The sequence below is a fragment of the Helianthus annuus genome, chromosome 10 (assembly GCF_002127325.2).
Source record: "Helianthus annuus cultivar XRQ/B chromosome 10, HanXRQr2.0-SUNRISE, whole genome shotgun sequence".
Lineage (NCBI taxonomy): Eukaryota > Viridiplantae > Streptophyta > Magnoliopsida > Asterales > Asteraceae > Helianthus > Helianthus annuus.
In genome coordinates this window covers 25,483,148-25,545,173 of record NC_035442.2, presented here as the reverse complement: position 1 = coordinate 25,545,173, position 62,026 = coordinate 25,483,148, and the positions used below count along the sequence as shown (strand labels likewise).

At 38.2% G+C, this 62,026-nt stretch overlaps 2 protein-coding genes across 4 annotated transcripts; both read left to right on the top strand.

The window, feature by feature from the left end:
• The first annotated feature begins 12,489 nt into the window (after positions 1–12,489).
• LOC110884292 (gamma-tubulin complex component 4) lies at positions 12,490–24,618 on the top strand. 2 transcript variants are annotated; one of them, XM_022131996.2, is made up of 16 exons: positions 12,490–12,810; positions 17,716–18,007; positions 18,075–18,211; positions 18,443–18,541; positions 18,618–18,738; positions 18,810–19,061; positions 19,946–20,026; positions 20,107–20,190; positions 20,336–20,422; positions 20,518–20,570; positions 20,667–20,807; positions 22,113–22,427; positions 22,511–22,664; positions 23,659–23,781; positions 23,858–23,936; positions 24,006–24,618. In XM_022131996.2, exons 1-15 carry the CDS (start codon positions 12,647–12,649, stop codon positions 23,921–23,923), a joined length of 2,169 nt encoding a protein of 722 aa, XP_021987688.1. In that variant the 5' UTR covers positions 12,490–12,646; the 3' UTR covers positions 23,924–23,936; positions 24,006–24,618. The 2 variants fall into 2 exon arrangements, with proteins under 2 accessions (XP_021987688.1, XP_021987687.1); XM_022131995.2 differs by lacking the exon at positions 24,006–24,618 and having other exon boundaries at positions 12,491–12,810; positions 23,858–23,975.
• A 667-nt stretch (positions 24,619–25,285) lies between these two features.
• On the top strand, positions 25,286–28,883 carry LOC110884293 (blue-light photoreceptor PHR2). 2 transcript variants are annotated; one of them, XM_022131999.2, is made up of 4 exons: positions 25,286–26,389; positions 27,113–27,339; positions 28,328–28,393; positions 28,573–28,883. In XM_022131999.2, the coding sequence occupies exons 1-4, from the start codon at positions 25,430–25,432 to the stop codon at positions 28,631–28,633; spliced, it is 1,314 nt and encodes a 437-aa protein (XP_021987691.1). In that variant the 5' UTR covers positions 25,286–25,429; the 3' UTR covers positions 28,634–28,883. The 2 variants fall into 2 exon arrangements, with proteins under 2 accessions (XP_021987691.1, XP_021987689.1); XM_022131997.2 differs by having other exon boundaries at positions 25,288–26,389; positions 28,304–28,393.
• The last annotated feature ends 33,143 nt before the right edge of the window (positions 28,884–62,026 follow it).

Sequence of the window (62,026 nt, the reverse complement as noted above, 5' to 3'; positions counted from 1 at the left end):
ACATGGATTTTATTTTATTTTATTTTTTGGATTTAAGTATCACATTCTCATTTATTTCAAGGATCATACCACTTTAAAGTTTAAAATTTACCAACACCCAAACCCTCCCTTTCTCACTCTCTCGTCTGAACTCATACACCCCCACAATTCCATTTTTTTTGTTGTTAATTAAATCTCTAGAATCTAGCTAAACTCAAGTGTTCTCATAGTATTTCAAGCTTCAAATTTATTCTTTTCCTTCTTCTGGCTTGCTCTAGGTGAGTGTCTAACTTTCTAAACTCTATTTTATATTACATGTTACAAGTTGGATTATATATAAAGATTCACCCAAGTAGTTGTTTATGGTCTAAAGCTTGTTAAAAAAAACGAGAACCACCACTTAAATAACTTGTTCTCATGAAAGGATACATGATAATATTCTATAGTTTTCTTAGTGATTTACAAAGATCTGGTGTTGGTGTTTCATACATATTTCATGTAGTTTTGCTAAAAATGGAAAAATATATCATTTCTGTTGTGTATTTGTTTTTTTTTACTAGTATATACATATATTAATTGGACGCTATTTAATCATTTTAGATATCATGTTCCTACATAAAAGTGTACTTCATAAATTACACTTGAAATAAAAGTGATAATTTTTGGAACATTAAAAGTGCTAATCTTGTGATAATTAAGAGTAAAGATGGTTTGGAAAACATTATTTTATGTCACTGAAGTACTAGAACATGGATCTAAAACTTTAGACGGATTTATGGTGTAAAATATGTTTCCATCAATTATGTAACATTTTTAGACGAGATTAGCGATTATGATATATTTTGGATGAATATATATATTTTTAACCCAAGTTTGATTTTCTTAAAAATAGTATTTAATGGACTAAAGCCTATTTTTGGGAGACTCGTTAAAAAAAACAATAGATATAAATATTACCTTTGGTCATAAATATAGATATTTGGTTAAATTATATATTTGATGTAGTCAAAGGTTGTGGGTTCAAGAAATCGTTTTAATACTTTAAGTATTTATTTTATATATTTATGAAGTTATTACGATTAGAAAACCCTAAAATATATAGTTGCATTTTTATGAGCATCTATACCATGTACAAATGTATTTATGACACATATATTTATATGAGTTCAAGAAGCGAGATATCCATTTTCTAGAAGTATGGTATTTTATGGAAATATGGGTGTGGAAATGTAATATATATTATTTTCACACAAATACTAACTTATTTCATAGTATATCTCTAAAAAAAATAGTCTATATTTATTTTCCGATCGAGACGAGTTACAACTCAGCTTAAGATAATTATTTGTTTTATAGACCAGAACACGAATTTCATACGAGAATCCAAGGATGAGTTATGATAATTTTATTATCCATATTATATATATTTTCCATGAATATATATATTCTAGAAAACGAAGTTATAACACCAACGGTTCATCGAGTTAAAGCGTTGAGACACGACATGTAATCTTATTGAGTCTAACTAGTTGGGTGAATGTTATACATGACCAACTTGTATGTTAGGGTATTTCCATTAGATTTTAAGGTGGTCTTTACTTGTAGTAGGTTACAACAAGGTTATTTCAAGCTTTGGGATTTGTTTGTGTTTGGTTGAAATATAGACTATTATGCTTTGCGGGCAAGGTGAGTTCATAACCCCCACTTTTTATTGTTTTACATTTTTATATATGTTTTCGGGGGTGGAAAGACATGCAAGTTCTTGCAAAAGCAAACAATATTTTGATGAACGAAAACACATATTTTATAAACCATGTTGCAAATGATTTTCAACGTACTTGAATGGTTTACGAACGATTTATACTAAACATACCGGTTCTACAAAACATGCATGATTTTCATGACTAGTGACGAGAATGTCCTAGTTGCAACAACGGGACTGGGTTGGCCTGCGTACGAAAAACGAGACAACTCAGTGAGACCATGTCCCCCTTTTTCTTTCAACGTTTCGGTTTACAACTTTCGGGGGGAAATACATGTCAAACTAGTGTATGATTAAGTTATGGAATGAACTCTTAGATCATGTGAGCATAAGCTGTAACTGAGGTGCCATTAATCCTTTTGAGGACCAAGGAACAAAGGTTAGATCTAATGGGTACGGGCGAGCCCCACTCACGGTCCATGGGTGACCACTTAGAGTGCTATTGTGTCCAGCGTCGAGAGTTCGACACTTAAATTGCCTAAGCGGGTTGAGTACCTCCTATGTCGTCGCATATATTAACGTCCTCGCGAAACATTAATGATCAACATGTTCATAGACGCTTTTCATACCAACTTACAACACTAAAACTTTCAAATGTTTTTAATATACATTTGACGCAAACTCATAATACATGTATTTACAAACTTTGACAACGCTTTCAACTTATGTACAAATAAGAGGACGCGTTAGTCCTACTTACAAAGACTCTCGTGGGCTAGACTCACAACTTTCATATATCATGCCGAGAAAATGTTTTTTTTTTTCTATATTTTCTCAACAAATTTTAAACCGGTAAACAAAAAGATTTATTTTAAATCTTTTCAAAACAAACTATGAACTCGCTCAACTTTATGTTGACTTTTTCGCATGTTCTTTCTCAGGTTGCATTTTCAAAACTATGGAACGGTTGGAATAGGAGAACCCATGGGAATTCGAGTACTTAGCGGCGTTCACTGTTTAGAAGTCTTATCCTTTTGCTTCCGCTGTGCAATGAAGATACCAGTCCAGTCACGCCATGCTCTGATATTTCGGGGTGTGACATATTAAAGGGTGGGGGGTATTATGGACTTTTCACAACTGGCAAACGGTCAAACTGACGGAAGACTGACGGCAGGGACTCAAAGTGTTATGAATTTATAAGGTCAGGGGCTCAAACATCCAAAAATTTAATTTAGGGGCTCAAGTTGATGTTTGGGACATACCACAGGGACGCAAATTGCATTTTTCTCTTATCATTTATATAATATAGATCAAAATATATAAAACCTATAATATAATTAGTTGGTAATTGTTGATGGGCCATATTACCGTAATTAACTAATTGGGTTTCCCCTTGGGTGTATATAAGGAGATTACTAGAGAGGGATTATGGTTAGACATTCATAACATCACACTCAATATCGCGCCTCTTCTCTCTCCATTACTACGAGTTCTTCAACCCTAAAGAACTCGGTACTACCATCAAGAAGATACATCCTAAAGGGGAACCAGACCAATCTGACGAACATGACGTCTACTTCCCTCTCTGGTGTGGTGACTGCTAATCAGGTACACACCTCTTATTTTATTGTTCATGATTGAATTTACATCATTAGGGTTTATGTTTTACCCATGTTTTTTATGATATAATCAACATGTGGTATCAGAGCGTATGTTGATTATATCAGTTCAATCAAGGAATTCAATGAATCGATTTTGAAATTAAAATCAATCAAAATTATTTTTTTTATTTGATGATTACTAAATCGTTCTTCTTAAAATAATTGAAATCGCTTAAATCCTTTACGGTTTCAGTTTCCACCGCTAATTAATTATGATACTACATATTGGTTTTGAAGTTTGTGAACATAATTAATTCAATGAATTCTTGTCAGTATTGCACTTCATTAATATTAAATTGAAGTCAATTATTTTATGTGTTCATGTAATTCGTTCACATATTCATTTTTTAATGTGTGCATTTAAATTAGAATGGTGGAATCAATTGCACTAAGTTGTTATCGAATGATTCTTTCAAATCATAATCGGTTATTATGTTGAATATTAACTTGCCTTATTCACGCTATTGCCATGCTTGTTTCTTTTAAAATTACATAATTTTTGTGATAAAATTAAGTTTGATTATAATTCCTAAAGTTGTGTAACTTTATCTCCAAGTTTCGAATAAAATATAATTTTAATTATAATCGAATAATTAACTTGGATAGATACACATGAGATTTTTAGAATTATGATCAAAATCCCTTAAAATTAGCTGATTCAAACTTATCACAATAACAGCTGTTAACAGTGGACTCGAGACCATCAGATTGCGACTCGAGACCATCATGTCTCGACTCGAAATCATAAGGGTTCTCAAAACTTTATGACTCGAGACAACAGTCTCGACTCGAGACCACTGAGGTTTCGACTAAGGGTCTTAAAATCTTCATAACTCGAGACCATAAGGTTGCGACTCGAGACCATAAGGCTACAACTCGAGACCAAGGTTGCGACTCGAGACCTCATAACTGACTCGAGATCTCATAACTCAGTCGAGACCTGACTCGAGACTTGACTCGAGACCTCACTCGAGATCTCATAACTGAGTCGAGATCTCACTCGAAACCTCATTATTTTAGGCTTTTTTTAATGTGAACTAAGACTTAGCTAATTAATAATTGGTTTTGTAAATACTTAGTTAATTAATAAGGATCAAATAATCTTTTACAAAACCAAAATGGCTTAACTTGAATGAGCTTCTGATGTATCACTTCTGGCCAAAGCTGATTTGATGCATCTATTTATTGTTCAAGTATTATAAAAGCCATGTTAAGTATGCATTACAAACGTGAAATGTCTTAATTCTGGCCAAAGCTGATTTAATTCATTTATGTTTAGCATGCTTGACAAGTGCATAACTAAAGTGATTGTCTCATTTCTGGCCAAAGCTGATTTGTCACGATTACTTTGCACACATACTTAAATGATTATACTTCTGGCCAAAGCTGATTTGTCTTTGTTTAAGTAGGACTTTACTAAGTCTATTATTTTGATGTTAGTAATAGACATATCACAATCTCTTCACATAATGATCCTTATATTAATGATCCTTACTTAATTTTATGATCATTTCGTCTGCCTTATTTTAAGTACCCATAATTTTACTCACTATAATTTACTTCTACATATATCTCATCCACTCTAATTCCTAAACCCAAAATGTTTGCTTTATTTAAAGTTTCTATTGGAATTAGCTCTTAAATTAAATCCTTGATTATTTCTTAAGACACGATAATCTTATTGCTCTCTTCTGATAAAGATTATAAAGAAGAAAATTAGAGCATGATGATCAGGACAAATCGAACATGATGTCTCTTATGATAATCAAGAACTCTCTAACATAATGCTATCACTAAAGTTATTCCAGATTAAGTCTTTCCTAAGACTAATCTATTATTTGTGGAATAATTATAAGAACTCCTAAGATGCATGCCTTCATTTAAAATTCTAAATTATAAGGTTAAGTGGTATATGTGAATACATTGTAATGTATAATACCATGACCCATAAAGTTAAGGGCTTACACATGGGAATAAGTACAATTTTCAGTACATTACATACTAAGATTTTCACTTGTACAATTTGATGCCTTATAAATCAACTATAACACTCAAAAATACCAAAGTATAATGAGTGTGTTGATAAGCAACATATGTACAAAGAAATAAATGTTTGAAACTGGAAAATAAGATGTTATTCACCTTACAACCACTAAAACCTTAAAAGAGGATTGTTCTAAGGTTCATAGTCAAAATACAAGTACAAAATCCCAATTCTAAGGTTCTTCAAGGGAAAATCTCACTACATGATTATGTCATTAGACTAGGCATAAGCAACGGGACTATCCATTATTCTAAAGAACAGTTGGATAAATTAATTAGATAGTCACTTACTAAATATTTAAGTCTGCTAATTTTAATATTCCTATTAACACATGATTAGTTGACTCTAGTTCTAAACGTTTCCTTACCAGAAGTCAACAAATAACTAACATGAGAGTTAGTGACAAAATTAAATGTTAAGACTGTAAGAACCATAATAAGCCATCTTCTAACAACGCCTTTGGATACCTTTTATATTCTGAAAATTAATCAGAATATAGTATCATAATTAAGCAATGTTATGAAGGTTGTGAGGTTTGCATAGTCAACATAAAGTCACACTTACCTTAAACTCTCATCTTATTTGTTCTAAATATTTGGATTAAAACATTACTAAGATAAAACTAGATGATATCTTACACTTTCACAACTTTTGTCATCATGTAAATGAGAATTTGACAAAAGGAAAATGAGACTTACAAATTTCATCCATTATAACCAAAATTCATTAGAAATCATAACATGGTTAATGAGGATGATTATTCAACTAATCTCATTCTAAGTGATTTTAAATCATGACGTTAAAGCCCTAAATATTACTTAGCTTAAGGAATAAGTATGGGTCCATCATAAGTCATTGACATTCGTGGAACTTATTCCAAATGGAACATTCAGACATAATTCATTTATCATTTAAAAGACTATCAAATTGTAACTAAATTTTGTCGCGTATGGCCCACGGTCTTAAAAGAAATCTATTCATATATGTACTTAATAAGATTTCTATTAGATATGTCCCTGAGTTTTCTTATGACATCTGGACATTAAAGGAATCAAGTAAAGTCTAACGTATATGTGATAGGTTCCCACGTCACGTAGCTCATTGAAACTTCTCTTGTAGCATTCTAGAGATATTAAAGATCAGTGGGAGCATTAAGTGTCTTAATAATAACTTGCAATAGTTGAAAGAGGTGGGGAGTGAAAACTTTATATTACTTCAATTTACACACCTCTTGTACAAGACACTGCTCCATCAAAACTTGTCTCCTTAAAATCTAAAGCTACCTTTACAAAAGTTTAATTGTTGCTTAATTGTGGGCACACTTAGATATCTTATCTAACCTAACATAATCCTCAACAAGAGAAACTACAATGACTAACGTCATTAATATGTTCATTAATATGTTTTCTCTATTAGAATTTGTTTGGCCGTTAAATATTGACCCTAAGCATGCTGAGTTCCTAAAGTTTTCTAAGGTCAGTGGGAGCAGTCAAAGTCCTTATAATGACTTGCAAGGAATACAAGAGGCGGGGGGAAGAGTGTCATTAAATTTCACTCAAAATTTAACTCCGATTACACCTCTTGTACACCATACTACACCAACTCTTACAAACTTAGAATCCTAAAAATGATAGAAACCTAATCAAGAGCTAATCCATAAAACTGAAACTTCTAACAAACCCAATAATCAACTCAGGAGGTCATCTAGGTTTAAAAACCTACTAACTTTGATGATTACATAACCTCCCTAATTTGGAGTTGAAATGGATTTTGGAAAAGTTTACTGATCCTATCTCTTCTAATTAAGCCATTAGTGTCAATCAATCTTCTGAATGGAATAAACAGTTTTCTAGTAAAACTGATTTTATGTGTTCGCATAACGTTTGGGATTTGATTGAATTACCTAAGAGTGTTCATAACTAAACCAAATCCTGATATAAACGTTAAGACACAAAGAAGCATGATTGATTATCAAAGGTTGTACTCAGGAAGAGATAAATTATTAAAGAATCTTTCTTACATATCTAACAAAAGATTTTTTTTAGGATCATCACTGTTCTAGTAGCTTATAATAATTTTTCAGCTACATTAAATGAACATTAAAACAACTTTCCATAACAACTGGCTGACATATTTACATGTTCATAACAACCTGAAAGTTCTAAACTTAAGATTAAAGAATAGTTTGTCTATAAGCCAATAAAATCCATGTATGGGTTAATGCAAACATCATAATGTGATGAAATCTTAACGCAATTATTTTCATCAAGAACCTAGTGGATTAATGTACCTACCTCAAGATGAGTGGGAGCAACTAAGATAAACTTGTCTATATAGATGATATTCTTTTGACAAGTATATGTTACATAAGTCAAAGCATTGTTAACACAAACTTTGATATAATAGATCTCAGAAATATCTCTTACATAATAGATATCATAACATGTTGAGATAGACCAAATGGGACATTACTTCCGTTCCATAAGTTTAACATTAAATTGGTCCTTGCATATGTAACAAACAATACTGCTCTCCTTTAGAGGATAATAAGATAAATGAGATTATTTCCTTACGCTTCATTAATTAGAAGCCTTATGTAAGCTTAAGTCTATACTCGTTTAGATATTACTCATTTTGCAACACACTAGATATGTCTAGATTAATGTGAAGCATCTAATAGAGTAATACAATATCTTTAAAAGAAACGAGAGACTATATTTTTAAAGAAGAAGTGAGAACTAAAACCGGTTGATTACTTTAACTTTGTAATGTTCAAAGCTGACAAAATGTAATTTCGGGTATATCCTAATGTCAGCAGACAAAACCTATCTCATGGAGGAGTCATAATGGACTGATATCAACAACCTATGTTATAACGACATAATATAGTCACTGAATGTTGTTGGAAATTTATCAGTGGACTCATGACTTTATTAACTCCATATAATTAATATATTGAAGACTTGTTGTGATAAAGTCAGCTACCATGTCTCCTTGAACAGTAACAGTTCGAGAGGTGCTGCATTAAATTTCGATACGCAATTAATTATTCGTTTATGAACGAATTGAGGAAACTAAATCTTTGTATCGAATGCATTCATGATATGCTTAAGGATCCTATAACTAAAAGTCTATCACCCATAACTATTATGTAAGCGCTTATAATAATCACGGGTATATTGATGACTATGTACAACTGCATATCATACTATGAATGACTAACTATTAATTAATTTTCCTCATCAGTTTGATTTTGTATGTCTCTTACATATGTTCTGCCGGTGTAATGACATATAGACAACTATAAATACAAATCAAACGTTAAAGGGCTTACTTATTTTGATCATAACTGTTAGGTTTTAAATTGAGGCTGTAGTATGATTAATGGGGGTCCTGAGTCGAATAATGATTCAACGGCTGTATTTCTCTGCTACGGTTCTTGGTTTAAAGCTAAAATGAGTATTAACTTCTGATCAGACTTATCTAATACTCATGATAAATGATTATTCGGCTAAGTGGGAGAATGTAAGATTAAATATTTATTTAATTATATTTAATCTAGTAACCATCATTATCATTTATATAATATAGATCAAAATATATAAAACCTATAATATAATTAGTTGGTAATTGTTGATGGGCCATATTACCGTAATTAACTAATTGGGTTTCCCCTTGGGTGTATATAAGGAGATTACTAGAGAGGGATTAGGGTTAGACATTCATAACATCACACTCAATATCGCCCCTCCTCTCTCTCTATTACTACGATCGTTCTTCAACCCTAAAGAACTCGGTACTACCATCAAGAAGATACATCCTAAAGGGGAACCAGACCAATCTGACGAACATGACGTCTACTTCCCTCTCTGGTGTGGTGACTGCTAATCAGGTACACACCTCTTATTTTATTGTTCATGATTGAATTTACATCATTAGGGTTTATGTTTTACCCATGTTTTTTATGATATAATCAACAATAACATGTTAATTTAAAAAACACTATAACAATATCATACTCAAATTAAAGAGATCAATGTATGATAAAGTTATTTCTGTTTAAAAATCGTGGATGAAGTTGATTTAAAAGTTAACAATATGTTTTAAAAGATTGCAGAGGTTCCAGTTCGGTTATAAGTTGTGTGTTATCAGGGCACTTTCATGAGTGGGGTATTAGGCACGAGAGTGAACGGGAGTGTGTAGACCCATGTGTCAGCCTATAGACTAATGAGAGCCCTTCAAATGGAAAGGGGTGCCAAACCTTTGTCGTGTAAAAAGATTGTATATCAAATGGCATGGACCAAATGGCCAGTATCACAAATAGAATGTCTTCTGTCATAATTTATATAAAAAAAATATTATATAGATAACGTTGAATATTCGTATTCAGGGGCGTAGGTTAGAAGGGGCTGGTGGGAGGGGACCCCCGAACTTTTTGCTCAATAGTGTTATATATGTAGCTTTCGCATATAAATTTTTGGGTATATACGTTTTTGACCTCCCCCCCCCCCTCTCGGTTCTATAGAAATTTTTAGGTATGTACGTTTTCGACCCTATCGGAAATCTCAAGCTTCGCGACTGTTCGTATTTAAAGTAATTTTTAATTTTAATTGAGTCGTAGTCATGTTTGTTCCTTGAAAAGTAAAATCATATTAAATGAAAAGTCAATTTGGGATATAAAACAAGTTGCCAAATTGGAAGACACCCCTTCAAAGTTGGAACATACGTCATTTATAGGCTACCAAGAGCCACTTGAATCCATTATTCATTCATATTCTTGTACTTCAAAGCTTTTCATACAATATCTCATTTTATTGAGAAAGTGAAAGGCAATGTCAATATAAACAATTAAAAGCAAAAATCGAAAAATAGGGGCCATAGAGACATTGATTGAGGTTTGGGATGACAACTATATCCGTACGGCGTTGACCTAACCGCTATTCTTGATATAACTCTCGAATATTAGTTAATACTGACTTGATTGCCAAAACATATATTTCATGATCAAGTTGTTAATAGTTTGAAACAATTTTTAATGGGTTCGTATCTGGGTTAAGCTCAATAGTTAAAAAGTAACCTTTATATAAAAGTTTGAGCACGAGTTATTGATAAATTGCAATATGGTCCCTTCATGATAATATTCTGATGGACAATATTGCGTTTATGTAAATGTATAAGACCACCCGTAGTGGGGCGGTTTTTGGGCATTATTTTCAAAAAAATGCCCCCCCCCCCCAAATTACATAGAGCGTTTCGGGGGTTATTTTTGAAAAAAAAATTGTATTGGCGTGATTAAGAAAACGCCTAAAATGGATTGTAGAAGGGTTGACTGGGTTTGACTGGCCAATGAGAAACTAGTTTGTTTTTTTTTTTTGTTTAATGATTGGAAGGGGCATTATTTGGGCATTATTCCCACTACGCCACTTTTGCAATAACGACCCATGCTGACTGGACTGCCACGTGTCGAGTAATACCCCATGGTGGGGGCATTATTTGGCTAAACCACTACATGGTGTAAGTATGGAGACTTATGTACCACTGTTCTTAATGTGAGGTTAAAAGAACACCACTTTCATGCTTAATCCATCATAACTTGTGCATTGCAGATAATTAGAGAATATTTTTATAGCTTTTCCATCAAGTCCAAAATCAAGTCTTCAAATTAGTAAGTTGTCTTATGTTCTCAATCTTCCCCATATGTAAATTCAATCAAAATGGTTTGGCTGAAAGCTGTTAGCTAATTGCCGTAGCTTATTTGGTGTTTGGCAGAGTAGCTGAGTTTCTAATAAAATGTATAAAATGATCAAAATGAACATAACTAAAAATTTAGAAAGTCTTTTCATTAAAAAGTTTATTATCTTTAGAGGTTAAAAAAGTCATTTTTCTCTAAAAGCTTGTAGCTCCTTCTAAACGCTACTAGTAGGAGCGTTCAACCAAAAGCTTCAAGTCCCTTCAACCAAACAAAACTTTTTATTTAATATGAGTTTTTTCTTAATAGCTTAAATCTAGAAGCTCTTAAAAGCTCCATGCCAAACATACCCTAAAACTTCTTATATCATGTTTTTAGTTATAAGTTTTTTCTTTAAATAAATTCACTGACACAGGGCCGGCTCAGCCATTTTGGTGGCCCAAAGCTTGTTACAAAATCGGGGCCTTTCTTTGGATTAAAAAAAAACCACACAAACCTGTTGTAGACTTTCAGTCTCACAACATGAAGAATTGGGTGCAGTGTAGAAGTTCAGTTAGGGCTTAAAAATGTTTCAATCAACATACTAAATTTAATCAGCAAAGTAATGAGTTACAATGATTAATGGTCGATGACTATTTCTCGTACAACAGCCCAATGTTACACTTATAACTTTTTTTTTTTTTTGGAAAATTGAGGCCCTATAGATTTTGGGGCCTAAAGCCCTAACCTCATTTGGCTTGGGCTTGAGCCGGCCCTTCACTGACAGTGACATCTTTCTCAATCTTTCTCGCACACAGTTTATGATATTGTATGCATAAATTTCTAAACACAGTTTAGAGGCCTTTGTATTTTAAGGCAGTCAGAACTTAACTTAGTTAAGACTTAATATATTTATTTTAAGGGAGATTGGATTTTAATAATTCAAACTTTGACTTATTGGTCAGGATTAACCCTAACTCAGGAAATGTTTACAGGCAATCCAAACTTTAAACGTATTCTCCTTCTACGCTTCCATACTAACTAAAAGTTAACCCAATTAGTTTTTGCTGACGTAGACTTCTTATGTGGCAAAAAGTAAAAGTTTTGATGATGTGAACTGTTTATGTGACAAATAAGTCAAAGTTTTGATGATATGGATCACTTATGTGGCAAAGTTTTGAGCTTATGTGGCAGTCAACGCTGGCAAAACTAAATGGGATAACTTTCAGTTAGTATGAGATCACTAAAGAAAAATATATTCAAAGTTATGACTGTCGGTAAACATTTCCTACATTGAAATTAATTCCGGCTAATAGGTGAAAGTTAAGATTATTAATTCCGGCTAATAGTTCAAATTTCATTGTAATTTTTATTGCATCAAACGTAAGTACGTAACCATCTTTGGTAACGATAGATTGATATCTCTTAAGGCCCAAATAAGAAGACACATCACTAATTGGGCCGGACCCAAACTTATTAAAACGGGCCGAAAATCCGAACAAAACCTCCATTTGTAAATCCAGTTAATCGGAGACGATCATCTTCATTTTTCCAATAATCACACTCGCAATCTGCAAAACCGTTAATTCACAATGCTACACGAACTCCTACTGGCACTGTTAGGCTACACCGGAGACCTAATCATCGACGAACGAGAACGTCAGCATTCCGTTGGCTTTTCACCGGACGACTCCATCTCCGATCACTGCACCTTCAAGCTTGCTCCAGACATCTCGTTTATCTCACCGGAGGAAAGGTATTTCTCGTTTTCTGACGGTTTCTCAATGTTATTCGGTTAGTTTTTCGATCGCTAGGGTTTTTAACATCACAATTTACGTTGATTATGTTTTTATAACTAGAATTTGAGCTGAATTCCACTGGTATGAATGTATGTGTCGAATCCCGGCAAAACGGAATGACAAGTGCGTTGATAGAGATTCACCAGAATAGTTCCTACAAAAAGAACACCGTTAGCCTGGTCACATAGGGCCCGAGGATCCATGTGTTGGGTTTCCATGGTGATCGGTCAAAATTTTATTTATCAAAACCCGGTTCAATAAATAATAATCAATTAATTAATCGAGTTAATTAATAAAACGCAACGGAAAAATAAACAAGTGATCAACAATAATGAAAACCCGACAGGATCCGGTTACATGCAAATACGAGCACAGTGACAAGTATATTTAACAGGGCCGTCTCCGAGAATGAAAAAAAAAATTTGGGCCTCGGGCGAAACAAAAAAATGGTATAATATAAACTCATCAAATATATATCAAGAAACCACAATACGACATGCTAATCATGGGGTTTGAACTCATGACCTCAAGATTATAACCAAAAACATTAACTAATTAATCATATAATCATCTTGTTAACAAGATCGAAGAGTCAATTAATTAAGTGAATTGATAGTTCAAAACAGTTTAGGAAATAAAAAAATGCATGCGATTAGCTGAAAGTTGTTTAGGAAATAAAAATGTAAAGGAGGGGTTTAGAACTCATGACCTTGGTTTTCAAATTTGAGTATCTTAACCATTGAACTAGCTTCATTTTTGTTACTAAAGTCATTTATTAAACATGTAAGATAACAGTGCATCATTTAAAAATCTTGACCCTAAATTTTTGTTGGGCCCTATAAACCTTTTGGGCCTTGGCGTCTGCCCGGGCTGCCCAGCCCACAAAGCCGGGCCTGATATTTAACTACCGATGAGAAAAGATATATCTCGGTTAATGACTAACCGGTTGAGACACCGAGGTTCAACGAACACATGCTAGTGTTACGAACCAACGAAACACGGCGAAGGGGCGGCGGCAGCCGGCGGGCGGCGTTCAGCGGCAACCGGCGCGTGGCGGCGGACGGGTGGCGGTGACCGGCGGCGAGCGACGGCGTGGCGGTGGTTGGCGGCTGGTTATGGGTGTTTCTTTTTTATAGTAGTTTTTTTTTGTTCTTGCAACCACACCATGCAAGACCCCAAAACTCATTTAAATAGTGGATGGAGGCTCATGCATGTTTGCCAAGTGGCGGACATGCATAATGCATATGTTACAATTGGCCAAGTTCTTGCATGCGCGACAAGTGGCGATGCAAGAGTGCATGCGCGACAAGTGGCGTAGCACGGATGCATGCATGAGAAGTGGCGAGAGGAGTATTCTTGTGTTACAAACCTGCTAATTCAAATCTGGAGTGGCTGAATTTTAGGAGAGTCAAAGTCAAAAGGCTGAATTTAGGGGCTGAAGTTTAGGAAGTAACTCTTTTATTTTTCGTTTAAGTATTTCATTTCATGTTCTAGTTGGGAATGTCTTGTTTATTTGGATTATCTACTGTTTTTGTATTGGAGATTAGCCCCTCTCGAATCGGGCCAACTATCTTAATATTTCAATAAACCAGCCTCTTGTTTTCGAGTATCTATCATCTTGTCTCACCCGGTACATGTACCCGTCTCTCAGTTAATACCCGCACATGATCATAAATATAATTTTTATCCGTTTCGGATGACGTTTGTAATTACCAGATAAACAGGTTAAGTGGATTTTAGTTCGTTGCCCGAGGTGTAACTCTTACGGGTCAAGACCCGGTCGGTAGCATTGACTTATCGAACCGGACGTAATATCCAACACCATGACCAAGGTCCGCGTGAGAATAAGATTCGTGCCGGAGTAATAAATAAGGAACCAGTGTAATTAAGTGGTTGGAATGTTGGTGTGGATCCTGAATCGAATGTTCGAATTCAATGCAGTTGAGAGCTCTCTAGCGTTTGTATATCAAGGGTTTTGATAACTTACCTCATTCTGATCTCCTGCCTTGGCTTATAACATGAAGGCTGCCTTATCAAGATGGCCCACCGTCTGCCATGGACCGTTGGGTTACTCTCCAGACAACAAGAATGTCCGGGTAACTGTCAGGGACTTGCTCCCTTTACAGGATACGACCGGATCTTTCCATTTAATGCAAGTCTTCTTGCCAAGCAATCTCGCCGCCCATCGCATCCTCTCTCTCTCTCTCTCTCTCTCTCTCTTTTATTCGCCACCCAGGCATTAAATGTCGTTGAGAAGTTATGTCATCTATTCCCCGGCTGTAGCAGTGCCCGTGCACGTCGGGCATGTGTGTGACCCTTAGTTGTTTTGCTTAGGTCGTCGCCGCATGTGGGAGAGAGTCTCCTTGGGCTTGGGCCCAACTTTCCAATAAAAGTAATGGGCCGCTTTTCAGTAAAAGTTAAGGAGCCCAGACGAGGGGCCCAATGATTGACCCTCATCGTCAGTATGATTGATTGAATCGTACGGATGAGTGGAGTAGGAGAATATCTAGTTATTGTTTGACCTAACAATCAGATTTAACGGAGTTTTATTACCAAAGTAATGCTTCTTTGAAAAACATAATCACACGTAATGCTATATGCAAAAATAATTCACAAATGATGCAAAAGCCATTGTGAATGGCGATTTTTTTTGTTTGTTGTAGCCTTCTCAGCTTTATGCAGGGAATATCATTGGCCCAGGTACAATTCGCCGTTGTTAATGGCGATTTTTGGACACCTGCACAAAAAGCCATTCTTAATGGCGAAAAGTTAAAAGGTAAAAGGTTCTGCACAATTCGCCGTTGTTAATGGCGATTTTATCATCCATTGCAAGTCAACTCTTTATCATCCATTGCAATCCCAATAGTAGTACGCGTCTTGAGCTTGGCTGCAAGACCTTCAATCCCACTATGAAGTGTTAGCTTTTCGGGGTTACAGCCCTCAACAATGGAGCCTGCATCATCAGCACTGATACCAAAACCACTTGCCTTGAATTCCTCTGGTACCATCATGTGGCTGCTGCTGGCTTCTACACCTGCATGCATGATCATAATGTTCATAAGAATAACATTACATGATGGAGGAAATGATAATATATATGTATGCATATATTAAGATTAAACTCACCATTGAGAAGACGAAATGCCACCTTTGACACCAAGACCGCAACCCTCAACTTCTGAACATGATCAGTAATTCCACAAAACGGTAATTAAGTAATATATCAAGGGGAAATCACTTAAAGTAGAAACAAGAGTACTATCTGAACTGATTTGTTGAGGGCAGCAATCGTGGTGCTTCTGGTCGTTTGCAGTTAAACGAAATAGTAGCTTCGGGTTCTTAACACGATCACACATGTCCCTCCATTTCTGCAACACCTCGGGTGAATGCTTCGGGTTCATTTCACCCGACTTCTCAATATTCAAATAATCTTCCATACCCTAAAAACACCCTATAACAATGGCATATTGTACAGGGTGCAGGCTTTTCAACAAGAAATCGCCATTATCAATGGCTAATATGTGCAGGGTGCAGGCTTTTCAGCAAGAAATTGCCATTATCAATGGCTAATATGTTCAACTTTATCAGTTTTTCGCCATTCTTAACGGCTATATGTTCAGAATTTCGCCATTTGGAATGGAGTCCACTGAAATTTCTCCTGCAACCCTTACACATTCCCTGCAATCCCCTGAATAAAGCTGAGAAGCCTACAACCCAAGGAAAAAATCGCCATTTTGAATGGCTTTTGCATCATTTGTGAAATATTTTTGCATGCAGCATTAGTTGTGATTATGTTTTTGAAAGTAGCATCACTTCAGTAAGAAACTCGATTTAACGTTCTGCATAGTGTTATTCGGTTATTTTTTCGATCGCTAGGGTTATTCAATATGACAATTCACATTGATCAAGTTTTTATAACTAGCATATGAGCTAAGTTCCACCGGTATGGTTGATTGAATCGTATGGATGAGTAAAATAGGAGAATATCTAGTTATTGTTTGACCTAACTGTCCGATTTGACGTTCAGTACGATTTTAAATGAAACGGAAAATATTGTAAACTAAGCGTGAAATTGGAACCGTGATTGCTAATAGTTCATTCTAAAACAAGTGATGTTGATTGATTGAATCATGATAGAGAAGAATGTATTTGTTATTGGTTGAATTTGAAGTTACATACATTCAGTAGATAAAGTAATTAATCACTAGAATATGAGCTGAATTCCACCGGTATGGTTGATCGAACCGTGTAGATGAGCAAAACAGGAAAATATTTAGGCCTATCGTTCGATTTGACGTTCTGTACGATTTCAAAATGAAACGGTGATTGCTAATAGCTAATGCTAAAACAAGTGACGTTGATGAACCGAATGATTATAGAGAAGAATGTGTTTGTTATTGGTTGAATATGTTACATGCATTCAGTATTGGCAATCTAGAGTCGGAGAAAGTAATTGATCAACTTTCTATAACTAGAATATGAGCTGATTTCACTGGTATGTTTGATCGAATCGTACAGATGAGCAAAATAGGAAAATATCTAGTTATCGTTTGACCTAACTGTCCGATTCAACGTTCTACATACTCCAAAATGAAATGGAAAAAATGTACAATAAGCCTGAAAATGGAACGGTGATTAGCTGATTACTAATGGTTAATACTAAACAAGTAACGATGATTAATTTAATAAAGAAGAATGTATTTGTTTGTTATTGGTTGAGTTTAAAGTTGCCTACATTCAGTAATGGAAATCTAGAATCAGATAAAGTAATAGCGATAGAACTAAATGATTAACGGTTTGTAGTTTTACGTTGATTGTTGAATCTCACTGTTAAATTATGTGTTGTTGCTGATGAGATGCAGGGATATTATTGAGAATATAATTAAATTAGGGTTTTACTATCGTGAACTCGACCGGTTTGCCGCAAAGTCCCGCAACTTAAGCTGGATAAGATCAAAGAATGAGTCTCCATTATCGCAAACTTCTGAGTTCTTGAAAGAGACTGTTGGCAATCAAAGTGTTTACAGGAGGGCTATTGCAAATGGCATAGTGGAATTTCTTTCCATTTACAGATCTGCGGTTTTGCATATTGAACAGAAGTTGATGGCAGATTCTCTACCAATCTTAGCTACAGTTACTCAAGGCCTGCATAAGGTGGAATATTTTATATTTATCGTGTTTTCATTTTCTTTGGGTTCTCATATGTGGCTGGTTATTGTAGTTTCTTCTTTTCTTTCAACCTCTTTATGAGCTAATTCTAGAGATTGAGCGTGATGGTATCTACGGTGGGAAACTTCTTAATCTTCTATATAAACGAAGCCATTGTGGGGTGCCAGAGCTGCAGACATGCATTAAGAGGTATAATTTTGTTTTAACATCTAGCTTTTTTTCTATTTACATTTCTGTTTGGTAAATAGCACGGTAAAATGAAGCCATGCGTTAAAAATGGAGAAGTTTTAAGACATGTAAAGAATAAACTCTGGTATCTGCTTATGTGTATACGCTGTTTTAAATCTTAATATGCTAGAAATTTTAATCGACTAGCAAATTTATGTGAACCGACTTTATTATGTTTTATTATGAACATAGACTTCTTTGGCATGGACATCAAGTCATGTATAATCAACTTACATGCTGGATGGTATATGGGATTCTTCACGATCAATATGCAGAGTTTTTCATCAGCAGGTAAGAATTACCTCACGTTGATCTTTAGCCTGCAAGTGGAATAGTGGATGATGAATTTATATTTTAATGTTCGTAGGGAGCAGAAAAAAAATTCTGAGCATGAACCGTCTCATACCAACAATATTCAAAAAATGGCTCATGTGTCGAACAGTGATCAATCTTTAAGCGATTGGTACATGGGCTTCAGTATCTCCATGGTATGTATGTCATAGTTTGTATACATTATATATTTATATCAAGCTAAATTTAACCTTTCTTACTCTTTCAGGGAATGTTGCCAGAATACATTCCAGTGTGTGTGGCAGAATCTATTCTTTTTGCTGGAAAAGCAATTAGGGTTCTCCGAAATCCTAGTTCTTCCTTCCGGTCTGTGGATGTGCTGACTCATCAGGAAACAGGGCCACAGACATATAAAGAATCTTTGAGGAAGAAACCCTCATTAAATACAACATTAACAGGAGATGAATTACTGCCACAATCAGAAGCTGATAAAATTGAATCAAGGCTTAAAACTTTGCAGGTTTATATCCACACAAAAATATTATCATTACTTTCTGTTTATTGCTAAGCCCCTGAATATACTTCTATGTTCCTTTCTAGATTTTAGATATGTTGGAATTTAGCTTCCAGAGATTATTTTGTTTTCTAGACAGCTTTATTAGTTTGAGATAGCATCCAGAGAATATTTTGTTTTCTAGATAGCTGTATTGGTTTTATAATAAACTAGGGTCGTAGTCACCCACGCCTTGCACCGGGTCGTGATTGGAATTCGCTACATATCACACACCATGACAACTGATGAATAAATTCGTAAAATTAAACAAAATAATATCTAAATGTGTTAATGTTATTTGCGTCGTAGCTCGACCCTGAACACCAACATAATAAGAAAAGATAAAAACAATAAGGTAAATAACAAAGGTAAACGTAAAAGAAAACAATAGGAACTTGGTCGGTTTCGGTGCACTCGTTATAGAAAATGGAAAAAAAATATATGTCCAAAAGGGTATTTGCACGTGTTCATTTCGTTAAAACAAAATTTGAAAGTTAAAAGCTGTTTTTCCATACCAATATCGGTTTTGTTCTTTAAAAAGACTACACTCGAAAAAAAAACAGACACAAGTTATTAAAGCACTAAACTCAAAAAAAAAAAAAAAGCAAAAACAAAAAAGCTCAAATTAGCAAAACCTTCAAGGCTCATGTTAGCAAATAGACGCTATTCAACTTCTTTTCTTTTACATAGAGATAATTTATTATTAGTTTGAGATATAAATTAGGATAGAACAGGAATTAGATAGTAACTGGGATTAGTTTCATGTGTCTATAGCTCACTCGTTTGGTTAATAGAACATAATATTTTAGTTATTTAAGATGTTACAAAAGACTCTTTATCTTTTTTTTCAGGAATCATCTGAGTTCCACAAAAGATCATTCGAGGAGGCCATTGGTTCAATCAGAACTATTGCAGCCAGCCATCTTTGGCAGGTAGAGTTTTGGCATGCTTTTATACTCCATTAGTTTTCATTTCAGTCAATAAATAGTTAACTTTACATCCATATGTGTAGCTCGTAGTTGTTCGCGCTGATTTAAATGGCCATTTGAAGGCCATTAAAGATTATTTTCTTCTAGCAAAAGGTGATTTCTTCCAGGTAATAACCTATCGCTAGTTTATATACACATCTCTTTTGGGGTATAATGCTTCAGAAATGGATTCAGGCAATATCATCATGAGACTGATTGGAAAATACTTTTATACCCTTTTGATTTCTTAATGGAACTTTAATATTATTTCAGAGCTTTCTTGAGGAGAGTCGTGAATTGATGCGTCTACCACCTCGTCAGTCAACTGCTGAAGCTGATCTTATGGTTCCATTTCGGATGGTAGTTTGGTTCCATACAGGGTTATTAATATTATTGTCATTTTATGTGGTTATGACATCAGATATCCGCCACATGATGTCATACTTCTAATGCAGGCCATGACCAAGACTATCAGTGATGATAAGTATATTTCAAAAGTGTCATTGCGGTAAAATACTAAATCGTCCAATATTTCCTACAAACAGATTACTTGTATTTTACAGGCAGTGAAAGAGTTTTATTAATAACTATTGCTTGCTTTTAGGGTCAACATCAGGTCAAACCAAGTAGATGGAGGTCTCAGTGCCTTATCTGATACTTCATTGGATGGCTGGGATGGTATTTCCCTTGAATATTCTGTTGATTGGCCCTTACAATTGTTTTTTACAGAAGAGGTTCTCACTAGGTATTGTTGACTTTAATAATTACACAATCTTAATATTTTTTTACTTGGAAGTCACAAAATATGTGTCATGTGTTAAAACATCTAAAGTTACCCTTTATATACATCAATCTAAGGAGAGTAAAATGCCATTTTTGTCCCTGAGGTTTGGGCAGTTTTGCTACATTCGTCCAAAGGTTTGTTTTTCCACATCTGGATCCAAAAGGTTTGAAATCTTGCCATTTTCATCCAGCTCGTTAACTCCATCCATTTTTATCCGTTAAGTCAGGAGTATTTTCATCTTTTTTGTTAACTTTAAGGGCAATTCGGTCTGTTTCACTTTATGTACAAGCATTTGGCATAATATACAAGTATTCAAAACCTGGTTTTAAAAAGCGCGCCTCAGCGCCTCAGGTCCTGCGCCTCGCGCCTCAGGTCACTTGAGGCGCACTTTTTCCACAAAGCGCAAGAAAAGCACATTTTTTTGGGTTTTTTGAGGTCTAAGGTGCGCGCCATATGTACTTTGGGTGTTTTTATATTGTTTTTTATGCATCAAAGTGTTGTACAATAGGTTTTTTGGCTTGTACATGTAGGTAAAACCATATATAAACCTTATTTATACGATATTTTGGATTAGGGATGCTAAAAAGTAAAAAACCTATGGGACATATATAAAAATTTAAATAATCTCCTTGTGCCTGGGGTACGAAAAGCCCACCTCTTTTTCGCTTTGCGCTTCGCACCTTATTTTTAGACCTCGTCGCTTTTGTACGCTTCTCGCTTTTTAAAACCAAGTTCAAAACCCTTTAAGTTAACAAAAAAGATGGAAATACCCCTTACTTAACGGAGAAAATGGATGGTTATAACGAGTTGGATGAAAATGGCAAGATTTCAAACCTTTTGCATCCAGATGCGCAAAAGCAAACCTTTGGACGAAAGTCGCAAAACTGGCCAAACCTCAGGGACGAAAATGACATTTACTCATCTAAGGATAATGTATAGTTTATACACTGGTCACTAAAATATTGTAAATGTTAAAACAGGCGACCCAAGTATTATTTTTTACTTTTGTTTTGGCCAAAAACCCGTGTGAAAAGACTATAATATATCATATGTGTAACTTTTTCATCAGGTAATTTAGAGCTGAACCCAAAAGTATAATAGTCGTTTTACACAAAAGTTGGCAAAAAAGCGATACTTGGGTGGCTTTTTTGTACCCTTTACAATACTTTGGGTGGCACATGTATACATTATCCATTAATTTCAACGGGAAAACATCTTCTGTTTATGGTTTTTAAGTTTGTAATTTCATAAGTTAGTATGCTTTAGGTACCGAAGAATCTTTCAATATTTACTCCGGTTGAAAAGAACACAAATGGAACTGGAGAAATCATGGGAATCTGTAATGCAACAAGGTCACTTGGATTTTGCCAAACGTCACAACAACCGAGAATACACCAAAACGTCTCAACAGAGACAACACCACCCTAGACCAATGTGGTGGGTTAGAGAACACATGGTGTTTTTGATACGAAATCTTCAGTTTTATATACAAGTGGATGTGATTGAATCTCAATGGAATATCTTGCAATCACATATAAAGGAGTCGCGTGATTTCACCGACTTGGTGGGCTTTCATCAAGCGTGAGTAAAGTATTTAGTTTTCTTGTTATCCGTCAAGCTCTTTTTTCATCGTCGATTAACTGCTAAAATGTTGGTTCGTGCAGATACTTGTCAGCTTTGATCTCACAATCTTTCTTGGATATTGGGTCGGTATCAAGGATATTGGACGGAATCATGAAGCTTTGCTTGCAGTTCTGCTGGAAGATTGAAAATCAAGAAGATGATGCAAGCATTGATGAACTGGAGCGAATAACTGAGGTACTTTTACTAGCTTTTTTTTAGTTTGCTTTTTATGGTTTGGCCAGTTATGCGATTTTCATCCAAAGGTTTGTTTTTTCACATCTGGATCCAAAAGGTTTGAAATCTTGCCATTTTCATCTGGCTCGTTAACTCCATCCGTTTTTCTCCGTTAATTCAGGGGTATTTTAGTTTTTTATGTTAACTTAAAGGGCAATTCGGTCTTTTTCACTTTATGTACAAGCAATTAAAATAATGTATATGTAATCAAAATCAATGAATCAATCATACCCAGTAAAATCCCACAAATAGCAAAGCTATTGGTAGGGTCTGGGGAGGGTGGGATGTAGGCACACCTTACCTCTACCCCGAGGGATAGAGAGGCTGCTTCCAGTGAGACCCTCGGCTCCAAACACTCAGGAAAGAAATAAATAGAACATGAGGTGTGTGTGTGTGTATGAAGCTACCAATATAACATGAGTGGTGAAAGAGTGCATGGTAAACAAGACAAATATGCCAACACAAACAACCTATACACATAGATACATATCTACGACCATACACTACACCTAAAAACACAATTGTACCCTCTTCTAGAAATCCTTAACCTTAATCCTACGTCTCCACGAGCTCCTATCATAGACCATGTTCTCAGAGAGGTGCAATCAAAATACCCTTACTAAATAAAAAAAGATGAAATACCCCTAACTTAACGGAGAAAAATGGATGGAGTTAACGAGCCAGATGAAAATGGCAAGATTTCAAACCTTTTGGATCCAGATGCGGAAAAACAAACATTTGGACGAAAGTCGCAAAACTGGCCAAACCTCATGGACGAAAATGGCATTTTACGCTTTTTATAAAGGTTTTACACTTTTGACCTGCCAATGGTCAAAACAGAACCTACATTGACCCACTCATAAGTAAATTGGTGAAAATTCAGATATGGATAATTATGTATTTTACTGCCCTTTGTTTTGTAAATGATGGTGGCATTTCTTGTTATTTTGTACAGGAATATAACAAGAAATCAAATTCGTTATACACGATATTGCGTAGCAGCAGGCTTGCTGGTAGTCAACGAGCGCCATTTCTTAGGCGTTTCCTTTTGCGTTTAAACTTCAATTCCTACTTCGAGGTAATAACTGTATATGTTATGGTTCTTTTTATTTCAATCTGTTATATATATGTATTCTTTTCTTTTTAATGTGAAGGCAACTGCACACGATGTTATGAATGTCATGAGGCCACCACCAGCCTTCAAACGATTGCAGCTTTAAATCTTCCTAGCAGGTACGGCAATAATCCATAATTTTCTCATAAAATCTAGAAGCAAGAAACTGATATAACTAACGTTTTAAGTTTGGATGCATCAATGACTCAATGAGTTGGCCACAAAGCTCAAATCGGGTATCGCTTGTCTTTTAGCAAAAAGGAAAGCGTATTTGCAAATGTGGTTTCTTAGAGCGTTCATAATAAGGCATTTTTAACTTCCTTTTTTTCTCATTTTTCCACCTCATTCATATTTACCTATTGTAGACTCCATTTTTTGGGTTCATTTTTCCTATCCATATTTTCTCACAAACATGAAAAAACGAAGAAAAGGTGGGGTATGTGGCAGATGGTGGGGCCGGGAGGGGGTTTTGATGAAAAAGGTGTTGACTAGGCATGTTTTTAGGTGTATTTAGGCATGTTTTGATGATCTTATGTATTTGGGCCTGAACTTTTGTTTGATAATCTAATAATGAATTTAGTCCTACATGTTGATAAATTCAGCCTGAAACTTTTGACCAAAAATAATGAACTTAAGGCATAAATCTAATAAAAAGACATTCAAACAAGTTCAGTTTTGGAGTTCGGTCTGGTTTTGGAACAAGGTATAATTGGAATGAACCTTAATTTTCAGCTTTTGAAAAAGAAAAAAAAAAACGAACCTTCACTTATAAGTCTAGGTTGGATGTTGGTGCGGTGTAATAGAAGGTTAAAAATTGGTTAAAATACGAAACATGAATTGTTAATTTTTTGTTCTATCAATTGTTTTAAAACTAACGTTTTGTACTTAATTATTTTTTTTTTAAATTATATCATACAAATAGATAACTTTATTTTTGTTATTTGTTATTTGAGTACAGTAATACTATACCGAGTTTTATTTTTTAATATTATGCAGTGTGCTATAACAGTGCGTCTAAACCTATTACAACAATGCGTCTAAGTTGTCCATGTCTAACACATGAATGACCTGAGGATTATAATGGTGTATAAAAACCATTTGCAATCTAGCATTCAAGTATATACCTTCACCATTCAATACACAACACACATGCCGGATCATTGTTCCCTTCACACAATATTACTTAAAGTTGAAAGAGGCAATCTTATATTTTAAAACCTACCAACTGTTAATACAAATATAAAATTCGGTTAAAAATTTTATTCACGTGAGTCGTGAGCAACAAAGTTGCTACAAACTCGATCATATCTAGGAGACAAGTAATTCACGTATAAATTCAGTTACATTTTACTGCTAGTCAGAAATGGTAATAACATTAATATTAATAAGTAATAATATTTATTTAATATTTAATGGATGAAAATCTTTGTGTACAAATTATACTTCCTACTTTCCCACCACCTACCACCGTTTCGGTCCCACTTCTCTCACACCAAACACACTACAAACAAAAGCAAACTGGCACACCAGAAAATCCATCACAAACTTCAAACTTGACAGCCTCCATTCATCTTCAACCTCTACCTTCTTCATCCTTCTTCAACCCACAAAAATGGCTTCCAAATCTCAAGATTCACAAAACCCTGATACAAAAACACCACCAGAAACCCACTCTCACCTCCCCATTATCCCTTTCACATCGATCACACTTTCTCTCTCTAAATTCACACCTACCCATTTCATCTCTCCACCAACAATCTCACCTACCCCTCAAAAAATCCCTGTAACCCTCAAAATCCCATCTCAAATCGCTTCAATTTTCAACCTTTCTCTCTCTTCATCTTCACTTTCCGTTACAAAATCGGTAACAAAATCAACCGTCTCCGCAAACCCTCTTTCAAACCCATTATCTCTCAACCCCCGCCGCCCCTCCGACCCATCCAGCGCCGCCGCTCTCCGCCGTGTCTCCGTCGTCTGGTTCCGTAACGATCTCCGTGTTCATGATAACGAGTCTTTGAATTCTGCTAACAATGAGTCGGTTTCGGTTTTACCGGTTTATTGTTTTGACCCGAATGAGTTTGGGAACTCGTCGTTCGGGTTCGATAAAACCGGGCCCAACCGGGCGAATTTCTTGATCGAATCGGTTTCGGATTTGAGGAAGAATTTGCAGGCTAGAGGGTCGGATCTTGTGGTCCGAATTGGGAAGCCCGAAACCGTTTTAGCTGAATTGGTGAAGGAAGTTGGGGCAGATGCAGTATATATGCATAGAGAGGTGTCTAATGAGGAATGTAAAGGGGAACAGAAGATTGAGACTGTGTTGAAAGATGAAGGGGTGGAGGTTAAGTACTTTTGGGGAAGTACATTGTATCATATTGAGGATTTGCCGTTTAAATTGGAAGAAATGCCGACGAATTACGGTGGGTTTAGGGAGAAAGTGAAGGGTGTGAAAGTAAGGAATACTATTGAGGTTCTTGATCAGTTGAAGGGGTTGCCGTCTGGTGGTAATGTGGAACCTGGTGAGATTCCTTCTTTGGCTGATTTGGGGCTTAATCCTACTGCTAATATGACTCAGGTATGAATTCAAAATGTTGTGTTTTGCTAATGTTTTGTTAATTAAGAATAGGACTGCAAACAAATCAAGATTTTTTTTAAAGAATTTATTATCGAATTTGAGTACAAATATGAGTTGTAGCTTTATATATGTGTTATTATGTATGATTGTATGAATTCGGGTTGGGCTCATTATGTGTGTTTTTATTAAAAATAATTCTGATAGATATATTCATGCTTTTTTAAATTAAATATGTTTGATCAGATATAATTTTCATGAATATTTTTCGAGCTATTGTTCTCTCTAATTGACTACTTATATGATTATGATTCATCAATTTGCAATGATTACATCAAAAACATCCCGAGTGTCCCCGAGACTTTATTATACACGAAGATTCGGGTCTTGTTTTAAATCGACGGTGGGCCAAAAAGTGGTACATTGTGATAATATATTTTGAGTTATGTATAGTTTAATACAGTTTTATTTTCTTTAATCAATTAATCATCGAATTATGATTCTTCAAGTCACAGTATTATAGGGTTATTGGTTAAGAATGATGATTGGCTCTAATGCCATATGTTGTGATAATAGCATTGACTTTCATGCAAGTCAAACTGGTTTCTAATGTCCCTGGTTATCAACTAATTTTCTGAATATAATTCTTCAAGTCACAAGCATTACTTTTGTATGGGGCCCAAAATTCATTCATTCATTGTGTGAACATTATTGACTTTTGTATAGGTCAAACCGGTTATCAATGGTCCTCTTATTGGGGGCGAAACTGAAGCATTAAACAGGCTTAAAAAATTTGCAAGCGAATGCCAAGCCCAACCTCCAAAAGAAAGCAAAGACGGAAATAACGATAGCGTTTATGGTGCAAGTTTTTCTTGTAAAATCTCTCCATGGCTTGCAATGGGATGTGTTTCTCCTCGAGCTGTGTTTGATGAATTGAAAAAATCTACTTCCCGGTATGTCCACTTGTTTTTAACTCTTTATACACAAGTAGTGATGTATGTGAACGTTACCTGTATATTGAAACTACCAAGCATGCACATGGTTTTATTTATAAATTATTGAAACTACCCAGCTCGGCTCTTTGGTAGTTTCTCAAGCTCGGCTCGTTTATTATCTATTAATTAATATATTAAATAAAAAATAGTATAAATAATAGACTCATTTAGGCTCGCAAGCTCGATAAGTGAACATCGGGCTCGTTTACTAAACAAGTTTATTATTTGGTTCGGGCTCGGCTCGTAAACAAGTTTAAATAAGCTCGGCTCAGCTTGTTTACTAGACAACTTTAAATAAGGGACAAATGTTATTAAATATTAATAAAAACTAATATTACACTAAGGCTCGACGAGCTTCACATGCCATGCTCGAGGTCGGGCTCGATAAGTAAACGAGCTTTATTTTAGGCTCGAGGTCGGGCTCGATAAGTAAACGAGCTTTATTTTAGGCTCAAGCTCGGCTCGGCTCGTTTTGAAGTTTTTCTCGAGCCGCTCGGCTTGTTTGCACCCTATTTATAATACTAGTTCTTGGGGGAAAACATTTCAGAATAATGAAAACGCCTCTAGTTTGGTTTTACAAAACTTTAAAATTTAACATGTTGACACCTCGTCAAAGACATTTTCTTTATTAGGAATGTTTTTTTGGATAGAATCGTAGGAAACGAAACCAGATACATATTATGTGGCCTATAAAGTAGTTTTAATATATAGGTTTTTTTTTACCAGAACATATAATTTTCATTAAAAAGCCAAAATAGCAAATTACAAACAAATGGTAGGTAAACGGGCAACAAGTTGCACCGCAACCCCCTTAATAAATAAAGTTGAATGCTTGGTTGACCTCCACATATGTTACCGTTTTTTAATTGGGTTGTTCGCCTTCAAATCTGTATTTTATATTAACAAAAAGTGTAAACTTTAGAACAATTTCTGCTGGCTCAAACAGAAAAGATGGTGGTGATTCTGGGATGAATTGGTTGATGTACGAGCTCATGTGGAGGGACTTCTTCAGGCAAGTTGTTTTAGTTATTAAAGTTCGAATCGTTAATTCGTTATATGAATGTAGCAAAAATGAAACAACAATTGGTCAAAACGAGTGAGTCATTTTTTAATTCTGATTCAAAGTTACAACTTTACACTTATGGTGAAAGAAGAAACGCCACTTATTTCGATATTTATTGATGAATGCAGATTCATCACGAGGAAATACAGTTCGTCGAAACAACAAAACAAGACTCCGGTCGCAGCTTGATTGTTGAAGCTGTCATAAATTCTTATTGGTCATTGATCTCCTATTTGATCAAAAATTCAAAATACACATTCATGTTTCTGCAAATGTTCTTTGTATCATTTATTCTAGAGATGTTTTAAGAGTTGGTATTCTGTGTAATGTTGGAATTTTGGTTTGTTGAAAGTCAATGTTACATCAACATTGCTTTTGGAACAAGATTTTGACCCTAAAACCATTGATATGAAAAGACCATACTCTGCTTTATTTGCTTTGTTTTGGCTTCTTTAGGTTGTAAAATATTGACTAGTCAATAAGCTTTGGTTTATAGTCTTTTTAGCAAAACTGCCCAAATTCCAAAATAAAAAACCCAAACCCATCAATATACTGGTTTAATTTTACCATAACGAATTGACCCGCTCGTCGTAACCAGCTTGAATCAGATTCAAATTTATAATAAATCAGTAGAGCCTGAGTTTTACAATAAGCCCACTTGGTAGAGGCTCTTGCCTCTTAGTGGGAGGTCTTGGGTTCAATCCCAAGCAAGGAGTAGATTAGTATTTATTTGATGTAATTTAGGAGTATGTAAGGTTTGCCATTCAAAAAAAAAAAATCTAGACTAACATTAAATATATTTAATACTAGTATTTTTTTGAACGGCAAATGATACATACCGATAATTCTTAAATACTCCTCTTGCTCAAGTTTGAACCTGGACTTCCTCTCTAAGACCACCCGTAGTGGGGCGTTTTTTTTCAAAAAAAATTGAAAAAAAACGCCCCAAAACGCCCCCACCCCATTACGCTAGGCGTTATCCGGCGTGATTTTTGCGTTTTAATTAAAACGCTGAAGAGAGAGGGGGATCATGCATGTGGCCAATCAAATTTGAGGTACCCACATGGTGGTCTGACAAGTTTTAAATATAATATGGAGCAGCACCTATTTTGTGTACATGTGTATTTCGTGTTTTTTTTTTTTTTTTTTTTTTTTTTTTGCATTAAAAGTAATATGGGCGTTATTACACCACTTTATGCTATAATGCCCCATGCTGACTGGGATGACACGTGTCGGATAATGCCCCATGGTGGGGGCATTATACTTCTTCACCACTACACATGGTCTAAGAGACAAGTGTCTCTGCCAAGTGGGCTATCTTACAATGAATAATACTACTTGTATATAGAGGTGCACAAAATAACCAGTTAATTAACTGTAACCGGTTATTAACCGCTTGAGGAATAACCGACTAGTGGTTATTTTTTACTGTAAGTTAGTAACCGGTTAGAGATATTTAGTATGGTAATCGGTTTTTATTAACCGGGTTTTTAGCCAGTAGACCGGTTAAACGAAAAAACCAATAAAATTAAAAAAAAAAAAAAAAAAGACAAACCGGATAAGTTAAAGTAATAAGTAATAACCGGTTATTGAAATTAACCAGTTTGTGCACCTCTACTTGTATAACAAATGTATTTATAATATGGGGAAAACGTACAATAGTTGCCTAACGTGTAAAACGTACACGAATAAATTACGCATGTTCATCGTAAAATTATGCATGTTATAATTTACAAACCCTAATTACACATAAACACAAAAATCACGCATGGTCAGAAACCTTAATTACACATGTAACATAATCACGCACGTTATACTACTGGTCACATACGCTTCACACGTTAAGAACTTTTTTATTTTAAACTTTTTCTTTATAATATTATATATACTTGCATAGTAAACATTATATGTATATGATGGTAAAAAACCTAAACAAGGGTGTAAGAGGTGTACCCCTCATAAGTTTGGGGGGGGGGGGGGAATTTCACCCACCCAATCATAATATGCCACGTCATCCCCCCCTCTCATTGTTTACCCAAAAACACAAGAGGTGGTTTCACTTTCCCCCAAACCATTTTTTAAAGAGAGAGAGAGAAGAGGGAAGGCTTTTTCCACCACTACCCCCTCTCTTCACCGCATGTGTCATATGTTCACCGCACACTCCTTCCATTTTGGCGGCACATTCACCGCGCGGCAAAAGCCTTCCCCGCTAGCCTTGCCGCATCGACCCTGGACACCCTAATATATGTCTTATAAGAAACATGTTAAGATCAACCTAAGTTTGGGCGTCTAAAATTACCCACGCCTCATCTAACGCTTGTGAAATTACACATGCATCGACTTCAGCTTTAAACACGATTCGAATAGAGCTAAGCTCGTCATGAGGTCGCTTATTGAGGTCTCACTGTGCTCTATTTCTTTTATTGATACGAGTCACTGGCTTTGTCGCAAGATGTGTCAAGGCTCCCTTTACACATTTTTTAATCGTTGAGGCTCCTCCAAAGGATATGCAATGATTGACCGATAAACCCAAACGATTCTACATATTGAGTTTAAAATTAAGCATATTCTAATACAAGGATTGTTTATGTTCATACATTAGTTTAGATTTAATTTTCATGATAGAAGTTCATAAGTGTCTAACTTTGTTAAACCTAAAATTAGATTGATCAACTAAAATATTAGTTTAGTTAAAAATAGATATTTTATTTGTAAATTTTCTAGAAAACAAATTTTAATCATATCTGCATTAACGTAGTCATATATATAACAGGGGTTGGTTAACGTACAATATGCTTTATCGTATGATGCGTACGAGTTGCCTTACAACATGCCGAATTTTCTTTACAACATGCGCTTTTTTTTCATACACAACATGCGATTTTGTTTTTGTACATCATGCGACTGCTTTTTATAACATGCGATTGTAGTTTATAACATGCGAACATGAAATCTCGTACGATAAGACATATAGTACCACACACACACACACACACACACACACATATATATATATATGTAGAGGATAATGCTATATAGAAAACCTTTTTATTTTGAGAAAACCTTGGAAACCCATTACTTGGCTAAGATTCATCCACGTGTGCATCAAGAAGCTGATAACTCTTATAGCATATAAGGGTATATGTGTAATTTTATCCAAAAAGATCTATTCTACTTTGAATTGACCAATATCATTTATTGTCTTTCACATCACTTGTACAACCCACATTCCTTTTACTTTTTTTTTTTTAAACTAATAAAGAAAATTTTCACTTGTTCTTCATCTTCTTAATATCTTCATGTACGAGGTCCGCCATTAAAGAACCATGGAGCTTCACTCCCACTACTTATTCCACGAGAATCAACACAAGATGTCAAGGTAATGGGGTACAACATTCCAGCAGGAACACAAGTAATTATTAATGCATAAGCCATAGCAAGAGATCCTACCCTTTGGGAAAAACCAGATTAATTTAGGCAAAGGTTTTTGAACAACTCCATTGATTATAAAGTGTTTCACTTTGAGCTTCTTCCATTTCAAATCCCCTTCATCTTCCTAAACAAGAGCTTTACTACGATCTGGGCTTTGGTTCGCTTTTCTTCTTCTTCTCTCACCCTCCTCTGTTCATCGAGATCTTGTGGTGAACAGGGGTGCGAATAAAGTTTCTTCCTTTTTTTATTATTTGATTCAATTTGGGTCCGAGCTATTAGTTTTTATCGGTTGATTGGGGTTTAAGATTTGAAAGATGTCTGCTTTATCTAAATTGATTGAGATGGCTGAAGGTGGATCTCTTTATTGCTTTCAAAAGTCTGATGATATTTGTGGTGATATTTGTGATGAGGTAATCTTGAGTTAGTTTCTTGATTTGATTATTGCATTGTGGGTTTTTGTTTGTTTGTTTGGATTTGATGATTTAGGATCATTATTATTGTTATTATTACCTTTTTTTATTAGGGTTATTAGATTTTATCACCCTCAACTATTAGCTATTGGCCGTTGCCACCCTCAACTATCACTTTGACGCCCGTCACCCCCAACTTAACATTTAGTGTGTTCTGTCACCACGTCGTTACTGATCACTAACTTTTGATCCTGTTACTACACTTTTTGGGGTGTCATATGGATCTTGGGAAGGTTTTAGGGATCTTAGGACACCCCCAAAAATAGAGTAATAGGATCAAAAGTAAGTGATTTGGTGACAAAACACACTAAGTGTTAAGTTGGGGGTGGCGGGCGTCAAAGTGATAGTTGGGGGTGACAGCGGCCAATGGCCAATAGTTAAAGGTGATAAAATCCAATAACCCTTTTTATTATAAATTTAGAAGCTTTACTATAAATTTAGAAGCTTTATATTGTAATGATATTTGTGGGGATCTCATTGTTGTTTGGAATTTGATGATTTGATGATATTTGTGTTTTTGGCATCTGTTTTAAGTTTGATTTTGGGGATTTAATTTGGAAATTTATTTGCATATGAACTAATTTCTGGCTATGTTGTGTTGTTATTTGAGAAAAAGATTGCAATTTAGCTAAAAAGTTGTGATGTCTAGTTAACGACTTAACGGTTATCTTATCTTCTTGTTATTAGGATGGTAATGGATACAAGGGAACCAAGATCCAATTCTCGGGACCGTTTGGTTTTGTCAAACGTGGATCAGATGCTCAAGGATCATGACCATGTTTATGTTACAGCACAACACAACGTAACACGTGTTATAGTTTGAACTTCTGGACATGCATGTGTTACATGTGACATGAAACCCATGTAATAGAGGCTTAACACACGTTATATGTATAGAAGTCGGGTTACAACAAGAATATGATATTAACTAAGCTCACCATTAAACTCATCGCCTCCGTCGATTGTTTTCACCCTTATAACATGTTAATCAACTACATGTTCCAAACAAACAAATTGTAACACATGTTAGATCAGTATATACACATCGTGGCGTTTTGTAAACCACTAGCTTATACATGAATACATGTCAGGTTACAAAAAGATTATAACAGAGGCTTAACACATGTTATATATTCCAAAATGTGCATAACAAATGACCCGTTTCATATTACATATTCCAAAATTACCGATACATGTGTTACCATAAATGGCTCGTTTCATATTACACGTTACACACTAACTTGTACATTTATTACTTGTACAAGTGTTACACTCAGTATCCATATTATCAGATATTCTAAACATCAACAAAAAATAAAATAGATATTACTTGTTTTTTATTTTTTAAAACTAACAAAGGTTATCACACATTATATGTCATTCTAACAGGGGCTTAACATATGTTATACATGAACACATGTTAGGTTACATCACGGTGTTCTGTTACAGCATAAACCACTAACACATGTTATAAATGAACGAAGAGTTCTTTCCCAAAAAATGTCACTTATTGAAGGTCCTCGAATTACGACAGAGGCTTAACACGTGTTCCATATTAACTTTTACATGTGTTACAGTATTATATACACATCATGGTGATTTGGAAACCACTAGCTTATACATGACAACATGTTAGGTTAAACCAAGATTATAACAGAGGCTTAATACATGTTATCCGCGGTATACGGTGTTACGATATTAAATTGTATGTACGCGTGTTACGTATATGCACAACATTGTGTTTTGCAAACCACTTTCATATACATGAATACAAGTCGGGTTACGACAATATTATAATGGATGCTTAACACATCAGGTATACGGGTTTTGGTATAGTAAATAGTCTATACACAATAAATGGCCCGTTTCATATTATTTGTTCCATATTAACTTGTATATGTGTTATGATCAGTATCCATTATCAGTATACACACGTCATGTGTGATTATTACATGGGCTTAACACATGTTATACATGAACACATGTAATGTTACATCAAGATTATAACAAAGGTTAACACAAGTTATCTATGATTATTACATTGGCTTAACACATGTTATACATGAACGCATGTCAGGTTACATCTGCTCTCCGTCCTGGTGCAATGTGCTCTCCATCCTGCCATTTTAACACATGTTAGGAAACGTGAATGTCATAAGCACAACAGGACCTTTTTTTGTAGTCTGAAAACCAAAAAACTTACATTTACGAGCTTTTGTCTATCCATCTTGAGCCTCCACAAGAGAATCTTTGCGGGCTGAAAACCAAAACCCAAATCTGTTACATAACCCAGAAACTGTCATATACAAGTATTTAAATAATCCGATTTCATTTCATAAGATAAATTGTCAACATTACAAGAAATTCAAAGACAACAAGTTTAAAAAATAACATGACAACATAACAAAATTGATACAACATATTAAACCCTAACGTCTATATGTGTATCTAGGCATCAACGCTACTTCTTTTCTTAGCATCATCCTCATCAACCTGTAACATGTTTAAAATAATTCAATGCAAAAGCAAAGGCGAGTATACAAGTTTGATACATACATAGCAAAAGATAAGTTTTAAACAATTCCTCATAGCAAGCATGTGATTCAAGATAAACATGTAAACATGGCATGTGTCTAAAATACCAAACCAAGGAAACGCAATATGCTCATGACATTACCGATGATAAAGGGCGGGTCGTTAATCCTATAGCGCTACATATGTCACGGTTTGGCTCGTACGAAGTTAATGATAAATTCAACACATAAGTTTCACCCAAGTTTAAAGTATCAAGCCATCACGTATACAAGCATGTTATAGGAATGTTCATGTGTTTAAGCAAAATGTTCATGTGTAAGTTTGTTGATAGATAAAACATGTTACACCCCAAAAGTGGTAAAAGTAAAAGGGGGAATACGAGTATACTCACGGTGGTTGCAAGCTTTTCCTACTTGAATTCCCGCGAGTGAGTTGGTGGATGGATTAGTTTGGAGCACCTTGTCCTTCTACACGAGGCAAACAAGGTGTGTGAGTTTGGCGTTTACGGAAGATTATAGATTCGGAGTTTAAAATGTATAGAAATAACATACGTAAAAATAATCACCTTGTACACATAACCCTTGTTCTTGACACTATTAGAACTCAAGAGAGTTGGTATGATTTCATGGATTCAAAGGTCCATTAGAGTCGTAACAAGAGCATGGTCATAGATGATGTAACATATTCTTGATAAGTAACTATTAAGTTATCATCAAGTTTAGTTACTTAGGTATATATGTATGTATATAGAATAGCCTAGATATTATATTGGTTACAAGTCTTATGATTCAAGCATGAGGTAGGAGATCAATGTCTCCATTTAGGCACCTCTTTGTGTCATAGAGTACATACATGAGGTAGGAAGAACAAGCTCCCGTTTAGGTACCTCTATTGTTCACCACTACACTTGTTGTTATAAACAACAAGGAGGGTCATGAACATACAAGTATTAAGGAAATAACAACAACTAATCTATAGAAAACATCAAGTAATGAGTGGATTCTTATGAAGGATAGCCCAAGCTTGTCCAACCATCACACATTCATCAAGCTTCACACTTGAACCCTACTTGTGGGTAAAACCCTAACTAAAACAGAAAGTTTATGAGGTTTTAACCTCTGAATTAGATGTCTCAACCATGTTTTTAAGCTTAACCAACCATAAGAGAGGTTGTAAGCATTAGGACATTGGTTTGAGTTGTGTTAAACACAAGTTGGATGAAGTTTGCATAAGATGTAACAAAACAGAAAGTTTTTGGTCAATTTCGGAGCAATTCCAGGTCTGATTTCTCCAAGGAGAGGTCAAGGAATCAAACTCCATGATTAACCAAGCAAATAGGAAGAAGAATCAAGTGTTTTCATCAAGAAATGAGCAAGTTATACCAAGTTTAGTGTAGAGGTATGAATCTGTCCGAAAATGCAAGTTCTTGCTTGAATTTGAGAGTGTTTTGGTGAGATTTGAGAGTGGTGAAAGTGTCCAAGTGCTTGGGGAAGCTTGGGTACTTATAGGGAGGTGATTAGCGTTGATTAGAGGGGTTTACTAGAGCCAAAACTCGGTTTAAACTCGAAATCCCGCTCAAACAATGGAGCTGGTCGCGACTGTTGGAGCTTCTGCCGACCAGGGACCTCACGCGGCCCGCCTGAGGTTTCAGGCTAATTCCACGCGGGCCGCGAGCCACTTGTGGTTCTGGATAAGTTTTACTTTATTACAATTTTGGCCCCTAGAGTTGTATGGTTGATGTTTTAAAGTGTTTTAGGGACCACATTTGCCACAATGGCATAGATTAAGATATGATTATGCATGAGGAGTATAAACCAAGTATAATCGAGCGTATAAGTATCAATTCAAGTATCGTTCTTGTTCAAAACACGTTCGGAGCATAAGTTTAGTTTGATCACAAGTTTCACACATAGATTCCAAGTATAATGATTAACATCGATTGATGCACGAAGTTGAACATACGAGCATAATTAGAGTGCATACAACATATATGTAATAAAATACCAGTTTCATTAATGATCCAAGTCCCGATTTAATAAAGATTACAAAGAAAGGAAATGATTACAAGAATACAAGGTTTCCAAAAATAGAATTACGAACAAAACTTCCTATCAATGGAAAGTACAAAATAGCCGGGCGTTACAGTCTCCCCTCATTTATGAAATTTCGTCCCGAAATTTATGAAGACGTAGGGAAAAGATGGGGATATTTCGACTTCATTTCGCTTTCGAGCTCCCAAGTAAATTCAGCGCCACGTTTTCCTTCCCATCGAACTTTGACAATAGGAATTCGACTGCGCCTCAATTGCTTGGTTCCTTGGTCCATGATTTCGACCGGTTTTTCCACAAAGTGAAGCGTTTCGTTGACTTGCAAGTCTTCGAGAGGAACGTGGAGTCCTTCGTCAGCTAAACATTTCTTTAAGTTGGACACATGGAAGACAGGGTGTACATTGCTGGGTTCTTCGGGCAGGTCCAGTCTATACGCAACCTTGCCAATCCTTTCGAGAATTTTGAAAGGACCAACGTAGCGAGGTGCGAGCTTCCCTTTCTTGCCAAATCGAACCACGCCCTTCCAAGGGGATACCTTGAGAAGCACGAAGTCACCTGTCTCGAATTCCATAAGTTTGCGTCCCTTGTCAGCGTAACTCTTTTGTCGGCTCCTGGCTTTCAATAAGTTGTCTCGAACCTGTAAAATCTTGTCCGTTGTCTCTTGTATAAGCTCGGGACCGGTGATTTGGGCTTGACCAATCTCGTGCCAACAAATAGGCGAACGGCACTTGCGACCATACAATGCTTCGAAAGGTGCCATTTGAATACTCGCGTGATAACTGTTATTGTACGAGAATTCGACCAAGGGCAAGTGTGAATCCCAGTTGCCACCAAAATCTATTACGCATGAACGAAGCATATCCTCTAAGGTTTGGATAGTACGCTCGGTTTGACCGTCAGTCTGAGGATGGAAGGCAGTGCTAAGGTTGAGTTTAGTACCCATAGCAGATTGAAAAGTTTTCCAGAGACGAGACGTAAAACGAGCATCACGATCAGAAATGATGTCAATGGGAATACCATGACGACAGATTATCTCCTTCATGTAGACCTTAGCCAATTTCTCGACTTTGAAATCTTCACGAATAGGGAGGAAGTGAGCTGACTTGGTCAATCGATCAACGATTACCCAAATGCTGTCATGACCAGCAGTAGTGCGAGGAAGCTTAGTGATAAAATCCATGGCAATACTCTCCCATTTCCAGATAGGAATTCTTGGTTGTTCGAGTAAGCCAGAGGGACGTTGATGTTCAGCTTTCCCTTTGGAACATGTGAGACATTTTGAGACGAAAGTGGCTATATCCTTCTTCATTCTAGGCCACCAATAGGATGTACGCATATCATGGTACATCTTGTCGGCACCAGGGTGAATAGAATATTTCGTCTTATGGGCCTCCTTCATCAGGAATTTGCGAAGATCATCACGGTTGGGAATCCAGATACGATTGAGATAGTATAAAATGCCATCAGATTTGGACACGAGACTATTTTCAGCACCACATTGCATCTCGTTGTAGAGGTTACCCTCATTAACGGATGTATACTGAGCGTTACGTATGCGATTTTGAAGATCGTGGACGAGTTGGAAACAATGAATACTTTTGACATGAGTTTTGCGACTAAGAGCGTCGGCTACTACATTCGCTTTACCTGGATGGTATTTGATTTCGCAGTCGTAGTCGTTTAATAATTCTACCCAACGGCGTTGACGCATGTTCAGTTCCTTTTGGTTGAAGATGTGTTGGAGGCTCTTATGGTCGGTGAAGACCACACATTTAGTACCATAAAGGTAGTGTCGCCAAATCTTCAATGCAAAAACGACTGCACCAAGTTCGAGGTCGTGGGTAGTATAGTTTTTCTCATGAATTTTGAGTTGTCTCGATGCGTAAGCGATAACCTTGTCGCGTTGCATAAGGACACAACCAAGGCCAAGGTTTGAAGCATCGCAATACACGAGAAAATCGTCGCTACCATCAGGAAGCGTTAGGATAGGAGCATTGCAAAGCATATCCTTGAGCGTTTGAAAAGATTCCTCTTGTTCGGGACCCCAAACAAAAGGTCTCTCTTTTTGAGTCAAGGAGGTCAAAGGAACAACGATTTTTGAAAAGTTGGAGATGAAACGACGATAATAACCAGCAAGACCGAGAAACGAGCGAATTTCAGACGGAGATTTAGGTGCGATCCAATTTTTCACAGCTTCGATTTTTGCGGGGTCAACGTGAATTCCAAGTTCGTTGACAGTATGACCAAGGAATTGAACCTCTTTTAGTCAAAATTCACACTTGGAGAATTTGGCGTATAGACGTTCAGTACGAAGGAGTTCAAGGATAAGGTGCAAGTGTCGCTTATGCTCTTTTTGCGTCTTGGAATAGATGAGAATATCGTCGATGAAGACGATCACAAAACGGTCCAAGTATGCTTTGCACACGCGGTTCATTAAATCCATGAAAACAGCAGGTGCGTTGGTCAAACCAAAGGGCATGACCACGAACTCGTAATGACCATAACGCGTACGGAAAGCGGTTTTAGGTACATCTTCTTCGAGTACTCGAAGTTGATGATACGCAGAACGAAGATCGATCTTTGAAAAGCAGGTTGCGCCTTGCAATTGATCGAAGAGGTCATCAATGCGAGGAAGAGGGTATCGGTTTTTGATAGTAAGCTTGTTGAGCTCACGATAGTCAATACACATACGAAATGATCCATCTTTCTTTTTGACAAACAAAACGGGAGCGCCCCAAGGAGAAGTACTAGGGCGTATAAAGCCTTTGTCAAGAAGCTCTTGAAGTTGACTCGAGAGCTCTTGCATCTCAGAGGGTGCTAAACGATAGGGGGACTTAGCGACAGGCGTAGCACCAGGCACTAAGTCGATGCGAAAATCGACAGGACGAGCAGGAGGCGGACCAGGAAGGTCTTCAGGGAATACATCGGGAAAATCACGTACGACAGGAACGTCACTTATGCTTGGGCCTTTGTCTCTCTTCTCCACGATGTGGGCGAGAAAGGCGAAAGTACCCTTGCGTAAGCATTTGTTCGCTTGGATACACGACATAAGCTTGAGACCTTGAGAAGGTTTCTCGCCATACACATGTAGAGAATCACCATTTAGAAGGGGAAGGCGGATGAATTTCTCAGAACAAACGACTTCAGCACGGACTCGCCTAAGCCAGTCCATACCTACTATGACGTCGAAACTGCCCATTTGCATGGGTATGAGATTGATTGAGAACGTATGATCGTTTAGAACCAACGAGCAATTGGAGAGAACAGAATTGACAACGACGGTTTTACCATTAGCGACTTCGACAACGAAAGATTTTGGCAACTTAGAGCGTTTACACTTGAGCAAGGACTCGAATTCTAATGACACAAAACTTTTATCGGCACCAGTATCAAATAAGCATGAAGCATAGACATGGTTAACGAGAAACGTACCAGTAATGACGTCGTTCGCGTTTTGAGCCTGAGCAGTGGTGAGAAGGAAAGCTCGACCTCTAGCGGGTTCTTGGGCCTGTTGCTGCTGTTGCTGAGGCTGTGGTTGCTGCTGTCGAGGCTGCTGCGGTTGGTAACATTGAGGGCACACGTTGGCCATATGGTTAGTATCACCACACGTGTAGCATGCACGCCCAGGGGCGACTTGATTTGGAGCTAAAAGGGCTTGGCTTTGGTAGGCCTGTGGTGGGATGCGGCAGTATGGAGAAGTATGCCCACTTCGGCCACACTTGTCGCACTTTCGGCAATGAGCGTTTGGAGGGTGATGATACTGGCATTTAACACACTTCGGTTGCGTTCCAGTGTAAACCTTGCGTGGAGTTTCATTGTTGGCAAAAGCAGGCATGGTTTGCAGGGGTTATGGGTTTGGCGGAGTGACGACCGCACAATTTTGGCTCGATGCCTTCCGCTTATTGCCTTGGTTTTTCTTAGACGGTTGGGAGGGTTTGGGCTCATCAGAAGAGTCAATTGTAGCTTGGCATGCATTCTTTGTTGAAACCTTGTCAAAGGTTCCATGAAGAACGCAGTTGTTGTTAAGTTCGGTGGCTATACGAAAAGCATCTTCAATGGTTTGGGGATTGGCAGAGGCAAGGTGGTTTGTCAGGGAAGGTGCAACACAACGGACGAATTTGGCTACGGTTTTGAGAACGGTTTCAACTTGTCCAGGACAGAGAACACTGAGTTGTTTAAAGCGCGTAATCAGGCCATCCATGTCACTCCCCTTCTGAGTAAGGTTCCAAAATTCGTTCTCCAATTTTTGGAGTTCATGAGGAGGACATAAGTGGTCTTTCATAAGCTGTTTGAGATCGTCCCAAGGCATAGCATGTGCAACCTCGTTTCCCTTTTTGTTACGTTCAGTCGTCCACCACTCGAGTGCCTTTTCACGAAACACCCCAGTTGCATTCAAGGTTCTTAGTTCGTCAGGGCAGCCACTTTGCAAGAAGGTAAGCTCGATGGCATCAAACCAGTTCATCATGGCGGTAGCGCCATTCTTGCCAGTGAATTCTAAGGATTTACAAGCCATGAATTGCTTAAATTGGAAGGTCGATTTGGGTTTTTCTGCCTTTGAGTCAACAGAGCCATGCGGTGAATCGGTTTGAATCTTGCTAAAGATGTCGGGTAGGACTTTAGCAAATTGCTTGGCCATAAATTTCATGCAATCTTTTTGAGACATGGCGGTGGAGGTTGAACCCTTCTTTGACTTTTGCTTCTTGGAAGAGCTAGACGACATCTAAAAGATTGAAAGAGAAGGAAAGGATGAGACTTGATCATTAATTGAAAATAAGGTTTGTGTATGTAAAAGCAAGTAAGTGTTCATGTATCAAGTAAAGTTCACATAGAGCATAAGTTTCCAACATACATTCTGTTTTGGTCAAAAATCACACAAGGATAATGTAACCAAACTATATGTAAACGGGGTATGATGCTTGGTTAATTATGAATGTAAAGGATCACTTCTGTGATAAAAGATGCAAAGACACAATGATTTATACGAGGAAAAAGCCCTTGATCAATGAATGATCTCCGGCATAAAAAACCTCGGGTGATGGCAACTACCGATCACCAAACTTCAATATAACAAAAATATGATTACAACTTTGGATGATAATGAGCTGAGTACAAGGATCACTATTGCTTTTGGTGTCTAAGTGTGTGAGAGTTGCCTTGTATGTTCGTGTGTGTCCTTCCGAATGAGGAAGAGTGGTATTTATACAAGTGTAGGTGACTTATTTTAGGTAAAAGGACTAATTATCAGCTCATTACCCCTTTAGAAATAAAGACAATCTAGCCTAAATTGCTGCCCATGAATCAAGCCATGTTTCCATATCCTGTGCAACGTCTTTCTTCGATTAAGCTCTTGCCATATTTGTGAAGACGCGTCCCTGGATCATGATGTCTGGAGCATATCCTGCTAGATGTTCCTGCAAAACAATATTGTATTAAGCGGAAGTGGCCGTTAGTATGAGGATCACCATAATGTCCCATGATCCTGATCCTGAAGTTCTGCGGAGGATCACTGTCTGCTAAAGAAACAAGGATCACGGGTTAGGATCATGTGTAAGGATCACCTATAATAAAAATCCAGCCCTAACAATTGCCCCCAAAATATAAGGAGTTAATTGTAAATAGACGAGTTATATTTTGTTTTGATCTTATCTCTAACGGGCGATTCCGGATAACTAGCCGTTACACATGGACTAGCCGTTGTGATAATTACGTCACAGATGTGACAATCCCTGCAAATCATCATTATAAATAGGAGATAGGGTTAGGATCATTCTGTATTTAAATTCGAGGTATCTTCCCTTTATAATCACAACCGAAGACTTGATCAGGTATCCTCTTCTTCTCTCTTTCCCTTCTTCCTTCCCTTTGCTCTGTTTTTTGCTTCTACTCTGTTTCTGTCTTGTCATAAACATGTTGCTCCGGAATTCTCCACACAAGGATTCTAAGAAGGATAGTCCCTTAAAAAGCCAGGGGATTATCAAGGATTCTCCTACGGAGAGGTGTTGTTTTACTGATGTTCACATAGACAGAATTCGTCATTGTTTCCCGGCGAATGCGGTTTTCAAGTCCTTCACACCTACCGCTCTGAGTGATTCTGTTTCGGATACCTGGGTGGCTTTTCCTGCTACTCCATTCACCATAGGGTATTCATATCCTTTTCCATCCTTCACCCAATCCTTCTTTTCTTTAACCGGCATCTCTTATATCCAAGCTATGCCGATGATCTGGAGGGTTCTTTATACCTTCGAGAGGATCATCGAGCAGGAAGGGATTGATCTGGGGATGGCAGAGTTAGCTGAGTTTTACGATCTTACCACCTTCGGTTCTCACCGGTATTTGTTGAAACGGAAAGCTGGGGAGGATCACCCAATCTTCAAAGTTACCAAGAATGATACAAACTGGAAACGTCGGTTTTTCTTTGTTAGAAGGGATTCCATCCCGGATGGGAAGGATCTGCCCAAAGAATGGGCCACTCATGGTAGGATAGAGGATCCTCTAAGGATCATTGTCAGCCTTGTCTCATATAATGAGGATCACTAACATCTCTTTTTATTTCTTGTGCAGCTATATCCATTGCTCATCTGAAATTAAGCCCTGCTGCAAAAGAGAGAGTTCTAGCTTTTAAAAAGCTTAATCCTGAAGTCAGAAGTTTCCAGGTTACCGTCCAAGATTCTCAAGAAGTATCCTCTGCATCTGCCACTATGTCAAGTAAGTATCCTTACAGAAAATAAATTATATGTAGGATTGTTTGATTAATAAAGCAACTTATCTTGTTTTTTGATTGTGTAGGTGCCGGAAAGTCTGCCAGGTCTGTCAAATCTGCCTCCAAATTCGGGATAAGTGATCTTGCCAATGTCACATCTTCAAAGAAGAAGGCTCCTGCTGCCAGTCCTTCAGTATCAGCTCCCAAAGCAACTATTCGAGGCAAGGGGAAGAAGAGGAAGACTACTGAAGATCTACAAGGATTTCCCCTCCTCCGTCAGCAATTCCTTGATTACGTGAATGAGGTAAGGATCACTGCCCCTGTTGGTCATCCGTTTCGAATATCCTGTTTGTGTATCCTGTTTCTTCGAGGATCATCCGGTTCTGAACTTACTTTATTTCCCTATTTGCAGAAACTTGCCGAGATTGAGACTTATCTTGGCCATGTTGAGGACCAGGAGAGCCAAATTGCCGATCTCCAGCAAATGGGTGTGTTAAAGGATCTCAAGATAGGAGATCTTGAGAAGGAACTCCGGGTCATGAAGGCTGAGGCTGCTCAGAGGTTGATCGATATGGATAACGAGAAGCAGGAGATCACCCAAGATGCTAAGGTCTCCGCGGCAATTGCTATGTACAAGATACAACTTCAGATGGCTGAGGAGGCTCAGGATCCTACCTTTGACAAAAGCTCGTGGGACGTTGAAGGTTGGAAGGCAAGGCTGGCAGAGTTGGAGGATGATGATGATGCTGAGGATATCCCTATGCTTGAAGGTGGAGATGCTGGTAAGGATCAGGGTGAAGCTAGTGGAGCTGGTGGTGATGGAGCAGCAAAGGAGTAGGCTGCATGATTGGGCGATGATGGATATTGTTGACTAGGCCGGAGCCCAATTTTTTAGGTTTGATAGTGGTTTTTTGTGGTTGTTGATGGTTTGAAACAATTATGGTCTGTAATTTTCGAACAATAGTTTTTAGGGTAAAGGATCCTGGATCCTTCGAACAATAGGTAGGATTGCAAAAGGTGGAGGGATCCTCTGTTTGGGGGATGAAACCTTTGTGATCCTGCCGCTTTTATTTCCTGCAAAATGCTAAGACCGCATAGACAATGGACACCCTTTGCCAACCCATGTGGACGGGCCACGTTTTGCTGGTAGAAATGTGGGTTGGCAATTTTGACAACTTTTTTTTTGAAAGGGTTAAAGATCCTTTTGTTAATAATATTACTTTAATCTTTCTGACTTATCTCGTGTCGTTATCCTTTAATTATCCTCTTTTTTCTCAATTGTCTTTGTAGTATATTTATCAAGAGTTGAAAATATGTTTTAATAAATTTAGGATATGATCCTAGATCAAATATCCTGATATCGAAAATATTCAAAGCATTTTAGTTCAAGGATCATAGGTTTGGTTGTCAAAGTATAAGGGTCGGTTAGGATAATGAGTATAATCAAAATAGTCAAGGATCATACCTGAGGATCCAAGTTAGGATCCTAACCTTCAATCGGGATAACCACAAGTAAAACTTTAATGGATGATAAGGATTAAGGATCCTTATTTGTTTAACTTCGAGAACCTGAAAGATGGAACATATCTTGGGACTAAGCCAATGTAAGAGATAAATTAGCAACTGGGGACATGCCCAAAGGATAACCGAGAATGATCCCGGAGGATCACTGGGGACAAGCCCAAAGGATAACTGGGGATGATCCCGGAGGATCACTGGGGACAAGCCCAAAGGATCGTATGTAAACTGGAGTATGGCCCTTACTGGCGACTATCCAAACTTAGTGACATGAAAATGTCAAAACCTTAGCTAACGTGAAAACGTTAGAAACCTTAGGAACGAATGTATGGTACGTCTACCATTATACGTAGGATCCTAAATATAGCCAGTACGATGAGGTTGTCAGCCCCGGAAGTGGGTACTGGTCCCAAAGACGTGAACTATATCAGGATCATCGAGCGCTGCTGGCGGAAACTGGGGATAATCCCTAGGATAACTGGGGTTAGACCCAAGGATCTGCGGTGCTTTCGGAGATCTTTGACGATTTGCTGAAGATACCTGAACTATCATAACTCAAATGGTTTGTGAGTAGAGGATGAAGGATACATGATCCTTATCCTTATGTAAAAAATAAGAAAGTGCAATAGTTTCTAGGATAAGCATATTACCAGAGTAGGGATCACTGATATCACCGGGATCCTTTAAGGATACTGTAAGGATCACGTGCACGGAGGATCATGTTCACATGAAATATTTCTTTAAGTGAACAGCATTCCAGGCTCTTGGCAACAAGTTTCCTTCCATGGTTAGCAACCTGTATGCCCCCTTTCCTGCTTCAGCTTCAATCAAGTAGGGACCTTCCCATTTCGGTGCTAACTTCCCGTCAGCAGGATTGATAGTATTTTGAAATGCTTTTCTTAACACCATATCTCCGACTTGGAACTTCCTTATCCTGACATTTTTGTTGTAGGTACCAGCCATTCTTTGTTGGTAGCTTGCCATCCTTATTCTAGCTAGATCCCTGATTTCCTCAATAGTATCCAAATCCTGAGCTAGGATTGCAGCATTTTCTTCAGGATCACGAGCAATTGTTCTAGCAGTTGGGATCACCATCTCTGTTGGGATCACTGCTTCTGCCCCAAATACTAAAGAGAAAGGTGTTTGACCAGTGGCATTCTTGGGAGTTGTTCTATCAGCCCATAGCACATAAGGTAACTCCTCTGCCCATTTCCCCTTCTTGGATCCTAGCTTCTTCTTCAGATTGTTGATGATGATCTTATTGGATGATTCTGCTTGACCATTGGCTTGTGGATGAACTGGTGTTGATGTTATCATCTTGATTCCCCAACTGTCACAAAAGTTAGTGGTTCTGCTTCCAATGAATTGGGAGCCATTATCACATACAATTTCAGAGGGAATGCCAAATCTAGTTATAATGTTTCTTTTAATGAAGGATATGACTTCCTTTTCTCTGACTTGAGCGAAGGCTTCAGCTTCTATCCACTTGGAAAAATAGTCAGTCATGGCAAGCATAAATACTTTTCCACCAGGTGCTTTAGGGAGTTTGCCAACTATATCCATTCCCCATCTCATGAATGGCCAAGAGGATGGTATGGGGTGTAGTAATTCAGCTGGTTGGTGAAGGATATTGCTATGCCTTTGGCAAGGATCACATTTCTTAGCATACTCTATAGCATCCCTTTTCATGGTTGGCCAGTAGTATCCTGTTCTAAGGATCCTTGAGAATAATGCCCTGCCCCCAGTGTGGTTTCCACAATCTCCTTCATGGAAGTCTCTCAACACTTCTTCAATTTCAGGATCCTCAATACATCTTAAATATGGTCCTGCAAGGGATCGTTTATATAGCACATTATTTAAGATTGTAAATTGAGATACCTTGATCCTGAAAGCTCTAGGATTTTCTCCCATTGGAATCTCTCCGTTTTGCAAGTATTTCATGATTGGTGGGATCCATGATCCTGAATAAGATTGAGCTTCTTCACTAGGGATTACTGCAGTATCCTCTTCTATTTCCATGGCCACTTGATTTTCAATAGCAGGAGCCAGGATATGGATGATAGGGATACTTATGTCTTCTGGAATTTTTAAGGATGATCCTAGGTTGGCCAGTGCATCAGCTTCCGTGTTATCCTCCCTTGGTACCTGTGTTAAGCTGAAAGAAACAAAAGAGAGTGCCAATTCTTTGACTATCTCTAAATATTTGGTTAGTTTTTCACCTTTAACAGCATAGGATCCGTTAAAGTGATTAGTGATCAATAATGAGTCTACATATACTTCGAGATATTTTACCCCCATATCCTTAGCAATTTGTAAGCCGGCAATTAAGGCTTCATACTCAGCCTCATTGTTAGTTGCTTGGAACTCACAGGCTATGGAGTGGGGTATTATGTCCCCCTGTGGCGATTTTAGTAGGATCCCTAGCCCTGTGCCTTTGATATTTGAGGATCCGTCAGTGTGTAGTATCCAAGGATCCTTGGTCTCATCCAGCTGCTGAACCTCCAATTCTGCTTCTTTTTGTAGATCACTACTGAAATCAGCCACAAAGTCAGCTAGTGCTTGAGATTTAATAGCTGTTCTTGGTTCGTATCTTATATCATGGGCACTAAGCTTTACTGCCCACTTAGCCATTCTCCCTGACATATCTGGTTTCCTGAGGACATTCTTAATTGGAAAATTAGTTCTAACAACAATAGTATGGGTTTCAAAATAATGTCTTAACTTAGTCGATGCCATGATTAATGCAAGGATTAGTTTTTCGAGGTGTGAGTACCTGGATTCGGCATCAAGTAGACTTTTACTTACATAATAGATAGGATATTGTGTACCTTCGTGATCCTTGACAAGGACAGCACTTACAGCGGTTGAGGATACCGCCAGGTATAAGGATAACACATCTCCTTTTTCCGGTTTTGCTAATGCTGGTGCTGAGGACATATATTCTTTAAGGGCTTGTAAAGCGTTCTCATGTTTCTCAGTCCACTCAAACTTCTTATTCTTACTTAGGATATCGTAGAATTCTTTGCATTTTTCTGAGGATTTCGATATGAACCTGTTTAAGGCTGCTATCCTGCCTGTCAGTCTTTGAACATCCTTGGCATTGGCAGGAGATTTAATATTTATCAATGCTTTGATTTGTTCCGGGCTTGCTTCAATGCCCCTCTGGGTTACCATGTATCCTAAGAACTTTCCTGCCTTAACACCAAAATGGCATTTTGAAGGATTAAGCTTCATGTTGTAATTATCCAGGATATCGAATGCTTCTTCCAAGTCCCTTAGGTGATCCTCAGCTTTCTTTGACTTGACCACCATATCATCTATGTACACCTCCATAGTTTTTCCAATTTGATCTTTGAACATCATATTTACCAGCCTTTGATATGTTGCACCTGCATTTCTTAGTCCAAAAGGCATGGCAATATAACAATATAAACCGGTTGGGGTCATAAAGGCCGTATCCTCTTGGTCAGATGGTTCCATCTGAATTTGTTGGAATCCAGATGATGCATCCATAAAGGTCAGCAGTTCATGCCCCGCCGTTGCATCCACCATGGAGTCAATGTGGGGTAATGGGAAAGGATCCTTGGGACATGCCTTATTCAAATCAGTGAAATCGACACATACCCTCCACTTTCCGTTTTTCTTTTGGACAACAACCACATTGGCTAACCATTTTGGATACTTTACCTCTCTGATCATACCTGCTCGAAGTAGTCTCTCTACTTCTTCTTGGATAATGGCATTCCTTTCTGGTGCAAACTTCCTCCTTTTTTGATGGATTGGTTTGATAGACCTGTCAATGCCAAGTTTGTGAGTAATAATATCCTTAGATATACCTGTCATATCTTCATGTTTCCGAGCAAAGGTAGATTTTCTTCTTTTGAGGAAGGATATCATGTCTTCTTTCATCTTGCCAAGGATCCCTGATCCGATATAGATTTTTGATTCAGGATCACTAGGATCCAAGAGGATTTCATCTACATCTTGCTCCCTTGCCTCCAAGACATTCCTTGGAGGATACTGTAATTGCTATTGCTCCCTTGGCTTCGAGGTTGGCTTCATAGATGAGGTATAACAATCCTTAGCCTCTTGCTGGTCACTATCGATCTTGATTATTCCCCATGGGCTAGGGAGCTTCACACATTGATGGTAGGTAGATGGAACTGCTTTCATGTCATGTATCCAAGGCCTGCCAAGGATAACGTTGCAACAAGATAAACAGTCAATAACACAAAATTTTTGGTAATTATGTAATCCTTCCACGTAGATTGGGAGTTTGATGTCCCCCAGAGTTTTCTTCGTTTCCCCACTGAATCCTACAAGCACGGAGGATCTTGGTATGATGTCTGATTCTGGGATTCCCATCTTCTTCAGGACATCAAGCTGGATAATGTTCACTGAGCTCCCTCCGTCAATAAGGATCCTGCGGACAAAATGGTTAGAGATAAAGAGAGTGATAACTAAACTATCATGGTGAGGATCCTGAATGTTAATGCGATCATCCTCATCAAATGTTATCATCTTCCCTTCTGAGACACTTGAGGTTCTAATAGGCCTTTCTCCATTATCCATTTTTGATTCTTTTGCATGTCTTTTGGCCGCTGAAAAGGATGTGCCACAAATGTCTGATCCTCCGGATATAAAGTTAATCACTTGTGCGTTTGCCGGGGGTGCCGGAGCTTTTTCAGGGATCCTGGGTCCTTTGCTTTTTTCTCCCCAACAATTCTTTTAGATGCCCCTTGCTTAGCAGGTATCCAATTTCTTTACTTAAGGCTATGCAATCTTCAGTTAGATGCCCGAAATCCTCATGGTATGCACACCATTTGGACTTATCCTTAGTCCCGGATGGTTTATCATTCTTCCTGGGCCATCTGGCTTTTTCACCTAGATTCTGCATTGCAAGGATCAGTTCATGATTATCAACGGAGAAACAATATTCTGAGATTGGAGGATAATCTTCATCATCCTCTTCCTGGTCAACAGCATGCACATTCTTGTTCTCATTCCTATGGTAGGATTTGAATTTGTCGCTCTTGAAGGAGGATCCTTGCTTCTCTGGTTTTGAGGATCCCACTTGTCTCTCCTGGATCCTCTTGTCATCCTCTAGCCGGATAAACCTGAGTGCTCGAGTTCTTACTTCATCTAAATTCCTGCATGGTGTCATAACAAGATCATCATAGAATAATGAATCCTTAAGCAGTCCCATTTTGAAGGCTTCAACAGCCGTAGCCATATCCAAGTTGGGAATGTCCAAGGATTCTTTACTAAATTTAGTTATATAATCCCTTAATGATTCATTATGAGTTTGAGTTATCCTGTACAGATCGCTAGTTAATTTTTCAAATTTTCTACTACAAGAGAATTGGTTATTGAATAAATTAACTAAATTAGCAAATGAAGTAATAGAGTAGGGGGGAAGACTTAGCAGCCACTTAAGAGCCGATCCAGTTAGAGTGGATCCAAATCCTTTACATAGGCATGCTTCCTTCAACTTTTCTGGGATAGGATTGATTTCCATCCTTTCCCTGTATTGTGCTATATGCTCCTCTGGATCCGTTGTGCCATCATACAGCTTCATGGTAGGGACATGGAACCTTTTGGGTACCTCTGCATCACAAATTGGTGGTGCAAAGCGAGATACCCTGTGGCTCCCATCTGCAATCTCTGGGATAGGCTTGACTACCCCTGGAACACTTGTGTAACACCTCGAAAAATTTCGTCCAATAATGTCTTGACACGTGTCATAAGGTTCCGTTATGTGAAAACATACTTTAGAGGGACTAAAAGTGACAAACAGTGAAAACTATGGAACGTAAGGGTCCAAAGTGTCAACAAGGGATAAATAGGCTCTATGATAACCCCACATAATGTTTATAACCTTTAACGGATGGTTCATGGATCATACGACGCGGAAATTGCCCAAAAGTGAAGTATTGTAAACTATAGGGGCCAAAAGTGTCAACATGTTCAATTTATACCTCTGAGTGAACTTTTGGCAGACCCGAAGCTTTGTATAGCTAAAATATACTCACTATAATATGTGGTAAAAATTTCATGAAGTTTCGTCAACGTATGAGAAAGTTATGGCCAAAACCGTACTTAAGGGACTAAAAGCGTCAACGTCGAATTTCAGGGCTTTTCGGTTGAGCGCAAAGTTATCCGAGGACATTACCATGTTGGTAAAAGTCCTAAGGTTCTTAAAAACCAAGTTTGGGGGTTTACGGGTCGAGAAAAGTGGCCGAAACATCTCGTACAAGCTCAGGGACCATTTCTGTCAATATATAAAAGTTGTTGGCTGATCAGGAGGGTCAGGCGACCCGCCTGGGAAAGCCCAAGCGGGCCGCGTGGGTTGCCCAGCGTGCAGAAATTCGAAAATGGGTTATTTGAGTCCGATTTTGGGTGCCTAACAGCTGGTTTCGCCTCCAAATGCACCAATGACATGTCTTGCATGGCTACTACTACAGTGGCCTCGAAATTTTGGCTTTAAATCAGGTCTTGATCACATTTCTTGATCATTTTTCATAGTAACAAGTGCTCTCAACATTCAAGAACTTCAAGCAAGCTTTCTGGAGGAAATCTGAGCAACAAGGCCGACTTTTAGTGTTCACTAAACCTCTATAGGACTCTTGTAAGCATTCAATTCGTTCTATAATCCGTTTTTGCTTTGATTATTAGTAAAAGTCAAACTGGGTGTTCATAACCTTTGACTTTCCGATTAAACGGATTTCTTTCAGTCATTTCTCGAATTGAAACTTGTTATAGATTGGTATTTATGTGGGAAACAAACCCTCTAAAGGGTACTAACTGATTCCCACTACATGCATGCTTAATGTCGAGTCAAACCTATTTCTAAAAAGTCAACAGAAGCGATTTTTGTGAAAAATGACATGATTAATGATATAGATGTCATGCAACCTGATTGATCATTAAAAATAACTTGTAACACATATAAGAATGTGTTTTAATCATCATCAACTCGACAATCTATAGTGTAGACACGAATCGGAACCGAAAGTCTTGTAAAACGATTATTTCGTAGACTATCGATTCGGATTCGTACATGCATGTTCAAGATCTGTATTGGAAAGTATTTTTGACTATTTTTATTTTAGTTAAACTTTCTGGAATTTTCTTTGATTGAGTCTATGCTTAGCCTATTCGAATGCTTGTTTCCGGTTTATGCATAAAGTTGACTATTTTGCCCTTTTTGATTTAAAACGGGATTTTTGGAAAAGTGAAAGGATAGAAATCTTTATTTTTATTATATAAACTTGCACCGAAAGTTTCGGATCAGTTGGTGGTCCAGATTGTGTGTTATGGCCATTAGCGTAAAACTATATTATAAATTTACATAAACGGTCCTTTTTGCGTAGAACCCGTTTCTGGCCGCGTTTTGGTACAAAACTTTTTACCAACTGATGTATTATAATATTCTGGGAATTTTGATGATTTTTAATTAATTTTTGGCTGAACGGATCCTAGGTCGCCTAGTCATTTCGGCTTATGTCGGTTTTGACCGTTTTAGCCATAAAATGAGTTTTACACATCCTTTTGACCCGAAACCTTTTTCTACTGATTTTATATGATGAATAAATTATTTTAAGTATTCTGGAAATATAAAAATCTCAGATTTATTGTGAAAACCCGGAAACGCCCTTAAATCGTATTTTTAGCGTTTTAATGCATAGTAAAGCGTTATACTTGTTTTAAACATATAAGACCTATACCTACTGATGTGTTTAGCATATTTTCATATAAACACAGTAAGTATAAGTATATGAACTCAGACTTCCAGTTTTGGCATTTTTAGCCCTTGTGAAATTACTAAATTACCCCTACGGTGCATAGTTTGGTTTTAAATGATATATTTGGTATATGGGTCATACCCTACTGATATAATATGTTATATTAAGTATAATTACTGTATGAACCAGACCCGAAACTCAGATTTCTAATTTTATCCTTTTATTATCTTTTAAATGACCAAAATGCCCTTCTAAGGCATAAATTGGGTTTAAAATTATTCCGGGCAATATAGGACATAACTTACTGATATAATATCATATTCTAAGCATATTAATTCAGGGAACTTGCATTTGAATCTTTTGGCTACCCGTACCGCCCTTATCGCGTTCGGTTCGGTTTACGTAACTAGTTTGCGTAAATTGACCGAAACGGGTCAAACGATATCATTTTTATTTCAAAATCCAGAATGTATTTAGTATACCCATATTATACAAGTATTCAAACTTGTCGGGTCTAAATCACATTCTATCCGGTCTTTCGCTTAATCATGCGTAAACCGTATCATTCCTAGAACTAACCGGTCAAAGCTTAGGCTTAAATAAAAGACCCGTTAGGAATCTAATAGGTTAATTATAAACCTTTGTTCCAGATTAGGAGGCCCGGTAAAAGCTACCAACACTTATCGTTTGTGACTTATACTTGCTCAGGTAAATACATTTTGACTTATTTTCCCTATACGGGCTTGGGGTACGGTATTTAAAATACCGCTTGATCGGGCGCACAAGTCCTGCGCCCTATGGGTGTACAGTCTTGAATAGCTTGTGTGACTTCGTTTAAACAGTTTTGTCTTACTTAAAGGCTTTGGGGGGTTATTGACCGTGTCCCGGATATCCTTGGCATTATCTTACGAGATGGCCACGACCAGAGCACGGGGTGTAGGCGTACACCCGTCGTGTATAACTCTTTGATGTGGTGTGTCAATTAAATCTCTAGCCCGGACAGTAGATCCCGGGCCACCAGAGATATAAGTGCATGTAATTCGTTCACAAGTTTATATTGCATAAATATCCCAAGTTAATAAAAATATTTATGCCTTGTGCATTTAAATCAATTTCCAATCATTTTCAAAATGAGTCAGTCGATTTGTATTTACCAGTGTAAACTGACGTATTTTTCCCAAAAGGTTAAGTGCAGGTACTATACGGAAATAGGCTGGCTGTTTCCTAGAAAGCGTCCACAATAGTCTCGCAAACTCGGACGACATTTATCTGTTGAACTATTTATTTCTATTTTTATTTGATCCGCCTGTGGATCCATTTCAACTACTGTGATATTTATTATTGCACTTATTTAAAGTTGAAATGTTTCTATTCTGCTTCCGCTGTGCATTATTATATTGTGTTGATTGTCTATGACGATGCCAACTACGTCACTGTACCCCACACCGGGCCCACCGGTGACACGTGGAAATGGGGGTGTGACAGGTTGGTATCAGAGCCAACGCTGAGTGAATTAAACACTATCCTAATGTGTTTAATCTCAGTTACACAATTGCACATTCCTCGATTTTCGAGTCTAGACAAAGAACTTAGGAAATGTTCAACATTTCGTTTAATTTATTTATTATTGCATTGTCTTATATATTTTGTTGTGCAACTTGTTTGACTTTTGACAGGATCACTATGCCGCCACGAATGAGAGGTCGAGGAGGATTTGCTACTACCCACGACCATGAGGCAGGGCCCTCACATAGGCGAGCACCATCCGCCACGCACAACACAGCCGCCAACGACCTTTGGAGGTCTTTCGCCGAGCCTGCTAGGCACTCGGTATCCGCCAGCACTTCACCGTCATTACCCCACTCGTTTGGGCCCCACTCGGAGAACGGGCCCCATGGTTCGCATGGATCGTACATACCATTGCACCAGTCACCGCAGCAGTATCCAGCGCCAGCCTACCAGGGTTTATATAACCCTAATGCTTATGTGGAGGAGCCAGTGGGCCACAACCCACTCGGGCCGGAGGACCATTTTCCGGGAGAGCACGAGATGGACGTAGACGAGGATACGGACCCGTCGCTACCACCATCAGGTACGCCTAACCATCCGATTGAGATATCGGATGGGTCGCCATTTAGGGGATCACCCTATAATGGTGGGGACAGCTTCCAGGAGAGGTTTAAGCAGCATGATTGGTACTTCACCCCTAGCCACAACTCTCCGATGCTTCAATCACTCCATGGTACTCCGATGCTCCAATCGCTCCATGGTTCGCCGGTGCACTCACAGCACCACTCGCAGCAGCAGCAGCTCCAGCAGCAGCCGCCTCTACCGCAGGACCTATCTGAGGCCCTGTGGCGTGACGTGATCACTCCGTCACCACCGCCGCCGCCAGTTTTACCTCCTCCACCTCAGAGGCCGAGGAGGAATGCGCGCATGTCTACGCGCGGAGGGATTCGCATAGGCACCCCTCCACGTGTTAGTAGCAGCCGCTACACGTCTCTTCCCGGGGAGTCTGAGACAGGGGAGTCTCAACATCCCGTATCAGAGGTTACTTCTGTACCGATCCCGCCTCTGCCGTCGCAAAACTATGGAGAGCCGATTCCGGCTTATGCTAGTGCCGCTCAGTTTAACCCGTTCGAGCATGTATTCCCTCAGGGTTATGATTACACGGGAGACCCTTACTGGCAAGCTGTGAACTACAGCTCACTCCCACCCAGTGGTCCTTTGGGAGACACTTGGACTGCTGGGCAGTCTACTTTTGGTTACCCTCCGGGTTACCAGCAGCCACCGCAGCCGCAGCCGTACCAGCCGCCGCAGCCGCAGCACTACCAGCCACCGCCACCGGCGCCTATGATGTCGCCGCCGCAGGTTCAGGAAATCCTGCATGGGATTGATAGCATGCGACGGGAGTTGCAAAGTGATCGCCGTCACAACCGTGGCATGTTCAAGAAGGTGTTTGACCTGCTCAAGGGTAAGGGCAAGAGGGATCATTGAATCCTTCGATTTTTGTCTCATGTACTTATGTCCCTGTGTGGACATCTATCCTTGTACTCTACCCCTGCGTGGGTATATCTATCTTATTCTACCCCTGCGTGGGTATGCTATTCTGTTGACCCCTGCGTGGGTTTGCTTTATTTTGTTTTGTTATTGTTGTTACTTGTTTAGCCCCTGCGCGGGCCTGTTATTCATGTTATCCATGTTATTTCAAAGTCCCGTTTAGGGCAAATATGTACTGGTATTTTATTGGAAATTTAAATGGTTAATTTGAATTTATCATTTTATTTATATGCATGAATAATATTAAAATAATGGAAAATATCAATTTTTATTTGATTTGCCATTTTATAAGAATCTTAGTAAGGTATAACCTAGCCTGAATGCCTTATTAACAGGCCTGGCCCTGATGGTAAAACCTGGTTGAAAAGATTCAACTCCCTGTTAACATCTGAGAACATGTTAACATTCTGGGCTAAGCGTGATCTGTAGAATCACACGACCCATTTTTTTAATAAATTATCTACAGATTATATCTGTATACAAGTCTATTAATGACTTGATACCTACGGGTTATGACTATGTCATATAGTGGCAGTTGTGGTCTATGACTCCCTGCCTAGTAAAAGATTATCTACAGATTATATCTGTACACAAGTCTATTAATGGCTTGATACCTACGGGTCATAACTATGTTATATAATGACAGTTGCGGTTTATGACTCTCTGTCTAGTAAAGGATTATTTGTTTAATTATACAATTTATAGTCCTATAAAAATCTAAATTTATAATTTAGTAATTGTCCATGTGACTAGGCCTATGGTGCCAATGTATATATATTTTCATTCCTTGATTGCTAAAAAGAGCCTGAATGAAATTTATTAAATTAACTGCTAAGGTTTTTGATACCATGGTTAATAAATCGTCTAGAACGATAATACTGTTAGGTTCTAAATAAGACCTTGTCCTTTATTGTAGCTTAAAGCTACGATGGCCAAATCGGAAGAAACCAACAGTCATTCTGGGGAACGCTCAGATAATGCAAAGATTCACGTTACCGGTGCAGAATTGCAAGCACTGATTGATAATGCTGTCGCCAAGGCTATGGATAGGCAGTTCAAAGAATCTAGTGGTACTCAGAGTAGAACCCGCTCAGTGACGCATGTCAAGGCTAAGACTCATTCTGGGGCTCATAGTAAGCCGCCGTCTAAAAAGAGTGAGCCGAAGAAAGCTGAGGATGATAATCATTCCTCCAACCACAGCAGCGTCCCAAAGCAGGAGATTGAACTGAAACGTGACACGTACAGCAGGTCCTGTACGTACAAATACTTTGTATCTTGCAAGCCCAGAGATTTCACTGGGGAAAAAGGAGCCGTCGACTGCATGACGTGGATTGACGAGATGGACACTGTAGTTGATATCAGCGGGTGTGCTGATAGGGACGTCGTGAAGTACGTGTCCCAGTCATTCAAAGGAGATGCGTTAGCATGGTGGAAGTCACTCCTACAAGCTGCCGGTAAGGCCACACTGTACGGTTTGTCATGGGAACAGTTTGTGGCCCTGATTAAAGAGAACTTCTGTCCGCAGCACGAGGTCGAGCGAATCGAATCGGATTTTGTATCCTTGGTTATGAAGAACCTCGATTGTCAAGCGTATCTTACTACGTTCAACACGTTGTCCCGTTTAGTGCCTTACTTGGTGACCCCGGAGCCGCGTAGGATTGCTCGATTTATCGGGGGTCTGGCACCGGAAATAAAAGCGAGTGTTAAAGCTTCAAGACCTACAACATTTCGATCCGTAGCGGATCTATCCCTCTCCCTCACTCAAGACGTGGTTAGATTGAGAGCCATGAAGAGCTCTGAGGAGAACAAACGGAAACGTGAGGATGACACCTCACGAAGATCCGAAAAGCGACATAGAGGGAACAACGACTACAGGAAAGGGTCGGGGTCTAGGAAAAGTGATCATCAGTCGGGTGAGAAACCCAGATGCAAGATTTGTAGGAGACACCACTTTGGGAGGTGTCGGTTTGAAACAAAATCCCAGTCTTCGGAGAAACGATGTGGAATCTGCAAGTCCACAGATCATAAGGCTGTGGATTGCAAGAAAATGAAGGATGCAACGTGTTTTGGTTGCAACGAAAAAGGTCACATTCGGCCCAACTGCCCAAAGTTTGCAAAGAAGGCCGAGGAAGGGAAGAAGACTAATGCGAGAGTCTTCAAAATGGACGCAAAGGAAGCAGTCCTTGATGATAACGTCATTACCGGTACGTTTCTTGTAAACGATATTTTTGCTAGAGTCTTGTTTGATTCAGGAGCTGATAAGTCGTTTGTAGATGATAAGTTTTGTAAACTGTTGAACCTTCCTGTTAAAACCTTAAGCGTGAAATATGAGGTGGAATTAGCCGATGGAACCTTAGAAACCGCCTCGACTGTTCTAGATGGATGTGTTATCTCCATTAGGAATCATTCCTTCCCGTTATCCTTGCTTCCCTTTAAGCTAGCTGGATTCGACATAGTGATAGGCATGGATTGGTTGTCAAGTAACCAAGCCCAGATTCTGTGCAATAGAAAGCAAGTAATAGTTAAGACTCCGTCTGGTGAGTCACTTACTATTCAAGGAGATACCCAGCATGGATTGCCGGAGCAAGTGTCCATGCTCAAAGCATCCAGATGCATGCAGAAGGGATGTGTCATTTATATGGCACAAGTTACCATAGATGAGCCGAAGCCGAAGATTGAAGATATTCCTGTTATCTCGGAATATCCTGAAGTATTTCCTGAAGAACTACCCGGATTGCCACCGGATAGACAAGTAGAGTTTCGGATAGATATCATTCCAGGCACTGCACCTGTAGCAAGAGCACCATACAGATTGGCACCAACGGAGATGAAGGAGTTGAGGACGCAGTTGGATGATCTATTAGCTAAAGGTTTTATTAGACCTAGCTCATCTCCTTGGGGAGCGCCAATCTTGTTCGTTAAAAAGAAGGATGGTTCGATGCGTCTGTGCATCGATTATCGTGAGCTTAACAAGGTCACTATCAAGAATCGGTATCCGTTACCCAGGATCGACGATCTGTTCGATCAGTTGCAAGGAGCAAGCTATTTCTCCAAGATTGACCTGAGGTCAGGTTATCATCAGTTGAAGGTCAAGGACGAAGACGTACACAAGACCGCGTTTAGGACTCGTTATGGACATTACGAGTTCCTAGTGATGCCGTTTGGGCTCACTAACGCACCAGCCGCGTTCATGGATCTCATGAATCGCGTCTGCAAACCTTATTTAGATAAGTTCGTCATCGTCTTCATTGATGACATTCTTATCTACTCGAAGAGCCAAGCTGACCATGAGAAACACCTTCGTTGTATTCTCAAACTTTTGAATCAAGAGAAGCTTTATGCCAAATTCTCGAAGTGTGAATTTTGGCTTCGAGAAGTCCAATTTCTTGGACATGTTGTAAGTGAGCGTGGAATCCAAGTAGATCCCGCTAAAGTAGAAGCAGTCATGAACTGGCAGGAGCCGAAGACTCCTACGGAAATTCGCAGTTTCCTCGGATTGGCAGGATATTATAGGAGATTTATCGAGAACTTTTCAAGAATTGCTGCGCCCCTAACTTCGTTGACTCGTAAGAAGATTAAGTTTGACTAGGGCCCTAAGCAGCAGGAATCCTTTGACATTCTGAAGCAGAAGCTGAGCAATGCGCCAGTGTTGACATTGCCCGATGGAATAGAGGAATTTGTGGTGTACTGTGACGCATCACATACTGGCATGGGTTGTGTACTCATGCAGAAAGGCAAAGTCATTGCCTACGCTTCTCGCCAGCTAAAGGTGCACGAGAAGAACTACACCACCCACGATTTGGAATTGGGTGCAGTTGTATTTGCTTTGAAGCTATGGAGACATTACTTGTATGGAACCAAGTGTATCATCTATTCGGATCACAAGAGTCTTCAGCATCTGTTCAATCAGAAGGAATTGAACATGCGTCAAAGGCGATGGATGGAAACTCTCAATGATTATGACTGTGAGATAAGATACCATCCAGGCAAGGCAAATGTGGTTGCCGACGCCTTAAGCAGAAAAGAAAGGGTTAAACCGATCAGAATCAATGCCAAGCGCATTGAAATAAGAAATAGCTTGAATGAAAGGGTGTTAGCTGCACAGAAGGAAGCTGTGCTGGAAGCTAACTATCCTGCAGAAAAGTTGGGAGTAACTGAGGAGCAGTTATCCCACGACAAAGATGGAATGCTACGACTAAACGGACGAATATGGGTTCCAGTTTATGGAGGACTTCGGGATGTTATCCTCCAGGAAGCCCACAGCTCTAAATACTCCGTTCATCCTGGAGCTGATAAGATGTACCAGGATTTAAAATCAAACTACTGGTGGATTGGTTTGAAAAAGTCCGTGGCCGAGTATGTGGCCAAATGTTTGACTTGTGCGCAAGTCAAGGCTGAGCATCAGAAGCCGTCAGGTTTGCTTCAGCAACCTGAAATTCCCAAGTGGAAATGGGAAATGGTGACAATGGATTTCATCACCAAGTTACCAAAGACGAAAAAGGGAAATGATACCATATGGGTCATAGTAGACAGACTGACTAAGTCAGCTCATTTTCTACCCATCAAAGAGACGTATAGCTCAGATATGTTAGCTCAATTATACGTCGATAAGATAGTAGCGCTACATGGTATACCTATATCTATTATCTCCGATAGAGATACTAGATATACGTCACATTTTTGGAAGAGTTTCCAACAATCGTTGGGCACTCGTTTGAATTTTAGTACGGCTTACCATCCTCAGACTGATGGTCAGAGTGAGCGTACTATTCAAACCTTGGAAGACATGCTTCGTGCATGTGCGATCGACTTAGGTGGTAGTTGGGATAAGAACTTACCACTGATTGAATTCTCCTACAACAATAGCTACCATTCCAGCATAAAGGCTGCGCCTTTTGAGGCCCTATACGGTAGAAAGTGTAGATCGCCCATCTGTTGGGCAGAAGTTGGAGATGTCCAGTTGTCTGGACCAGATATCGTCTTTGAGACGACAGACAAGATCTTTCAGATCCGTGATCGTTTGAAAGCTGCCAGGGATAGGCAGAAAAGTTATGCGGATCCTAAGCGCAAAGATTTTCACTTTGATGTGGGTGAAAAAGTGTTGCTTAAGGTATCACCTTGGAAAGGTGTAATGCGATTTGGAAAGAAAGGCAAGCTAAGCCCGAGATATATAGGACCTTTCGAGATAATCGAACGTGTCGGGGCAGTCGCTTACAAGTTAAACTTGCCTGAAGAACTTAGTGCCATTCATAATGTGTTTCACATCTGTAATTTGAAGAAGTGTTTCGCTGACGATTCACTGGTTATACCGCATACAGATATACACATAGACGAAAGTCTAAAATTCGTGTAAAAACCTTTGTCGATTGAGGATCGACAGGTAAAGAAGCTTCGAAGGAAGCACGTGCCTATTGTTAAGGTCAAATGGGATGCCCGTAGAGGTCCCGAATACACGTGGGAAGTGGAATCCACGATGAAAGAAAAATATCCCCATTTGTTTGATTAAATCTCGGGGTCGAGATTTCTTTTAAGGGGGTGAGGATGTAACACCTCGAAAAATTTCGTCCAATAATGTCTTGACACGTGTCATAAGGTTCCGTTATGTGAAAACATACTTTAGAGGGACTAAAAGTGACAAACAGTGAAAACTATGGAACGTAAGGGTCCAAAGTGTCAACAAGGGATAAATAGGCTCTATGATAACCCCACATAATGTTTATAACCTTTAACGGATGGTTCATGGATCATACGACGCGGAAATTGCCCAAAAGTGAAGTATTGTAAACTATAGGGGCCAAAAGTGTCAACATGTTCAATTTATACCTCTGAGTGAACTTTTGGCAGACCCGAAGCTTTGTATAGCTAAAATATACTCACTAGAATATGTGGTAAAAATTTCATGAAGTTTCGTCAACGTATGAGAAAGTTATGGCCAAAACCGTACTTAAGGGACTAAAAGCGTCAACGTCGAATTTCAGGGCTTTTCGGTTGAGCGCAAAGTTATCCGAGGACATTACCATGTTGGTAAAAGTCCTAAGGTTCTTAAAAACCAAGTTTGGGGGTTTACGGGTCGA

Excerpts from the sequence above, each read along its gene's own strand:
- LOC110884292 (XM_022131996.2), top strand. The coding sequence starts at position 12,647 with ATGCTACACGAACTCCTACTGGCACTGTTAGGCTACACCGGAGACCTA. Across the intron at positions 20,191-20,335 it reads CAAAAGGTGATTTCTTCCAG|AGCTTTCTTGAGGAGAGTCG; the intron begins GTAATAACCTAT and ends ATATTATTTCAG. Across the intron at positions 23,782-23,857 it reads ACTTCAATTCCTACTTCGAG|GCAACTGCACACGATGTTAT; the intron begins GTAATAACTGTA and ends TTTAATGTGAAG.
- LOC110884293 (XM_022131997.2), top strand. The coding sequence starts at position 25,430 with ATGGCTTCCAAATCTCAAGATTCACAAAACCCTGATACAAAAACACCA. Across the intron at positions 26,390-27,112 it reads CTACTGCTAATATGACTCAG|GTCAAACCGGTTATCAATGG; the intron begins GTATGAATTCAA and ends ACTTTTGTATAG. Across the intron at positions 28,394-28,572 it reads ATGTGGAGGGACTTCTTCAG|ATTCATCACGAGGAAATACA; the intron begins GCAAGTTGTTTT and ends TGATGAATGCAG.